This window comes from Saccopteryx leptura, chromosome 1 (genome assembly GCF_036850995.1).
Source record: "Saccopteryx leptura isolate mSacLep1 chromosome 1, mSacLep1_pri_phased_curated, whole genome shotgun sequence".
Taxonomy (NCBI): Eukaryota; Metazoa; Chordata; class Mammalia; order Chiroptera; family Emballonuridae; genus Saccopteryx; species Saccopteryx leptura.
In genome coordinates this window covers 157865323-157926270 of record NC_089503.1, presented here as the reverse complement: position 1 = coordinate 157926270, position 60948 = coordinate 157865323, and the positions used below count along the sequence as shown (strand labels likewise).

Genomic DNA, 60948 nt, shown 5'->3' with positions numbered 1-60948 from the left:
TAGTGGAATTTTAACTAAATCTAGTGTTGGAATCAAAACTAATTTAGTTGAGAGAAAAGTTACATTTGAGTACTAAAATGTTCAAGTACATAATTTATATGTAGGCATGTTGCTTTAAAAGGAAGGTGCACAGATGGTCAGTTCTAAAGAAGTGTTGTTTTGTTTTTTCCACTTAGTTTTCCCAGAGGTTAAAAAAGTTAAGCACATTGTAACAGATGAAAAATGATGTTTTTCTTTATTATCCATTTTCTAAAACAAAGTATTTTAAATTTTACACATCTGATCAGAACTCACATGAAAATGAGATTTCTGTTGTGGATATGGGCAAAGGAAGGAAGTAAGGGGAAAAGATTTCAACAATATACATTTTTCTTTCATTCCAAAGGTGCAGGTGCCAGTCAGAGCACATGGCGTTCTACACATAGCCATAGTCCACCAAGCATTAATTCAAGGCGAACGGTATCGCTACAAGGTCAAAAAGGGCAGAACAGAGGTATGAAAGGGCAGTACTTTTTATATAAAATCATTTAAAACTCTGAAAAACTATAAAAGCATTTCAAGAGAAAAATATAATCAAAGTAAAAGCAATGGAGTTTATTTCAGTGAAATTATTTTAAATTAGATATATTAAGCTCCCATATTCCCCAACCTGGTAGAAAAGTTCCTCTTAGTGAGAAATCATTTATTTTAATGGCAAAATTTTTACATATCAGTAAAATCTGCTATATTTAAAACTATGTATATAGTACATTTCTGGCAAAAACCTTATACATCTTTCAGTTGTCAAAACAAAGTAAAAATATGGTTGCATAAAATCACAAAAAATATAAATTGCTGAAAAGATAATAAAAAAAGATTAAAAATCATTTGCATTGACTCCTTTACATCTTCAATTAGTAAGAATTTGCAAACTACAATAAATTTGTGAAAATTCTGATGCAACCTTTACATACTCAACCAAAAGTTGTCATTTCAAATACCCCAGCTTAAAAAAGAATTTACTGCAATAGTCTGTGCATTTATCATACTATTTGTACAAGTGCAATATTTAAATATCTTCAAAATAAAACTCAGTAACTAAAAGGAATAACAATAACTTAAAAAGAAGCAAAGTTTACAAAATTAACAATTTTTAGAAGGTCCTATTTAATTGGTTCCTCCTTTTGTACTCCCCTCCCCACAACAGCTTATAGAGACATTATAACAATGTCTTAGTTCTATATACAAATTTGTAACTTTAAAAATACAGTCTTCTGTTAACATCAGGAACAATGCTGTATTTAGAGAGCCTACGTAAAATCGGTATCTTCAAAACAGAGGGCCACATACAAGTTAAAATACAGTTTTGAACTTATATTTAAATGGAACTCCTATTATTTTATACAGCTTTCAGATTTTAAATTGAATAGAACAAGTCCTGGACAAAAAGAAGCCAAGGGTTTGTTTTTTTTAATTCAGTGAATGTTTCTACGGATACTGGAGCCAAATTTACAACTACAAGTAACTATGCTAGCTATCACGACATCTGAGTACATTATGGCCTAATTACACAGGTGCTCAATGTATTTGCCAAAAAAGAAAACTCGACATTAACAAATACTCTTAAAAGAGAAAAGAAGATAGCTGTTGCAATGGAAAAATGATTCATAGGGAAAAGTCCATTTCTTGCAGTTAAAATATATAGTATAAGGCAAATATAGGTAATACTTTTTATTAGCATACACATGATACCAATATTAAAGGTGACTTTAAATCTTCATTTACACCTATTATGTAACACTGTTACTAAAAGCGAGACAAATAGAAATCAGAAATTTTAGGAACATTAAGCATCTTTAGGTAGTTCCCATAATGCTACTTTTTAAAGAGTAATTAAAATTCAAAACAAATGTGACTATCAATCTGTTCCATATTTTATTGAAATAATGTCATTCCTCACTAAGGAGACATAACTGAATCTGGTTTGAAATAACTAGCTATAAAAGAAATTTGGAGAACTGGGGAACTCTAAATATGCATGATTAGACGACATCAGGGATTATTTTTATAGCAGGACACTTTTTAAAGGACATTATCATCATTTTTAAAACATGCTTGAGGTGTGGAGGGGTGGCAAGTACGTCTGCAACATCCAAAAGGTTCAAAGAAGAGCACATGCACACACGTGTGTAACTGTACCTGTACACACAAATACATACATGCTCTCTAAATACATAGAAAGCAAACATGGCAACCAACATGTTAACAGTGTTGAAGCCAAGTGGCAGATACACATGTATAAAAGTCTAGAATCAAATCTGGGACAAAAAGTATCTGAACATTTAAATGGTGTGTAAGAGAGTCTTTTCTGTGCACCGAATCAATTTAAAAGATACACAGTAGAAGGACAAGAAGTGTTTGCATACACTCAATACTGACTGACAGGAGGAAGAGAGGAATTTGTGCTGTTGGCAAAAACAACATGATTTATTTACAGTATATGCAGCTCAGCTTTTGTGACAGAAAAGAGCAATTTATGTACAGAATGTAGCGGGACAAACTGTCAAGATTAAACTTAGTGCCTAGAATATCTGAACATGTTAGTTCTGTGTGCTTTTTGGACTTAATCAAGGTAAAGAAAAACTTTTCATGTGTCTAATATCTTTGATGTGACTTGCCATATACTATAGAATATTAAGGGGGGACATGGAAAAGTCATCCAGACAGTCCCTACTGTTAGAAGATACTTGCTACTTAAGAAGGAGCCCAGAAAACAAAACCACCTATAAAGTTCTCTGGGGATTCTAGGCAAATATTTACTGGATAAATTTATGAAGCAAATATATAACACAACAGGTAATAATATATGAAGGCCTTTATGGTAACTTAATATTCTACAAAGCCCTGTGTATACTAAATATAAAATAGCCAAAAATCAAGTGAGCCTGAGAGACCTATTAGTTCATTGTGTATATTATGCTCTACGCCTACTGAACAATGAACAAAATTCTCTGAATTCGTTTTTGCACATTAGGCTTTTAAATATTACTCATGTTCCAATCCCTGTGCAAAATGCATTTCAAAAGGCCAAACCTCAGTTATAATTATGTATATAACTTGATTATAAGTGGAAGCATTTGGCTATGATTTATTATGCATGCTTATTGCTATCAAAGAAATAAGCAAAGTTTTAGGTTTACTGTGCAAGAATTTTAATGAGATTTGCACACATCTCAAAAAATTCTATGGTGTGACTGCCAGGCCTTGGAGTTAAGTCTACAGGGGAGGAATCAAGTGAGGTCACAGATGAGGTAAGAGACGCTTCTGCGGATTTTCCTGGAGCCTCGGCATCGGAATCGCTCCTTTGGCAAGATCGATAGTTGCTAATTGATCCGGATCTCTGTGGTGTAGCAGTCCCTGATTTGGCTTCAGTAATTTCATCTGGGTAAAAAATAATTCAATTTATTATAATCCATTACACTTCCCCCAAAAATGTTTTAATAGTGTTTAATTTTCTTGAGGACAACTACTGACCAGCAAACAAGAGTGTGTCTGTTTTGAATACCTTCCTAGATAGAGACATAGCATCTGTTCTAACTTGCTCACCTCTTTTTCACACACAGTGTGTATTCTCCCGATAGCTAATCCAGAGTGGCGCGCTACGTAGCTACTCATCAATCTTGCAATCCAAGATTAAGAGCCCAAATAAACTAATAATTAGGGGCAGAATAAATAGCATTTCTTAGCAATAAAATAAGTCCCACTATAATGAATTCATAGCATAAATGCACTTTTGGAAGATGTCTTAGAAACCATCTCATCCAACTCCTTGTTTTAGCAAATTGGAAACAAACCCCCAAAGTTAAGCGACTTGCCATAGGTAATGGACAGAGAAGGAAATCTAGAACCGGGTCTCCTAACTCTCATCTCAGGGCTTTCTGCTCTCCCATTTTCTCTTCATATTTAAGATCTCATAAAAGAGCAACAATGAACAAATTCAAGGAAATGAACAAAAGCAGGGAAAAACTAAAGCTGGGAACAAAATACAAAAACAATAAATGGTCTTTTGATTGCATTGGTAAACCCAGGTGCTAAGGTTGAGAATTCAATCCAAATGCAGTAAGAAAAGTAAAACCCATTCCATTCTCAGAGTATATTAGTATGTTAGTAGATAAACATCCTTTGGACATAAAGATAAGCAGACAAACAGGTTTGGTCAGCATATCACAGCTCAAACCTGTGTCTTTCTGATGCTTTGTAGGTATGATCTTTTAAGTTCATAAAGCAGACAAAAAATTCATAGGCAATTCTCACCTGACAGTCCCATACAACTTTTTTTGTTGGGGGGGTGTGTGTGTCAGAGACAGAGAGATGGACAGAGAAAGGAACAGAGAGGGACAGACAGGAAAGGAGAGAGATGAGAAGCATCAATTCTTTGCTGTGGCACTTTAGATGTTCATTGATTGATTTCTCATATGTGCCTTGACCGGGGAGGCTACAGCAGACCAAGTGATACCTTGCTCAAGCCAGAGACCTTGGGCTCAAGCTAGTGAGCCTTGCTCAAACCAGATGAGCCCGCGCTCACACTAGTGACCTCGGGGTCTCGAACCTGGGTCCTCCACATCCCAATCTGACACTCTATCCACTGCGCCACCGCCTGGTCAGGCAATCCCATACAATCTTAGATGAACAAAAGTGGCAACACATCTTAAGTCAATTGATTTGGCCAATGAAGATCTGCCATATGCATTTACCTACGCACAGGCTTTGTTTGTGAGAACGCTCTCATATATATACAGCTACACCATTTTATAATGACGGAACAGAGAAACTATTTACTTGAATTACAAGTCAAAGGCGTTCCAACAGGCTTTTTAATAGATAAGATAAATTAGGTTTATGGAAAAGTTAATGACATTTCAAAACATGTTATGATTACTGTACCATTTACTGTATTAGTTTATCATATAGATACTTTGGCATTTAAGACCTTTTTCCCATTTAAAAATAAAAGCAACAACAAAAACTAAGTGTCTGCTTTCTGCAATTACTTTACCTCAAGTTAACCTACAGAGCTGAGAAGGAGATTCTGGCAAACTGTACATACTGGTAATCAGAGATATATAGTACTTTCTAAATAAGACTTTCATTTTCAAACTATTGAAAGAGTAAAACAATACTCAACATAATTAACGTTTCTTTAATAAAATTCAAGAAGGAACTTGAAGATTTTACAGTGCAACAGCATTATTATTTTGATGACCAATTAAAAGACCTAATTTAAAATTCTAACTATTTCGGTGATGTGATCGTCAGGTTGTCCACAGCTGGTAACTGAGATGCTCAGCAACCTAGGATTCAGGTAGATGCCACCATTAGCTAGCCAATACATTCCTTGGACATAAAGTGCTTTAGTCCCAGGAATCATTCTACACTGAATTTCTACACTGTGATCTAGTACTTAAGTATACTTATTGAAAGGTAAATAATATTAGAATCATGTAACTCTCACAAAAATTATAAAAGGTGCACCTCTCTGATTATATCTCTAGTCTCAGGCTGGGAGGAAAAGGCTGGTTCATGGGAGAAAAATAACTGGAAGTCGTACAAAAAATTTCTCTCTCAAATGTCCTGCAAGAAACTGTACTCAGCAAGTAATTCTTGTCCTGTGGGCTACTAATCCAATCTATTTACAGTACCTTGTCACTAAACTCTAGAAGTTAATAACTATACTCCTTTCTGCAAGAAACTGTACTCAGCAAGTAATTCTTGTCCTGTGGGCTACTAATCCAATCTATTTACAGTACCTTGTCACTAAACTCTAAAAGTTAATAACTATACTCCTTTAATAAAAAATAAAAACTTTATTAAATATCAGATATACACGGGGGTGGGGGGGATGTATTCGATGAGACACTTTAATCTATGTAAATTAAACACAATAAATTAAAACCAATTTAAAAATACACAATAAATTAAAATCAATTAAAAAATCAGATATAAAAATTATTTAATAAAAATTTACCAAAATATCAACAATTATTTCTATGTAAAATATTTTATCTTACCAAAATGAACCACATAAAAAAACAGGTATGTGGTAGAAACTATCACTTTAGGATCAGACTGCATCTGGCTTTAAGGATTCTACAAGACAATCTTTAAAGGACGATGTAAGGTTACAAGCCCTGGCCAGTTGGCTCAACGGTAGAGTGTCAGCCCGGTGTGTGGAAGTCCCAGGTTCGATTCCCGGCCAGGGCACACAGGAGAAGTGCCCATCTGCTTCTTCCCCCTCTCCTTCCTCTCTGTCTCTCTCTTCCCCTCCCGCAGCCAAGGCTCCATTGGAACAAAGTTGGCCTGGGCGCTGAGGGCGGCTCCATGGCCTCCACCTCAGGCGCTACAAGGGTGCCTGCCTCAGCGGAGCAACATCCTGGTGGGCATGCCGGGCGGATCCCGGTTGGGTGCATGCGGGATTCTGTCTGACTGCCTTCCCGCCAGTTTCTTAACTTGGAAAAAATACAAAAAAAAAAAAAAAAAAAAAGAATAGCAAGATTCACAAATGTTGATATCACAAAGGCACAAAATTTCACATTTTACATTCTTTTGCTATTGGATTACTAGGAACAATTCAAGAAGTTTCAAAAGAATTAAAGACTAAAAAGCCAAGTTAGGGAACAAGGTCTAATGTCATCTATGGTGTATTGTGATGTACATACCATCAATACTTCGGAAATCCAATAAATACGTTCTACTATCCACTTGGTATAACTGTAGACTCATTTTGGAGTATGTACTTGTCACAGGATTCTTCCTTCGAACACGCAAATAATATGGGTTTACAACCTAGCATATGGTATGAACATAAACAAAGTCAAAATCAATTTTTCTATAAAACACAACAAGTCTGCCAAACATGTTAACAATCAGAATGCTCTTTCTTTCCTACCTTCCATTCATAATCCAGCTGTTTAATTGCTCTACAAACTTCTGCCATGATATCATTTGGTCGACTTTGACTTCTAATTCCCAGATGCCATTTTGCTTTCCTTACACCTTGGTGTTTGGATTTCTGTGGATTTAGTTCATCGAGGGTATGGCGTGTCCTTGGTGTTTCAGCAACCAAGAAGGGTACTCGCTCAGGATGGGGCCGCGTCAAGTGATGGTCATCAAGAAAAGAATCAGGTGGGCTTGTCGCCAGGTAGAAATCTTTGGCCTCATTCATTATTCTCCTGTTATCTATTATGAGGTGGTAGGCGACTGCCAACGGATCCTGGTGGTTTCTGTTATAGAGGCAGCTGAGGACCTCCTCTTCTGAGCACTCAAACTTCTCACACACCTCCTTTAAGGCTTCGTCATCAATCATGGTTGAACTATATGACGGATCCTCAGGAAAGAGATATTTGGGAAGATCCTGTTTAAACCATTCATGTTCCCTGGAAGAAAAAGGTAGGGCCAGGAGAAGGATTTTGAGTAGAGGAGACTGAAAGTGACCGTTTGGGGAATTTAGGATAGAAATGTATTTATATTATTACTCATACTGCATTATCATTTTTTTTTTTTTTTTTTTTTCATTTTTCTGAAGCTGGAAACGGGGAGAGACAGTCAGACAGACTCCCGCATGCGCCCGACCGGGATCCACCCGGCACGCCCACCATGGGGCGACGCTCTGCCCACCAGGGGGCGATGCTCTGCCCATCCTGGGCGTCACCATATTGTGACCAGAGCCACTCTAGCGCCTGGGGCAGAGGCCACAGAGCCATCCCCAGTGCCCAGGCCATCTTTGCTCCAATGGAGCCTTGGCTGCGGGAGGGGAAGAGAGAGACAGAGAGGAAAGTGCGGCGGAGGGGTGGAGAAGCAAATGGGCGCTTCTCCTGTGTGCCCTGGCCGGGAATCGAACCCGGGTCCTCCGCACGCTAGGCCGACGCTCTACCGCTGAGCCAACCGGCCAGGGCCATTATCATTTTTTAAATGGAGATTTTCCTTTTTGGACTCACATTTCATTGTAAACATCAGGGGAATGCTGCAAATCACCTCGAATTTTAAGAGGGAGAAAGCAAGCACTGCTGTGGTCAAAGGAAAAGAAATGTGTATTCTTCAGATTACATTTAATTGAGAAAAAAATGTGTAAAACAAGAAAAGGCAGCGTCTCTCACTTAAGACAGTTTAAAATATAAATTTTAAAAAATGATCTGTCCTTTCATTGGTTGGAAAAATCACACCCTGGCCTCTGTGGTCTCTTTTCTTTCTGGTCTACAGAATATGAAGGAAGCTCTGTAAATTCTCATAATCTCTCCTCCTTCTTTGTTGCCCTAATGCAGGGATCCCCAAACTACAGCCTGTGGGCCGCATGCGGCCCCCTGAGGCCATTTATCCAGCCCCCACCGCACTTCCAGAAGGGGCACCTCTTTCATTGGTGGTCAGCATCCTGTGCTCCTGGAGTACTGTATGTGGCAGCGCCACAAAGCGCAGCGTGGCTCACATACAGTACTACTTCCGGTGACGCGAGACGCACGTGTCATGGCTCCGGAAGCGCCTCATATCACTTGTTATGGCTAGCAGTGACAAATATGGGATCAGACATTGACCATCTCATTAGCCAAAAGCAGGCCCATAGTTCCCATTGAAATACTGGTCAGTTTGTTGATTTAAATTTACTTGTTCTTTATTTTAAATATTGTATTTGTTCCCATTTTGGTTTTTTACTTTAAAATAAGATATGTGCAGTGTGCATAGGGATTTGTTCATAGTTTTTTTTATAGTCCGGCCCTTCAATGGTCTGAGGGACAGTGAACTGGCCCCCTGTGTAAAAAGTTTGGGGACCCCTGCCCTAATGCATTCTCATCTACTATTCCCAGATGCGCATCTGATTTCTCTCTTCCTTGTCCCTCCATCTCAGAAAAATGTGCTGTCCTCCTACCAATCCTCCTTCCCTAAGGTAGCCAGTATTGTGTGTATTTTTAAGTAACAAAATAAATGTTTCTATACATCATCTTTTTAACATAAAAACAATACATATTGCCTGGTGTGTGGTGGCACAGTGGATAGAGTGCTGACCTCAATGCTGAGGTCGCCAGTTCGAAACCCTGGGCTTGCCTGGTCAAGGCATATATGACAATCAATGAACAACTGAAGTAAAGCAACCATGAGTTGATACTTCTCGTTCCTCCCCCCTCCCTTCTTCTCTGTGTAAAAATCAATAAATAAAATCTTAAAAAAAAAACAAAAACACTGCATACTGCCCAGCAACTTTTTCTTCAACTTATATCATCGATACTATCGGATCGGATCATCTCCAAGTTGCTTTATTACCTGATATCTTTGATTGTGGCCCTCTTCATGGGATCCACCTGTAGCATGTGTTTCAATAGGCTAATCACAGAAGGATTTAAATACTGAGGGGTATAAAATATTCCATCACATATCTTCTTAAAAAGGGTTGGCACGTGGTCGTCATCAAATGGGAGGGTTCCACATAACAGAGCATAGAGAATAACGCCACTGCTCCATATGTCCACCTCTGGACCCGCATACAATCTGCAACAGAGAACACCCACTGGATTAAATAAGCACTAGTAACTTGAGAGTCAATCACTTAATCAAAAATTTTATGCATGTATACTTTATAAATAATTATTAGTCAGAATACAGTTTTTGTAACCACTGCTGTATACTACATGGAAAGATTTTATACTAATTCTATCAGTATTTTCTTTGAAAACAAAAGTCAAGCACTTTTTAAAGTTATAGACTATACTAAAATTGTTTCAACTACCTTACCATGAGCCTCATGAGAACCAACCCATAGGGCCAAACCTTGAACAAACATATCAGTGAATTTGAAACCACTGTTGTTTGGTTACTTTCATCAACTGCGAATGTTCTTTCCTGATGGACTCTAAATCCACTCTCCCCTTAACCCAAGACCTCGCAAGGTAAAGGGGCCTACGGCTATGGAAGGAAGCCAAGCTAACTGGCTCACAGAAGATTCTATGTGCAATACACTGTAGTCAACCGACTAAACAAGCTGCTGACTAGTTAAGTAAGCAATTGAAGTTTGGATTCAGAAAAAGGAGTTCTTTAAATTGGTCAAATAAATTGTGGAAATGATCAAAAACCAGTTTGAAAGTAAAAGTTTCCATTCATCCAGACCTTACAGAAAGGCCTTTACCAACCAGGAAAATCAAGACTTCAGTCATGGCCCACTGTGTGTACACATAATTACAATACATTTATTTTTATTTATTTAACCCAGCCACCTGAATCTAGGTTCAGAATTGTTTTCTTCCCAAAAGACTTTAGACAATACAAATGAAATAATTTTAAAGGAATTTTTAACATTGTTAATACAAAATTATATAACTTGATAAATCTAAAATTAGGATATTCTGCCTTATTCATAGACATTAGTTTACAGAAATATAATTTCTTTAAGGAGGTTAGGCAAGCAAACTTATGACAATAAGAAGAAAGTACTATATTTCTGCATATGAATTAATCAAGATGTGAAATATTCAAACAAAGAAATGTGGTTTGAATAAAAGTTCTTAAAAGCGAATTATAAAAACTAGTAAATAAAATCAACTTTCTGGTTTGAATTTCAGGGGTATAGTGAAGAACAGTTACTCTTTAAAAATACTAAATTTCCCTGTCAACTATTCAAATAACTATACCTTGCAAGATTCTCATCTTCTCAAACAACAGGTTAATAAAATGAGAGGTCAAAATTCTTATAATATTACAGTCTCTAAAAGATTTTTAAAATGAAAATTCAAAATAAATGAAGTCTGAGGATTTTATTAATAGTTTAGTCCAATTCTCCAGGACACCTTAACATAAAACTTTAAGCTACTACAAAGTACCATCTATTTAAAAAATTAAAGCTATACATTACACTTTTAATCCTTCATTTAAGTAAACAGTAAACCACTTCTAACTACTTGCTATTTCTGTATTCTTCAAGTTTTTAATGTCTGACCTATCTTTAAAACTCATTAGTTTTAAACCTTCAATTTCTCCCACCCCTGGAAGAAAAATATAAGTACTCTCATCTAACTACTTTAATATAATACTGACTTTGCATACCAAAATTCTCCTCTATAAATGGAGTCGTTAATTATGTTTTGTTATTAAAACAGAACACTTGCTGGATAAGAAAAGAATGATGTTAAATGTCTTTCCCTTCACTACAATTAAACACAACAGGCACTACAGACTAACAAAATCTAGGAGAAAAGGACAGTGACAGATGTTCTGAGGGAAGGGAGTATCAGATACTAACCTTCCTGAAATTACTTCTGGTGCAGCATAGTTGGGTGATCCACAGCTTGTTCTTAAAAATTCACCATCTGACATCATGTTTGAAAGACCTGAAAATGCACAAAATCAAGTCCTCAAGCTTTCCCAACGACAAAAATAAAAGCACCACTCCATTCAACAATACAATTGAGTTTGCATCATGGTAATAAATCTTTTTATTCTTTGCTCCAACAAAATCCTTCAGTCTTTACTGTTCCCAAATATTTTGCCACTAGGCCCTAAAATTTGTAATCTACTTCAACATTTAAAGTTAATGCATTTTTGGAGTTTAATAAGCATATATTAAGCTATTAGTCATTGTGCTTACTAGAATAAACTTGGCATGTTTAAATTTTATTAATACAGAAATTACTAGAAAGAAATTTAGAACAGAGAAGAATTAAAAATGAAAGTTTCTCTTTACTCCTGTTCTGATTCTTTAATAAGATATAATAATTTTGAAAATCAAAGTTTCCTCAGAGTTCTCCAAAATGATACCTGTCTTCTCAAAAATGTACTCTATAAAAATAATTATGACAACTGAGGTATAAAGAAGTCAAATAATTTAGTCAGTTACCAAAAACAAAAATCGTAGGTCAGGGTTGGCTGGCACTGTTCAGTTCATCTCTACACTTTGAAAAATACGAATATTCAAAGCTGAGGAAAACAGTGATTAGAACCTCCTCAGATTTGAAAGGCAGCTATGCAAACAAGGCTGCAGATCTCCTTTCTTTCTCCTAGACTTCACCAGGTCAACAGTAACTTACTCAGGAAATAACAGAAAGTAAATTCAGTTCTGCAATCCAAATAATGTTCCTCATGGCTGAAATTACGTTTTTCGAGTTGAAACTGATTTTCAACCAATAACCTAGTTTTTTGTTTGTTTTTGTCCTGTGTACTAATGTCATTTTAGTAATGTTTCAGGGAGTGGAGAAGATTCGGTCTGCCATGTTTAACTGGAACTATGCCTTGACTCCCCTAACCTTCCTTTGTAGAGTTCCCCTCTTTCATCCTCTGCACTGTATTTATTATGAACATAGTACAGTCTTCATTTTTGTAGCCTATCTAGTTATTTTACCTCAGATTTTGTCGGATCAATTAAGTTTTCTTCTCTTTCACATTTGGAACATATTCTTTATTTTTCTTTTTAATTTTTTTACAGAGACAGAGAAAGAGTCAAAGAGAGAGTCAGAGAGAGGGATAGATAGGGACAGACAGACAGGAACAGAGAGAGATGAGAAGCATCAATCATTAGTTTTTCGTTGTGACACATGAGTTGTTCATTGATTGCTTTCTCATATGTGCCTTGACCGTGGGCCTTCAGCAGACCGAGTAACCCAGGGATCCCCAAACTACAACCTGCAGGCCGCATGTGGCCCCCTGAGGCCATATATCCGGCCTCCGCTGCATTGGTCGTCAGTGAAAGAGGTGCCCCTTTATATCTCATGAGCCATTTCATTTTTATAGTCCAGCCCTCCAATGGTCTGAGGGACGCAAAGCACGGCATCGCTCACATACAGTACTACTTCCAGTGACGCGGGACGCACGCGTCATGGCTTGGGAAGCGCGTCATATCACTTGTACGGCTAGCAGTGACAAAAATATGGGACCGGACATTGACCATCTCAGTAGCCAAAAGCAGGCCCATAGTTCCCATTGAAATACTGGTCAGTTTGTTGATTTAAATTTACTTGTTCTTTATTTTAAATATTGTATTGTTCTCGTTTTGATTTTTTACTTTAAAATAAGATATGTGCAGTGTGCATAAAGATTTGTTCATAGTTTTTTTTATAGTCCGGCCCTTCAATGGTCTGAGGGAGAGTGAACTGGCCCCCTGCGTAAAAAGTTTGGGGACCCCTGGAGTAACCCCTTGCTCCAGCCAGTAACCTTGGGTCCAAGCTGGTGAGCTCTGCTCAAACCAGATGAGCCCGCACTCAAGCTGGTGACCTTGGGGTCTCGAACCTGGATCCTCCACATCCCAGTCCAATGTTCTATCCACTGCGCCACCACCTGGTTAGGCAATGACCTGCTTTTTTCTAAATATTTTTGTTCCTATAATTTATCTTCTGGCTTTCAAAGTTTGAATAACTCCATCCCAGTCTCTTTCCTCTTGTTCCAAAATTGATCAAAAGACACACTGGAAATCAGTCGCTAACTTCTTCTCACACAATAGGCTCTCTGAGTGACGTCTCTGCTGCCACCACTTAAAATGTCTACCTACTTTCACAAAGCTGAATTTTAAAGACATAAAGCTAAGAAAAGAGAATTCCTTATCTTTTTTCCTTTCTGTGTGCTCATGAACAAAATGGTGAGGACATCCTACTTAGGGATACTCTTATCTATTACATAAATGTAAAAGTTATCTGAAAAAGGCTACTCATGTTCGTTAAACAAAATGAACGTATGAAACTATAAAAATCTCCTTACCAAAATCAGCTATCTTTGCATTCATGTGTGCATCAAGCAGGACATTTTCTGGCTTCAAATCTCTATGGACCACCATATGCCTGTGACAGTAATCCACACCAGAAAGGATTTGTTGGAACAGACGTCGACTTTCTTTTTCATCCAGCTAAGGAAAGTAGAGAGGCATCTTAAAAGTGTGTCTTTCAAAGGAAGTTCTTCTACCTATAATTCTCCAACCCATAAGACTGTGAATGCACAAAACCTTCCTAATGAACCTCACTTATAAGATACTTTTGAAATGCAGAAGAGATACATGCAGCACAAAACAGAAATGCCAAGAGGATCTGGGAACCCAAACCAGTAACTTTCTAATGTTAACACATTGTTATAGCTTGCTTTCCTTTAAATCTCATGAGCCATTTCAAAGAGTTTCAATCTCTGCTTAAAACTGTTCTTTCCCATAAACTGAAAATGTTTCATCTTTCATTTCTTTAACAAATATTTTATTGAACACCTTCAATGTGCTGGGTACTGTTTAATGATATATAGCAACAAATAAAACAAAGCACCTAATACAGATGACAAAAATAGATAATAAAATAAATGATAGTGCTTTGAAGAAAAATAAGCAGGATAAGGACACAGAATTATGTCGTGGTGGGGATACTATTTTAGACTATATGAGTAAGTCACATTTAAGCATTGTTAATGAATTAGCAAGCAACCACCTTATTTTATATTCTGAAATAAAATGTTTTAATTTTAACAAAAAAAACTTTAATTCCACTTATTTTATAAAATAAAGGCATTTATCTTTACTTTGCTTACTGAAAAAATTCTCATGCTGCAACAACTTTTTAAAAAATATTCTTTAAAAGATTATCTTTTCATTTATTCATATTTCCTTATTTTATGTTTTTTTCCCCCATTGTCAGTATTTGGGCATGCTTGTTCCCAGGAAGTCAGATTTAATAAATGTTATTAATCCTTATAAGGCAAAGGACTATAATATGCAACCCTCTAGGAGAGGCCACAAATTAGGATTCTAAAACCAGACTTTTATACCTTAAATGGCACGGGCACTCTGGGAGAAAAGATAATATAATTTTTTTGAAAGCAAAATTAAAACTATCCAAGTACTATGAGATATCCTTCCTCTAAAAAAATACTAATACATGAACAATCTAAACTTTTATTTCTGCATTTCTTCTAGAAATCATTTTATAATCAAATATACAAAAGGAAAAAAGAATGTGTTCCGCCTGACAAGGCGATGGCACAGTGGATAGAGCGCTGGACTGGGATGCAGAGGATCCAGGTTCGAGACCTTGAGGTCGCCAGTTTGAGCGCGCGCTCATCTGGTTTGAGCAAAGCTCACCAGCTTGGACCCAAGGTCACTGGCTTGAGCAAGGGGTTACTCAGTCTGCTGAAGCCCCACAGTCAAGGCACATATGAGAAAGCAATCAATGAACAACTAAGGTGTCGCAACAAAAAACTAATGATTGATGCTTCTCAACTCTCTCCATTCCTGTCTGTCCCTGTCCATCCCTATCCCCCCCCCCCGTAAAAAAAATTAAAAAAAAAAAGAATGTGTTCCAAATGTGAAAGAGAAGAAAATTTAATTCATCTGACAAAATCTGAGGTAAAATAACTAGATAGGCTACAAAAATGAAGACTATACTATGTTCATAATAAATACAATGCAGAGGATGAAAGAGGGGAATTCTACAAAGGAAGGTTAGGGAAGTCAAGGCATAGTTCCAGTTAAAAATGGCAGACCGAACCTTTCGTCTCCACTCCCTGAAACATTACTAAAATGACATTAGTATACAAGGACAAAAAGAACCAGAGAAGAAACAGCAGTGACCAAGGAGTCACTGAGCTGGAGAGCGGATGAACAGTGATAAAGACTTCGCCAACCAGAAGACGCTGAGACCTAAGCCTACAGGGATGGAAGCCAATAATGAACCTGCCTGTACACAGGACCTTGGAAAGGCTCAGAAACTGGAAGTATTGTGAATTTTTGATGGTAGACATGAGAGGTGGGCTGAAAACAGGACAACTGGTTGAAGAAAGAAGTTTTAAACTCACCTCTACGAGGGAGGAAGACCCATTATTTACTCTCCAGCCAGGCTGACCCAGCTCTGTCCTCCGGGACACCAAGGCAGGGATGAGGTGCCAGAAGGAAAACATGGGGACTAAGTGAAAGTCAACACACTACCTAGTGACCCCTCCCTGCAGCCCTCTGCCCCATTCAGCCTCCAAACGCTGGCAGCTGAGCTGAGGCTCTCAAGGCAACTGCAAGGCTTCTTGTGAAGCAACTCTCCAACCCAAGGAAAGATACTTGTAATTACTGACATTTGGTGTACCCTAAGAAAATGGACAGGTCCCTACCTAATCAACCTATGGGGAGGTCCACCAATCAGTAAGTTCTATACACATGAGCTTGGCACTGAGTCCCTCACTCTCAAATGAGTGGACAGCCAATGAGGAAGAGCCAATGCCCAAAAGAAAAGGACCAATGAGCTGAACCTAAAAGAACAGAGCGGTGAGCACAGTGTACAGAAATGATGCAAGGAACACAAGAAAAAAAATGTCACTAATTGTCTGCAGACAGGTAAGATTAGTACATCTGTGGAAGAAAAAGGTGTTTAAAAAAAATTTCAGAAAACAAGAAAGATTTTGAAATAGCAAACAGGATAAATGAAACTTTAATAAGCAGCAGATAAAAACAGAAGAAAATGCCTGTAATATAAAGTGAACTGACAAAGAAATAAAGAATGAAAGAGAAAACAAAATACCAATTCATCTTGTGCCTACTTCCATTTTTCTCCAGGCAGAAAAGGGGCGAGGAGGGGGAATACTGAATACAAGAGTAGAATCCTTGAAACTTAAAGGGACTATGTTAAGAAATGGCAAATCAGAATTAACTGGTTAAGGAGTTGAGTTTGATGAAAGTAAACATATGCTATATAGAATAAATGACTGAAGGATATAAAGAACTGAAGATTGGGAGGGGAGGAAATGGACTCTCAGCACTAGATACGGCTCTTCCTGTGAGAGGCTTTTGCCCACCACACATACAGCCTGGACGGCAGGAGCAGTGTTCAGGGTCGGAATCTGCCACTTAAGATACTGTTTGAAATGTCTTCTCCAGCTCCTTCGAGCTCTAAATTCTTTAAGTCCAAGTCCCACCTCCTTCATGGAGCCTGTCCTTCCTACTTCGGGTACATCAGACTTCTGAAACCAAAAACTGAATGCAACTTAAATGTGGCTAGGGTTGACTACCAAGGCCTAGGTTTTTAAGTATTTAAGAGCATATTTTGTAAGGACTAAATATATACTTTAAGGTATACATTAGAAATATTTGTATGCCCCCGAAGCATTAAGTCTGAGGTTCATGAGTTCTGTGGTCTTATTCTAATTCTGTTACTAATAAATCATGTGACCTTGAGTAGATACAAACTGTAAGTCTCAGTTTCCATGTCTGTGTAAGCAGGCTAGGGAAATAATCTTTAAGGTCCTTATTAACTCTAAATAATCTATACGTCTACACAAATGTATGACTAAGGGGAAAAGGTTATTAAATAGACCTCTCAACAAAATTGCTTTCCGGTATCTTGAAGCTAGCAAGGGATAAGGGGAGTTACAAAATAGATACAGGATTAAATCAGAACTGCTTACCCTTCCATTTTTACAGATATAATCAAATAGCTCTCCTCCTGAGACATATTCCATCACCATGAAAATATCAGATGGTGTACTGATGACCTGGTACCTGGTGAGAGAAAACATTATCTACCAGTATTAACACATGTATATTCATTCACTCAATAAGTATTTACTAAGCACCTATAATATGCCAGGTACTGCGCTAGGAGCTGAGAAAACTGCAGGAACAAAACTGCTCTGCCCTCCTGGAGTTCATGTTCTCGGGGCCAGGGCACACATGAAATAAGTAAGCAGGATCTCAGGTGGTAGAGCATGCTATTAAGAGCAATAAAGCAAACTAAGGGGACCCTTTCACATGGAGCGGTGAAGTAAGGCCTCAAAGATCAAGTAACAGCTGGGCAGAGCATAATGAGAGTAAGGGAGTAGATTGTGCTGTGATCTAGAAGGTGAACCGGGCAGAGGGAACAATGGCAAGTGCAAAGGCCCCCCAGGGGAAGCCTGCCTGGCATGGTCAAGCAATGGTAAGAAGGCGAGCACAGCGTGAGCTGGGAGAGAGAGACAGGATGTGAAGCCGATGGGAGGCCCAAGGATCTCACAAGCCATGATGGAGCTCTGGCTCTTACTCTAAGGGAGATGAAGGTTTTAAAGTAGTCACGTGATCTGGCCTATTCACACATTAATTGAGGCAGCCTCGTAAAGAACTGGAAAGGCGGATGCAGGAACTATGGCAATAGTAGTCCCGTGATCTGGCCTGTTCACAGGCTAACTGTGGCAGCATCATAAAGAACTGGAAAGGCGGATGCAGGAACTAAGGCAACAGTAGTCACGTGATCTGGCCTGTTCACAGGCTAACTGTGGCAGCATCATAAAGAACTGGAAAGGCGGATGCAGGAACTAAGGCAACAGTAGTCCCATGATCTGGCCTGTTCACAGGCTAACTTGGCAGCATCATAAAGAACTGGAAAGGCTGATGCAGGAACTAAGGCAATAGTCCACAAGCGAGATGAAGGTAGCTCAGACCAGGTGGATGGCAATGAAGGAACGGAGAAGGAAAAGATGGAATGGATGGCAAGAAGTGAGAGCAACAGGGAAGTCGAGAATGGTTCCTAAGTTTCTGCCCTGAGAAACTGGATGGTAACTGAGATGGTGACAACGGTGGCAGGAGCAAGTTCGGGAAGGTAACAGAGATTTGTTTCAGCCACAATGAGTTTCACATGCTTCGTGGACATCCACACGGAGGTGTAAGGCAGGCAGTGGGCATGTGAGTCTAGGGTTCGGGGAAGAGGCTTCAAAGCAGGAGATGGATATTTGGGTTATCAGCAGAGGGACAGTATTTACAACCTGGCACCTCAATAAACGAGAGGTGAGGGTGAAGCAAATTTTTTTATCTGCCGTTCAGCACAGAAGCCTAAGTCACTTTACCTCATAGCCTACAGAATAAAGCTGAGCAGTAAACGAACTATCTGAAAACTCCACAGCTGGCAACTGTAAGATAACAGAATCGTGACTTTCCTTTCGAAATACTGGACTCCTGATAGTCTATTATTTATTAATTGTTATATCAGATGTAAACAACACAAGGGAAACACATTTTGCTGCACTGTATCTGGTGAGGCTAACTGACACGTGGAAATTTGGAGGTTAAGAGTTCGTACTGAGCAGCCCTGGCCGGGTAGCTCAGTTGGTTAGAGCACTGTCCCAATGCACCAAGGTTGTGGGTTTGATCCCTCATCAGGGCACACACCAGAATCAACCAATGAACGCATAAATAAGTGGAACAATAACTCGATGTTTCTCTCTTCCCCTCTCCCTAAAATCAATAAATTTAAAAAAAAAAGTTTGTACAAGTAGATCACTATTGGTTCTGCAGCAAAGGGGATGCTGAATATTATCAATCAGAAGGGCACTGACCCAGTAGACAAGAAAGAATAAGAAAGATAACTGCTGAAAAGCACAAGGGAAAACAGGAACATAGGTTTAAGTGACCATCAGTGGAGTTAGATAAATACATCAACAGGAAGAGACTTCAAAACCCTCAAGAATAGACCAAAGAAATGTCAGTCATCTTTCTCACTGATCGTATTATAATCAGGTTAGCAAAAATGACAAAAAAGGGTTACGACTATATTCAATATAATCAGTTCTTACAGTTTAATAATGTGAGGATGCCTGAAAAGCTTGAGGTTCTGAATTTCTCGGCGGATTTTTCCGACCACATCGAGGCTTCGAATCTTCTGCCGATTGAGTATCTTCACAGCAACTTTATGCCCCGTCAGTTCGTGTTTGCCAACTGAAGGAGAAATCATTTTAATGCATTAGTGCTGGGCTTGATTAGTTACATATTTAGACACATTGTAAGAGTAGTGATCTTGGCCGGTTGGCTCAGCGGTAGAGCGTCAGCCTGGCGTGCAGGGGACCCGGGTTCGATTCCTGGCCAGGGAGAAGCGCCCATTTGCTTCTCCACCCCCCACCCCTCCTTCCTCTCTGTCTCTCTCTTCCCCTCCCGCAGCCAAGGCTCCATTGGAGCAAAGATGGCCTGGGCACTGGGGATGGCTCCTTGGCCTCTGCCCCAGGCGCTAGAGTGGCTCTGGTCGCGGCAGAGCAACGCCCCTGGAGGGGCAGAGCATCGCCCCCTGGTGGGCAGAGCTTCGCCCCTGGTGGGCGTGCCGGGTGGATCCCGGTCGGGCGCATGCGGGAGTCTGACTGTCTCTCCCCGTTTCCAGCTTCAGAAAAATACAAAAAAAAAAAAAAAAAGAGTAGTGATCTTAGCATTCTCAGAAAATAACTGAGCAAATTTAACTTCCTTTCGATTTTGCCTGATTTACCCATAAATGTTTACTGGAGTTGATTAAACAGGAGAATACATAAGAATCTGGTAAGAGTAGTTCTGGGAAGGAAGGCTGGAAGGCTAAGGGAGGGAGAAGAAAAAGAGACTTCCTTTTTATACCATTAAATGCTCTTAATTTATTTTTCATTTTTTTAAGCTATCAGACATACAGACTGAACTCCTTTCTTTTGCTATACAGTTCTATAGATTTTAACACGTTGAAACTGGTGTAACCACTATTATAATCCGACACAGAACGGTTCCATCAGCCCAAAAAACTCCCTTGTGCTATGGGCAATCTTCCCCTCTCCATAACCCCTTGAAATTTTTAAAATTTGGTTTGTGAGCATATAGTTTCTATTTTTAAAAATAAGAAAAAAAATTAAGTGATTGCCTTTTCATTTTGAATGTAATGCCCTGATACTCAATTGTGGTAGAATTTAAATGTTTTTATAGAGGCAAAGTCTCCAAAAATTTCATTTCTCTTCACCCTTTCTCAAGAACCTACTTGAGAACACATATTCTCTCAAAATCAGCAAGGAAACCAGGAAGATGGTATCCAATATAGGAGAAAAACTAAGAGCATCACAGATACAGTAATGAAGCAAAGTCTTTGGTAACAGATGGAGAACAGGCCCAGAATCAACAAATCCACATCACAGGAGCTCCAAGACGGTGATTTTTCCGTGGAATAAATTGTCTTCCAACTTTGAAAGCATGGAATGTTGTACTGACAGGCTTTACAAAGACATTTAAGATGTGGGGGAACTCAGGCTCAATGAAAATTAAGCAAATAAAAAGAAATGAGGTAAAAGAACTCAAGGAAAATTAAAAGTTCTGTAAGAAAATACAATCATAGTATTGGCTTACCAAATAACTTTATGCTATCACAATTATAAAAAATATGGGATTTTTAAAGAAAGATATAATTTTATTAGGAGAATGAAGGTGTAGAGGAAAAGGTATAAGAGAACTAATATCCTCATCTACCATAAGAAGAAGTCAGTAAGAATGAAGAGAATGCTTATATGCATGCACATATCAATTCGAAATGTGGAGGTTTAAAAAAAAAGAAAAAAAACACTTGAAACCTACATGACATTATTGACCAGTGCCCAAATAAATCATATTAATAATAATAAAAGAGAGATAAATATATAAGAAGAAATAGCTAAGAGATGAAAGTGGGGATAAGGAATTCTGTCTTATAAATACACCTTGGCACTATTTGACCTTTTAAAATATACATGTAATGCTTTGCAAATTTTTTCTTTAATTTTTAAATAAATGATTTAGGGTTTAGCTTTACAGGAAGATAACATTTTCTTCTAAATGAGAATAGTTGGTGAGACCATTAGCAGAGAGCTTTTCTGGCACACTCGATCATCATCAGCTGAAAATCAAGGGTGATGATAGCAAGAAATCCCCTCTTAGTTGGTTGCATTTGTTATGGACTGAATTATGTCTCCCCCCAAGTTGAGATAGTGAAGCTCTAACCCCTAGTCCCTCAGAATGCGACAGTCTTTGGAGATCGGGACTAAGCTAAAATGAGGTAATTCAGGTAGGCTCTAGTTCAGCCCGACTGGTGTCGCTCGAAGCCGTTTGGACACACAGGGACAACAGGGGCATGCCCAGGAGACCCTGTGCACACAGCGGCAGAGGCAGCCATCTGCAAACTCAGGCCAGAGTCCTCAGAAGAATCCGAATCCCCTTAAACCTCCATCTCAGGCTTTTAGCCTCCAAACTGTAAGTAAAGAAATGTCTGTGGTTAAGCTGTCCAGTTAGTGGTATTGGATTATGAGCCCAAAGAGGTTAATAACAGTATTTTTTACTATTTCTAAGTTGAAAACTCAATATTGGTACTTTAAACTTCCCCTGTTTAAAACATTATCTTAAAGAGTTTCTTTCATGCCAATCTTAACAGGCTTTCCTGCTTGAGCTGGGGTTTGGGATAAAGCTGAGCCTCACTATCCCTTAAAAAACCCCAAAAAATGCCTGACCAGGCCGGGCGCAGTGGATAGAGCGTCAGACTGGGATGTGGAAGACTCAGGTTCGAGACCCTGAGGTTGCTAGTTTGAGCACGGGCTCATTTGGCTTGAGCAAAAAGCTCGCCAGCTTGGATCCAAGGTCGCTGGCTCGAGCAAAGGGTTATTCGGTCTGCTGAAGGCCCATGGTCAAGGCACATATGAGAAAGCAATCAATGAACAACTAAGGTGTCACAATGCACAACGAAAAACTAATAATTGATGCTTCTCATCTCTCCGTTCCTGTCTGTCTGTCCCTGTCTATCCCTCACTCTGACTCTCTCTCTGTCTCTGTAAAAAAATTTTAAAAAAAACAAAACCCAAAAACTCAGAGATCATTGGGTTCAATAGTTTTCAACAAGTCAACATTTTTCTGCACCAGGCTAACCAAAACAATGAGTGCTAACCAAAACAATGAGTGATAGGCTCTTCTGCCACACCACAGCCACTGCAACTGAGAAAGGCAGAACTGGATGGGGGAGTTCCTCACTGCTTTAAGTGTTTTTAAGCATTGGCTACTTTGCTTAAATATTTTAATTAAAATATTAAAGCCAAGATCAACTTATATAGGTATTTCACAATGGGAGAAAAAAGCCTTTGTTATATATGAGTAAAAGAAAAAAGTGCTTAAGTCAGAATCCTAATTCTCAATCCTTTTCAAGAATACAATTTACAGCCCTGGCCAGGTAGCTCAATTAGTTAAAGCATTGTTCCAATACACCCACCCAGGTTGCAGGTTCAAACCCTAGTCATGGCACATACAAGAATCAACCAATGAACGCATAAATATATGAAACAACAGATCAATGTTTCTCTCTCCCTTCCTCTCCCCCCCAAAAACTCAATAAATAAAAAATTTTGTGAAAGGAATACAACTTACAACTAAGTTCAACTTCCATTTTGTCCAGATCCTTTAACCTTCACAGTACCTCCACAACGCAAATCTTTGCAGCAAATGAGCAGCCACAACTTCAGTGCAGACAACTGTAACCCAAAGGGTTATGGCAGACTCATAAGGTAAAATGCCACCTTTAAATGACTACAATGTAAAAGGAATCTCTAAATTTAACTACCTTTTACACAGCTCAATAATCTCAAAACCATCCATGGCTAAGAAAATACAGTAGCGTCCAGAAAGATGGCAGAGTAGCAAGCAGAACGCAGGAGATATACTTCTAGCAAAACCTCATTAAAATATACATGAAATTAGTGAGGAAGAAAACCCTACAGTCCCAGCTAAAATAAATTGTGGAAATCGAGCACATTCTTATTTCTGAGATGGCTCTCTCCAACCTCCAATACCAAACAAGTGTGATTAAGAGCAGTCAACTTAATGGTTAAAACACAACTCAGGAAATATTTTCTCTCGGAGACCTAATTTATGGATACCTGAAGAAATAGTAATCTCATCTGTTCCAAGTATCCCCAAGATCTCTAGGTTCTGGTTTACTAAGAACCTTTTTCCATTAACCGCACAATGGAAACAGACTAGGAAATACACCCAATACCGGATAATACTGGCAGACTGAGACTTGGAAATAAGATATTAAAGCAGAATCCCTTTAGGACTGAACTCCATCTCAAATCAACCAGTCTCCCCTCATATCACACCCTGCTCCATTTCATTTCAAGCCTAAGTAACTTTAAGAAACAAGTGAGGCCTGACCAGGCAGTGGCGCAGTGGATAGAGTGTTGGACTGGGACGTGGAGAACCCAGGTTTGAATCCTCGAGCTCACCAGTTTGAGCGTGGCTCATCTGGCTTGAGCAAGGGGCCACTTCGTCTGCTGTAGCCCCCCACCAGTCAAGGCACATATGAGAAAGCAATCAATGAACAACTAAGGTGCACCAACGAAGAATTGGTGCTTCTCATCTCCGTTCCTGTCTGTCCCTATCTGTCCCCCTGTTACACACACACACACACACACACACACAAATTAGGGTTATCCAAATCTCCAGACATATACTCTGTCATAAATAAGGGACTGCAAGAGGAGAGTCAAAGCATTCTCTCAAATTCACTTGGCATCATGTACTAAGTAAGCATCTTAGTTAACTCTAGCCCAGTTAATGCTCCCAGTGAAAACAGCACTGACCAAAAGCACCCTGGATTCCTGGGACCTTCCTGGCCTCTGATGATAAAATAACTGTAAGGCATCCTGGGCAGGTAGTCCAGTTGGTTTGAGTGTCAACCCAATATACCAATGCTGACCAATACACCAACGCTGAGGGTTCAATTCCCGGTCAGGGCACCAACCAGTGAATACATGAATAAGTGGAACAAGGAACAAACTGATGTCCTTCCTTTCCTTCCCTCCCTCCTTCCCTTCCTTCTTTTCCTTCCTTTCTTTCTTCCTTCTTTCCTTCCTTCCTTCCTTCCTTTCTTTCCTTCCTTCCTTTCTTTCCTTCCTTCCTTTCTTTCCTTCCTTCCTTTTTCTTTCCTTCCTTCCTTCCTCCCTTCCTTCCTTCCTTCTTTTCCCTCTCCCTCCCTCCTTCCCTTCCTCTCTCATTCCTTTTTTCTTTCCTTCTCTCCCTCCCTCCCTTCTTCCCTACCTCCCTTCTTTTCTTTCCTTCTCTCTCTTTCCCTCTCCCTTCTTCTCTCTCTAAAACAAATTTTTAAACTAAAATATATAAATAGTGCCTGACCTGTGGTGGCGCAGTGGGTAAAGCGTCAACCTGGAAACGCTGAGGTTGCCGGTTCAAAGCCCTGGGCTTGCCTGGTCAAGGCACATATGGGAGTTGATGCTTCCTGCTCCTCCCCTCTTCTCTCTTTCTCTCTCTCCCCTCTCTATAATGAATAAATAAAAATCTTAAAAAATAAAAAAATAAAAATAAATAAATAAAATATATAAATTGTAAGGTAAAAAAATTTACAATACAAAAGAATAAAGGCAAGGATACACATTAAGCTCACCCAAAAAACGAACATTTTAGCCTAACCAGTGGTGGCACAGTGGACAGAATACAAACCTGGAATTCTGAGATCCCAAGTTCAGAACCCCAAGGTCGCCGGCTGGAGCCCAAAGGTCACTGGCTTGAGCAAGGGGTCACCGTCTGGGTTTGTGCCTCTCTCAAATTAATGGAAAAAAAAAACTCACCTGAGTTTAAATGTTTTTGAAAAAATGAATACAATTTTAAAAAAACTGTGAATCTAGTGTATATATAATGTAATTTAGGTATACAATTTACTAGTGAATATTCATGACATACTTCAGATATGCTGACTCTGACTCTCCCCAACCTCTGGAGATCAGTGTTAACAGCCTCACTTGACAGGTCGTGAAGCATAGGAAGATGAGATAACTTCTCTGAGGTTACACAGCTAGTGGCTTGCAAAGCCAAAACTGGCAACCAGATCTGACCCAAAGTATTGCGCTTTTTCCAAAAATGCTAAGTAAAATGTAGTAATTTCTTTTTAAAAAAGAGAATCCTCAAAAGGACATTACATAGTATAATAAACAAATATAAATATCTTTTAATAAAACACAACTAAAAGTTAACATATCAAAGGAATCCGTAATTTATAGTCTTACAGTTTTAAAAGACTAACAGATTAAATAATAATTATGCTAGAAATTCATTCATTCACTTAAGAAGTAGTTAATGAGTGCCTGCAACTACTATATGCCAGGCACTAGTACTGTGACCTTTTTCCTATGAGAAAATTAATCCAGTCTATAAAAATCTACCTTATTTAAATTTCAATGTTTTAAGACAAGATACTGAGAAGACAATTATTTATTCTTTCAAAGCAATTTAAGTTACTCAAAAATTAAGGTATATTATTTTAATTAAGTGAGAGGCAGGGAGGCAGAGACAGACTCCCGAATAGGCCCTAATGGGGATCCACCAGGCAAGCCCACTAGGGGGTGATACTCTGCCCATCTGGGGCCATTGCTCCGTAGCTCGGCAACCAAGCTATTTTTAGCTTCTGAGGTGGAGGCCATGGAGCCATCCTCAATGCCAGGAGCCAACTTTGCTCAAACCATTCGAGTGGGGGTTGGGGGGGAGAGAGAGAGAAAAAGAGCGAGAGAGAGAGAATGAGAGAGAAAGAGAGAGAGAGAGAGAGAGAGAGAGAGAGAGAGATGGGGGGTGGAGAAGCAGATGGTCACTTCTCCTGTGTGCCCTGACCGGGAATGAAACCCTGGACTTCTGTATGCCAACATTCTAACAAGTTAACAGAAGCAATCTCCTGTGAAAACAGGTTTTCTAACTTGTACTACATATGCCCTAGTTCTCTCAGATGGGACACACTATCCACGACTGAGCCAACCAGCCAGGGCCTAAAAATTAAGGTATTATTAAGAAGACATGACACCTGACAAGGCGGTGGCACAGTGGATAGAGCGTCAGACTGGGATGCAGAGGTCCCAGGTTCGAGACCCCGAGGTCGCCAGCTTGAGCGAGGGCTCATTTGGTTAGAGCAAAAGCCCACCAGCTTGAACCCAAGGTCGCTGGCTCCAGCAAGGGGTTACTCGGTCTGCTGAAGGCCCGCGGTCAAGGCACATGTGAGAGAGCAATCAATGAACAACTAAGGTGTCGCAACGTGCAACGAAAAACTAATGATTGATGCTTCTCATCTCTCTGTTCCTGTCTGTCTGTCCCTGTCTATCCCTCTCTCTGACTCACTATCTCTGTAAAAAAAATAAAAAAAACAAATAAATTAAAAAAAAAAAAGACATGACAAGCATAAAACTGTAAGTGTATAAAATATAATGACAACTGATGTGGGTTGAATAGTGTCCCTCCTTCCCAAATTCGAGTCCACCTGGAACCTCAGAAAACAATCTTATTTAGAAATAGGGTCTTTGCAAAGGTAATTAGTTAAGGATCTCAAGATGAGATCATTCTAGGTTTAGGGTGAGCTCTGATCTAACAACTGGTGTCCTAATAAGAGGAGAGAACACAGAAACACACAAGGACACACACACACACACACACACTTAGAAGTGGCCACATGAAGGCCGAGGTAGAGACTAGATTCGTAGCCACAAGCCAAGGAACGCCAGCAGCCACCAGAAGCCAGAAGAGGCAAGGAACAGACTCTCCCCTAGTGCTGTCAGAAAGGCTGTGACCCTACTAACTTCACCCTTGATTACTAACTTAACCCAGTTCTGGGCTTCTGGCCGCCAGAACTGAGAGTAAAATTTGTGGTTTTCAGGCATGCAGTGTGTGGTACTTTGTTACTACCACCCTAGAAAACAGATACAGTATGCTTACCAGTTTATAGGTGACTTTTCTAAAATGAGGCTTACCATTAACAAGTTAACAGAAGCAATCTCCTGTGAAAACAGGTTTTCTAACTTGTACTACATATGCCCTAGTTCTCTCAGATGGGACACACTATCCACGACTGGGAGGCGAACAGACGCCGGCGTGGGCGCGCAGCAGCACTGCTCTGTGCCCTCCCAGGGTGGCATCCGTACCAGTCACTTGGTGGACAGGACTTCCTGCTCCTAGATTATATGTCCCCGCCCTGTGGTTTCCTGCTTTGGGAACTCATCTTTCACAGACTAGCAAGAACCAATTCTGACCACCCTCTGCAGTGTTCTAACATAGGGGTTCTAAGTTTCTATGGACTATAAAAATCACAAAACTGAAGTTACTGTCATAGATTTCCTACAGTACTCTCTACACACCAGGACACGGAAAACGGTGTCACAGTCAAGGAAGTCCGGGAAAGGACATATGTTCTCCCTTTTCAAAACTCACTGTGCACAGTAACACAGCAAGGGCTCTGGAAAGCCCTGTAGTAAAGAAACCTGTTACCAGTTGTTAAACCTGGTATTTCCTGGTCTTAGTTAGATATAGGTTTTTCCTTCCAAGGTTTTCAAATAATGTCCCAACACTTACGACTCTAAAATACTTGTTCTTTCAGATGAGGCAGTATCCCCTTTAACTATTCTTCTCCTTCTTTCCATCAAATCTTGGAAATTTAAGGCCTTCATATGAAAATCCGTGTGTCTGCCTTACTTACAGGAACAGAAATATTTGCCATGAACCCAATTACCAAAATACTTCAATATCAGAATTTCAATAGCATGATACTTTTGAAGCTACAGTGTCTGATAGATTAGGAAACACAGATTAACATGTTTAAGCCTCACAATAAACCTAGTTCTCTCAAAACTAAATATTCTCCACTGATTTGCAGCCAAATGAATTGCTGCTCTATAACTGTTGGGCAGATAAAATATATTATGCTCCTTTTGTTCAAGATAGTGCTGCCCACATGGATGTCCGTAGCCCAGGTGATAATATTAGTTGCCCTCCTTGCTTGGGATGGGTGCAATTATACTAATGTGTGTTGGGGGAGGGCTTTCACTCCAAAAGGTTTTAAAAGGAGGACCTAGGAGGCCACGTTGTTCTTGGGTAGAGTGATTTCGTTCTAGAAGAGCACATGAAGGCAGGGCAGGGAGGCCACGTGGAGGAGGCAGCCAGAACGCGGATTAGGGGAAGGAGAAGCCAGTTTGTGGAGGAGAAGGAGATATGGAAAAGAAGTGAATAAGACTGACAAGGTGTTAGCCTTTGATTCTAGGAAAACTCAGATAAGTCAGTAGCGTTGTGAGCACTTAACGAGTGGGGTTTGGAACCCAGTGTGTGTATATTCTCACCAGCCAGGTGCGAGCTAGGATTAAAGGAGGGAACACCAGTTTTCCGCTCTGTTGATTCCTTACTGTCTGTTCGAATCAAACCTGAACCTGAGTTGGCCAGGCGGCTTTGATGTCAACCACGGATACTGACAATACAATAATCAATCAACATCATCAATGGACCTTGTCAGGACGTGCATTACTGAGATGCCCCCCCTTCCCAAGCTCAAAAGTTTACTCTTCACACTCACTGTTTACAGTAGCACTAAGGTGTTGCTTTTGAAAGAAATGGAAGCCTTGCACATCACTCACAGGTTACTGGAATTCACATCTCCCTCACAAGAACAGCTGATTAGTCAACTAAATATTAGCTAACAACCTATTCTTGCTCTCTAAAGGGAACTCTGTCTTAACTGTAGAACACTGTAACAAATGTTCTCCTAATCACACATGTAATCCTGAAGCGGAGCAAGATCATACTTTGAAAGACAGGAATTTAAATAGGAAAGAGATGCCACCCACAATGATAGAAATAGCTACTGAAGATATTTTAATCAGTTGACAATTTCACCCCCACTCTAAAATTAAAAGAATAAAGATCTCACTTCTAAATTAGGGGAAAAAACAATCCTGGAGAAGGGTAAACTTTAAAAGCTATAGGTGGAAATTTGAGAAAGCTACCTTTTAACAAAACATTTCAGAAGCCCCTACAGGCATACCAAATATCCCTGTCTCACCCACCGCTAGTTTAAGCAATAAAACAGTACCACTGAAGCCTGACCACGCGGTGGCGCAGTGGCTAGAGCGTCGGACTGGGATGCGGAGGACCCAGGTTCGAGACCCCGAGGTCGCCAGCTTGAGTGTGGGCTTATCTGGCTTGAGCAAAAAGAAAAAAAAACAAACTCACCAGCTTGGACCCAAGGTTGCTGGCTTGACCAAGGGGTTACTTGGTCTGCTGCCCCATGGTCAAGGCACATATGAGAAAGCAATCAATGAACAACTAAGGTGTCGCAACAAAAAACTGATAATTGATGCTTCTCATCTCTCTCCATTCCTGTCTGTCTGTCCCTATCTATCCCTCTCTCTGACTCTCTCTGTCGCTGTTTCCTAAAAAATAAAAAAAATAAAAAAATAAAAAACCAGTACCACTGAAGCCCAGTGGTATTGTTCCAATCTCTCCCCTTCCTCTCTCCCCAGTGACAACTACTATCTTCAATGTGTTCTTCCCAAGTATGAATCCATAAACAATATAGTGACATGGGTTCCCTATGCTTATCTTGCAAACTTAATTTTGTATATTCTTTTGAACACAACTCAAAAGTACAAAAGTATACAGTGAAATTTCCCGCGGTAACCAGTTCTCCCCTGAACAAAAGTTACAGTTTGATGTGTATCTCTAAGAGACACTCCATACATAGTAGCTACACTTAGATACATATCAGTATATTTGCCCTGCTTTTTATACAGAAATGATAGGTATACTATTCAGTGTTCTACTACCTGCTTATTTTCCTCTTAAAAATACACTTTGGAATTGTTCCCTAAATTACTCAGTCTCTTGCTTTATTATTTTCATGTTTGCAAGCATCTCACTATATAAATAAACTATAACTTAACTATTTTCCAATAAAAAAATTATTTCTGAGCTTTTGCATTTCAAGCAATATAGCAATAACTCATTATTTCACACACATAAATATATCTATAGGATAAATTACTAGAAGTTGAATTACAGGTTAATTTTAACAAATACTATCATACTCTGCAGAGGTGGTACCAATTTATACTCCCATCAGCAATGTATGAGTGTCTTTGCATGTTTTTAAAATTTATCTAAGTAACATGAGTGTACATCTTCCTCTACTTCTGCTTTAGAGATATAATCTTATATACTTGCGATTCACCCAGCTCTAGTTCATATATAGATCTTTCTCTTAAAGAAACATTTAAATGGCTCTGGCCAGTTGGCTCAGTGGTGGAGCGTCGGCCTGGCGTGCAGGAGCCCCGGGTTCGATTCCTGGCCAGGGCACACAGGAGAAGCGCCCATCTGCTTCTCCACCCCTCCCCCTCTCCTTCCTCTCTGTCTCTCTCTTCCCCTCCCGCAGCCAAGTCTCCATTGGAGCAAAAGTTTGCCCGGGTGCTGAGGATGGCTCTGTGGCCTCTGCCTCAGGTGCTAGAATGGCTCTGATTGTGGCAGAGCGACGCTCCAGATGGGCAGAGCATCGCCCCCTGGTGGGCATGCCAGGTGGATCCTGGTCAGGCGCATGCGGGAGTCTGTCTGACTGCCTCCCCGTTTCCAACTTCAGAAAAATACCAAAAAAAAAGAAACATTTAAATGACTTCCACTGTGATTCATTCACAAATAGAAGTCAATTATTTTCCTGAAATTGCAGTTTCATGTAGAAAGACTCACCAACTTCATAAACAGATTCTATGCATAAACAACTCATTTGCAGATGACCACCCACCCCACTAAAGAGGCTGCCTTCTCTTGGAAAACTAACAAAAACTGACGTTTTAATTTACTGCAATAGTCACATTACTCTTTGTTCATCCATGCTTTTAAAATTCTTCCACTTGGGAAGAAAGGAGAGTTGACCAGGAAGGGAGTGGAAACTCAGCACCTTGACAACCAGGAAAAAACCTTGTAAGTAATAAAAGATATAATTCCAAATTAACTCTAGTTAACTGTTTAAATTTTCTCCTCAAAATGTTACCACTAAGTTAACAAAGGATTTTTTTAGCCTATAATACAAAAAATTAATAATAATAATCCATATAAATTTACAGTCCCCTCCTCAAAACTTAAATTTCATCTAAGCATGGAATATTATATTGGGAATTTTTCTGCATACCAATATCACATCTTCTGTTAGACTCATTTTCTATGTTAAATTTGCCAATGTGTTTAACTTTAAAAGCTCTATCTACTCCACTGAAATATAGGGCTAATCATATTATTCATAAGAACTCTTATCAAATTAAAGCTAGTGTAAGTAGTTACCAACATCACCACTATAATAGCTATTTTTGCCTGCTCACTGAGCATCTATAATATATCCCCCTTTCTCCTAATAATACTCATTTTTGTGTAGCTATCCTGTCCCCCCACACTATCCCGAGTACTTCAGAAGGTTACGCCCCCCCCCCACACACACACACACACACACACTCACATATCCAAGAGTGGCCATATTCCTCTAAGGGTAATTCCATTTCCCTTGCTAGTGCCTACTTAGGAACACAAGCCTAATCTAATTGGCACAAGGCATCCCTGGCCAGAGACACTGGATGAGCCAATGAGATTCCTAAGAGGTACACTAGGTCCTCCTCTGGAGAAAGAACTGCAGAAAGAGATGTTCCCTGCTAAGTTGAGTTGGATTTTCTGTGACTTGGCACAAAAGGCACCACAACTGTTTAACAACTTAAAAATCACTGGTTGAGGATTCTGCCCAACATCAACGAATATACTGATGAACAAACTGAACCATATATATGAAATCTATGATCCTTTGACTAATATTGGCCTTTCTATATTGGAAGTAGTTGACTTATTTGATGAAGTTGTTGACACACGTGGAGGAGTGAAGTTTATAGGACAACAGTCACTGTTCCTCATGTCACAACCACATCACAGATGAAATCTAGAAAACAAAAAATTCCCTCTTGCTTTCCTATCTGCCAGGCCAAAAGTCACAGAGCAAATCTAAATAAGAGAGAGACCTGACTCAGCTGAGGTCTCTACTAGGAGAATAATGAGCATCCCAATCCAAGCAGAATTGTGGGAGGGGTGAGGGCATCAATACTGCCATCGCTGGGGGGGGGGGGGGTGTGAATGAGCATTTCTAACCAATAATTGAAACTAAAAGTCTATTATTGCTAACAGGACAGGTAAAGATACAGCATAGCCAAGATAAAGAAATAACTTCAAGGGCACAGAACCCTTCTTACTGACCTAAAACAGACCCATGCTACTGGATGTCATTACCCTATTCTGGCACTTGCTTACTTTCTTACATTGTTGGCCTTGCTGATTTTCATAAGATCGTGGTTGCTTCCCTGTGGACTATAGCGCAATTTTCCAGTCCTATGACTCAGAAAGAGAAGAGAAAGAAGGGTTCTCCTCTTCCATCCCTAAATAAAATCAGAAAATGTTTATTTAGCTCTAGTAGAACAAGGCTCCGTTAGTTAATTCACTGCACGGACTTTCACAAACTTTTCTTTCTTTCAAGGCTGATATTTACATTCACGTCATAGACTATTATTTATCCAAGGCCAATACATGAATCATTATGTTTCATACTTCTTTCCTCAGCATCCCTAATAACAAAGTCAATATTTTAGAGGGAAAAAAATATATCTGCCTCACAAAGTTTGCAGTTAAACTTCTGGTGCCAGAATTGGAGGACTGGAGAGCAAGCGTGCTATTTCCAGAATATCATGTTGAAACACAAGGGGAAGACAGTCCACACTTTTCTTCAAAAACAAAATAAAAGCTTTCAAATGATGTGTGCTAAAATTGTTCATTAATATATAAATACCTTGTAAAAATAAATGGAAAGGAACCGCATTAATGACCTAATAAGTACAATCTGGAGGCAACATCCGCACTAACGACGGGGTTTGGCACACAGACTGCAGAACTGGTAAATCGGAAACGCTGAAGGCGTGGAGTCCACATTCAGAACATAAACCGTACATCGCAAAATCAGGACCAGTTTAGTGTTCATAAACTCCTCTGAAAAAATAAAATTAGTCATCCTTTCCGAAAGATGGCCTTCCCCACCCCCCAATTATTTAAGCTGCCCCTAAAGCAACCTGTCTGGGAGAACAGACTTCACACTGAAGAGGCTGGAGCAGGTAAGTCGCAAGCCTCCCGAGGAGGAAGGAAACAGGGACAATGCCGAGCACCGCCAGGGGAGCGATGGGCTGGCCCGGAGCCGAGGGAGCCCGGCGGCGGGACAGGAGCCGCCCCCGGGAGCTCCGGCCAGACCCCCGCGCCCACCCGGCTCCCGCGGCGCGCGCAGCCCCGCCCGCCCATCTGAGAAAGTTCGCGCGCCGCCTCCCCGCTGGGACGAGCCCCTGGCCGCGGCGCCGTCGCCATGGCGACCGGTGCCCACCGCGCCCCCACGGGTCGGGGTGCCGGCCGCAGTCCTGCCGTGGCCTCGGGCTCGGCTCGGCTCCGGCCGGCGCAGGACCGGCTGGCCAGCCCGGGAGGCGAGGAGCGCAGGGCGCTGCGAGAGAGAAGAAGGGCAAGAAGCGGCCGTCGCCGGGGCCCGGGCGGCGGCCCGGCGTCGCCCCACGGGCCCTCACCCTTCACTTTGCCGAAGGTGCCGACCCCCAGCGTGTCCCCCAGGATGTAGTGGCCGATCTTCACCCGCCCGTCGTGTTTCTGCTTCTCGGCTGTCGCCATCTTTCTCCAGGAACTGAGTCTGCGCATGGCGCCGCGGGAGGGGGCGGAGGGGGCGGGCAGGGCCACGCCGCGGGCGGGCGAGAGGGTTGGGACGCGGGCGGGGGCGGGGGCCCTGGCAGCCGCCTTGCGCAGCCTGCCGCGGCCCGGCCCGCCGCCGGCGCCGACGCTCCCCTGGGCGGGGCGGCCCCGTCTCCCCGGCGCGCCCGCGTCTCCGCCGGCCGCCCCCGCTGCGCTGCGCTTCGGTCCTCTCCGCCCCGCCGGGCCTTTGCCCACGCGGATCTCCCGGACGGTGCCGGCTGGGTCCGGAGTACCGCGCTCCTGTGCCCCGAGCCCGCGCGGGCTGGGCAGATAGGTGTGGCTTGTATTGAAACAGGGTTGAGACGCCGCCCTGCCTCTGCCTTTCAACGTTTTCTTTTTCTCAGCGCGGGTGGAAGCTAGAAACCACCCAGAGTCCTCACTTGCTTTTTCGATCCCGTTGCCCCCCATAGCCCCATCCTTGCCCCCTCCTCTCCCTCCCCCGCCGCCGCACTCTTTTAACCTTGGGCCAGTAAGTTGCTCTCGGGCACCGCGACAGCAAGTACGTTGTGGGTCTTGCCTCCTCCTGGGCGCTGTCTTGAAATTTCCTCCCCAAAGCAAGTACTGTTGGAAGGAACAGGTCGGGAATTTGTGTGACTATATTTGCGTTCGAGGACTGGGATATTACCCAGACATTTTGATATATAGGAATGAATATTTTAGATTACCAGAAAAATGAAGGCGCTCACTGAACTGAAAACAAGGCTCACAGTTGCATCCATCAGATGAGTCGACTAAAAAAATATTTTGTAAAGATGACTAGCATTTAAAATATATTTTAATGAAAACACTATCACCATCTTGAAATAAAAATGATTTGCACTTTTTAATTTGAAACAGCTCTGGCGTAAGGACTTAATTGTTTACTGGTCCACAGGGCTTAGATACCACCGCACTACTAACTCCCCAATGCGCTGGAGGCCGCTGTGAGCATGTCCTCTGTTGGAAGTCCGTGTGGCAACCTCAGGGGCTTGATTCCGATCAAATGTTTAGCCACTTTTAGTTTTGCATTCACTGAAAGGATGTTCTTGTGAACTTAAGGAGTATGCGCGTTTTTCTAATACAACATCTTTATTACATTTTTCCCCCATATGGACGTCTTTTTGTACTTTTTTTTCTGGTAACAACACGCAAGCTTACGAGGGTGCTCTGGATGCCCACCATATTTTTCATGATCTGCAGGTGAAGGCTGAAACACTTGATCTGGAATTCTTGACTTGGTAAATTTTTGAGAAGTCCACACTTTTTGCCACAGTAAGTAGTCTGCCTGGGGGCCTTGAACTGGTGAATGCAAAATCCCAGCCATGACTGGTGTCTGTAGAAGTCTCCGGAAGGAAGCAGAACAGAAGAGATGACAAATATTTATTGTACTTGGAATGAGTAAGACTGTTATTTGTACATATAGGATCATGCCATATCTAGGGGGTATATTTATTTGTAAAAAAAATTTTTACGTGAGTTTATTACTCAATTATATTTTTCTAACATGGGAAGAATCAAGTGTCCAAAAACAGAGAAAAAAACAGTTTATATGATCTCCATTTTGCAGTGTTATAGCATTTGGGCTAGTGTCAATGGGCAAGGAGTTGGACTCTTCATGAAAATAATATAAAAACAGTAAAAGATTAAAAAATATTTTTTCCTCAGTGAAAGTTATCAAACTCTGAATTTTTATATGCCTCCTATTTATGAAATCAAAGTAACATGTATTAAGCACTGCTTTGTTTCAAGCAAGGTACTGCAGGGGAAGCAAAAGGCTTTGAGCTTAGAGTTACATCGACTAAGCAGAGAATGGTTCCTGCGGGCCACAGAGAGATCATCAGTTCCTACTTTATTATGGCCTGCTGGTATTTTGAAAGGCCAAAAAGTTAAGAAATCTTTGATTACTGAGCTATTGGGGTGGGGGGAGGGGCAGTGGTTACTGTTGTAATTTTTGCTCTCTGGTTTCTTCACCTTCACTGGTTTGCCTGTGAGCTCTGCAGCTCAGGCTTTTGGGATTGCCACGAAGTGCAAAGAGCTCTCTGGATTCTCTTAGGGGGAAAAAAACACCAAAACCTTAATGCCTCCCACCCCCAGAAATAGCATCTTAAATCACTTTAAATTTGTATCAGCCCTGGCCGGTTGGCTCAGCGGTAGAGCGTCGGCCTGGCGTGCGGGGGACCCGGGTTCCATTCCCGGCCAGAGCACATAGGAGAAGCGCCCATTTGCTTCTCCACCCCCCACCCCTCCTTCCTCTCTGTCTCTCTCTTCCCCTCCCACAGCCGAGGCTCCATTGGAGCAAAGATGGCCCGGGCGCTGGGGATGGCTCCTTGGCCTCTGCCCCAGGTGCTAGAATGGCTCTGGTCGCGGCAAAGCGACGCCCCCGGAGGGGCAGAGCATCGCCCCCTGGTGGGCAGAGCATCGCTCCTGGTGGGCGTGCCGGGTGGATCCCGGTCGGGCGCATGCGGGAGTCTGTCTGACTGTCTCTCCCCGTTTCCAGCTTCAGAAAAAAAAATACAAAAAAAAAAAATTTGTATCACATCTAGAATTTAGCCCAGCAGGTTTCTGTTTTAACTTAAAAGAAAAAAAAAAAATCACAAGCTACCTCAGCTCTAGACAGTGCCAGTTAAGCCACAGAGCATCTTGCAAGGGAGCAAACCGTAGCTGAATTTTGCAAGCCCACTTCCCGTCTCTTCATGAAACTATGAAGATCCAATTAATAGAGTAATATGAACATTTTTTTTAGTAGAAACATCAGTTTGCTTCTGCTTTGGAGTTAGATTATAATTCTATTTATTATTTTATTTATTTTTAAGCATGGTGGGAAGATTTATTAGGGTGAAGGGAAATTATATACCTTGCAGGCATCCCCAAACTATGGCCGGCGGGCCGCATGTGGCCCCCTGAGGCCATTTATCCGCCGCCCTCCCCCCCCCCCCCCCCCGCACTTCCGTAAGGGGCACCTCTTTCATTGGTGGTCAGTGAGAGGAGCACTGTATGTGGCGGCCCTCCAACCGTCTGAGGGACAGTGAACTGGCCCCTTGTGTAAAAAGTTTGGGGACCCCTGCTTAGGGGATATAGAGGGCAGGTAGGTGATCGTAGCAACTGCCCAAGATCCCTGGTAATCCTCCACATGTTTTTTTTTAGTTTTTCCATTTAATGTTTTAAATGCCACTGTTCACTCAAAAGCATTGTTGGAGAAATAAAACCTAAAATCTTAGATCAAAGAATTGAATGGGAACTTAGAAGTTATCCTAGCCAGTGTCCCATAGTCTGTTGAAGCAGATTTTACTGCTGGGTTTTTTTTTCCTTGTCCCATTAAAAACTGAATCCAATGAACATTTCTAAGAAAGTAAATAATAAGCCTTCTTTATTTCTCTTTTTCTCTTGCCTTTTTTTTACTTAGATTTTATTTATTCATTTTATAGAGGGGGGAGAGAGAGAGAGAAGTGGGGGAGGAGCAGAAAGCATCAACTCCCATATGTGCCTTGACCAGGGAAGCCCAAGCCCAACAACGTCAGGGTTCCAGGTTGACACTCTATCCACTGCGTGACCACAGGTCAGGCAACCTTCCTTCCTTTTTAAAAAAAATTGTCACATTTTCTTCCCCTCTCTCTGCCTTTCATTCTCCCATTGATCTGTTCCCCAAACCTTCATCTCCTTCTTTTCTTCAAGTATCTAATAACTTCCAGACACTGTGGATAGATACAAAATCAAGTCATGTTCCCTGCTCTGGAGGAGCTCCTAATCTAGGATGGCAGTTCTCTAAATTCCAACTCCTCCCCCAGAATAGATAACATTCACATGTTCACCATCTTCCAATGTAGATGCAGAGATAAGGTGGACTGGCTTCTACTGAGTCTTCACACCCATGCCTTGTAACTCTGCCCCTAACAGAGCAAAGTCAATTGGAATATAAGTGGGCAGGAGTGACATATAGCAGCCTTGAATCCACTCTAGTTTAAGGGGAGGGAAAAAGGAAGTTGCTTTCAAACTTCAGTACGTCAGCTTTGATCAGTACAAATACGTTACAATTCATCTCAGCGCTGATGAAGGCATAGGAGGATCCGACATTGTTGTGGAGAGCCTCCAGTCTCGGGGGAGCCCAGCAGTTAGGAGTCCGCTGCTTCCTCTGCAGCCCTTCGGAGATGCGAAGGGAGCTGAGTCCTCTTAACCTTTTCCTCTTAAGTACAGGCACTATGTTAATACAGCCTACACTGTCAGGTGGACATTGCACCTCCTCATGATTTACCTCCAAATACCGTGACCAGAGCTAAAAATTCGGAGTATTCCACTGCTACTAATGCAGCCTAATATTCCCTTAGTATTGTAGTTACAGTGGAACAAATATTCAGTATTGATTAAACAACTAGGTAGATATTGAGCAGTTTGCTAGACTCTGAGGAATCAGAAAAAAGAACACCATATCTGCCTTCAGCTTGTCATAGCAAAAAAAAAGTCATAGCAATGTCATAGATGCTACAATAAAACCACACATGTGGTCCTAAAAGGGGATTATGAGAGGAGGGCATAACCTTTAACTGTGGAGATCCACAGGGCTTGAACTTGAAGATATTTAGAACATTAAGAGGTGGTTCTTTGTACTCAAGGTAACTGGTGTGGGGGAAGGGGGCATTTTGGGTGCGGCACCCCAAGTAGGGGACAAGCATATGCAGAACCGCAATGGGAAGCAAGTCTCAGAGTTCTTTGAGAAGAGCTAGTGGTGACAGGTGATAAAATATGGATGTTCAAAGGGCTTCATAAAAGAAAGAGGTAAACAGGACTAAATCCTGCAGGGCCTCATACGTGCTTCGCGACTTGAATTTCTCCCTTCTAGAAAGTGATGAGCCATGGGAGGCTGTGAAGTCAGTGCATCTTAGAAACACATTATTCATCAAAGAAACGGATAGCTATGGCGGTCTTTGGGAAGGGAAACTAAGAGTCTAGTGCAAGGGGCAGATATTTTCCTGTGTATCCTTTTGTAACTTTCTGGTTTCAAACCTTAGGACTGTATCACAGAGTCAAAAAAAACTAGCTGTTAGGAAAAAAATGTTTAAATCTGACTTCGGTGTGGAAGATAGATTGGAAAAGAGCAAGACCAAAGTGGTAGTATAACAGGAGACTTGCAATTATCTGGTGTAATGGCGAGTGAGGCAAGCCCCACCTGTGAACAGGAAGAATTCCAGGCTGAATGAGAAGTGGAATCAGCAAGGAGAGGAAAAGGAAGGAATCATAATTACCTCCTGGGTTTCAGGGGAGATTGTCAGGAAGGTGGAGAATGGAGCTTCAGTAGACATAATTCTATTTATATTATTGAGGTATCAGAGAGACATTCAAGTAAAAATATCCAGGAATATACTGGCAGTTCAGGTTTGTTGCTCCAGAGAAAGGTCAGTCTAGTGATGCAGACAGGGTGTCATTAGCAAACACATGGGTAAGTGATAATGGATAAGACCTCCCCAGTCTGTAGAATGAAGGGATCTGAGGACAGAACACTTACTTAGGGAATGTGGATAATTAAGATCAGGGGTCCCCAAACTATGGCCCGCAGGCCACATGCAGCCCCCTGAGGCCATTTATCCGACCCATGCCGCACTTCAGAAGGGGCACCCCTTTCATTGGTGGTCAGTGAAAGGAGCACAGATGCATCCTGTGCTCCTACAGTACTGTATGTGGTGGCAGCGCGAAGCACAGCATCGCTTACCTACAGTACTACTTCCGGTGACACAGACACATGCGTCACAGCTCCAGAAGTGCATCATATCACTTGTTACAGCTAGCAGTGACAAATATGGAACCAGACATTGACTATCTCATTAGCCAAAAGCAGGCCCATAGTTCCCATTGAAATACTGGTCAGTTTGTTGATTTAAATTTACTTGTTCTTTATTTTAAATATTGCATTTATTCCCGTTTGGTTTTTTTACTTTGAAATAAGATGTGTTCAATGTGCACAGGGATTTGTTCATAGTTTTTTTATAGTCTGGCCCTCCAATGGGCTGAGGGACAGTAAACTGGCCCCCTGTGTAAAAAGTTTGGGGACCCCTGGTTAAGATGATCCCGAAGCAAGATAAGCCTGTGGAAGATACAGGAAGAAAAGCAGTCAATTTATATTAGAATCTCCTCAGGAAGTTCAGAGATTGAAATTAGTTTGTGGATAACTGTCCCTTGTTAACTAGGGTTGGTGATTACTAACTTTTGGTCTGAATTTTTTTATTTAGGTCAATATGTTTGCAACTCCTTCATGATGACAATTTTTTTTTTTTTTTCATTTTTCCGAAGCTGGAAACGGGGAGGTAGTCAAACAGACTCCCGCATGCGCCCGACCGGGATCCACCCGGCATGCCCACCAGGGGGCGATGCTCTGCCTCTCTGGGGCGTCGCTCTGTTGCATCAGAGCCATTCTAGCACCTGAGGCAGAGGCCACAGAGCCATCCTCAGTGCCTGGGCCATCTTTGCTCCAATGGAGCCTTGGCTGCGGGAGGGGAAGAGAGAGACAGAGAGGAAGGAGAGGGGGAGGGGTGGAGAAGCAGATGGGCGCTTCTCCTGTGTGCCCTGGCCGGGAATCGAACCCAGACTCCTGCACGCCAGGCCGATGCTCTACCACTGAGCCAACCGGCCAGGGCATGATGACAAATTTTAAGCTTCAATGACCCTTGTAGAAATAGGCCCAGCACTGTTTTCTGGGGTAAATCTGCACGCTGTTTACAAGGACTCCCTTGTCCCATCTCGAGGAAGGTGTGGCTGGTTGGTCCTAGTTGGGTTCTTTTTAATAAGAAAATGTCAACCCTGCCCACTCCTGAGTTGATTCACTGAGTATTTGGCACATGGATCTATCCATGACCAGTAGCACAAAAAAATATATTCATTCACCAAAATATGTAGTTCCTAAATCTTTGCTACTCTATTATCGGTTAAAGGAAATATAACCCTTGGATGGTTACCTGAAGGGTAGGCTGATGGTCTAAATAATACCCCTGGGTTACTTGAGACACTTGGGGGTTGAGGGTAATTGCACTGTCCCATTTCTGGTCACTGTTAGACTTGCTTTTACTCAGTTTGCTGATACAGGGGGTTGATAAGCACGTGAATGACAACAACCTAATAATTTGGCTCCCCAGTCAGACTAGTAATTTGGTCTCCTTCAAAATAATGTTCTTAAAAACTTTGTTCAATGCTTATTTGAGTGGACAGATAAAGAGGACAGCTGGAGTAGTGTCCCAAGAAACAAAGACCCTGTGGTGACTAAACCCTAGCTCCTCAGACAGCAGCACACAGGCCATGTAAGCATGTCTTTTGTGGGTGGGAAGGCCTTCATCCCACCCAAGTGACTTATCATACTAGTTCTTTTTAGCCATATCTTTCTGAGAAGAGCTCAGGTTAATAAAAATTCCAGCCTGACCAGGTGGTGGCGCAGTGGATAAAGCGTCGGACTGGGATGCGGAAGGACCCAGGTTCGAGACCCCGAGGTCGCCAGCTTGAGCGCGGGCTCATCTGGCTTGAGCAAAGAGCTCACCAGCTTAGACCCAAGGTCGCTGGCTCCAGCAGGGGGTTACTCGGTCTGCTGAAGGCCCGCGGTCAAGGCACATGTGAGAAAGCAATCAATGAACAACTAAGAAGTCGCAATGCACAACAAGAAACTGATGATTGATGCTTCTCATCTCTCTCCGTTCCTGTCTGTCCCTGTCCCTATCTCTGCCTCTGTAAAAAAAATAATAAAAAAATAAATAAAAGTTCCAGTTATGCTTTGGCACCTCAGAGGTGAATAGTATCCTTTCACTGCCAGTCAGCTGCTAGTCTGGGCTCCCTGCAGTCTGCGCTGTGTCTGAACTCAGTGCACCTGTCTCCTGGCGCCACTGGGCAAAGCAGGCATGCAGGTCTCTCCTCCACCTCTCCCAGAGCCACAGCCTGCCTCATCCCTGGTTTATGTACCTGCCCCTAAATTCCTTATTTATAGTTTACTTTGCCAGATATTATTATTATTTTTAATGAGAGAGATGGACAGGGACAGACAAGAATGGAGAGATGAGAAGCATCAATTCTTTGTTGCGACACCTTAGTTGTTCATTGATTGCTTTCTCATCGATTTGTTGTTCCATTTATTTCTGCATTGTTTCTAGTATGTGCCCTGACCTCAGATCAAACCTGCAACCTTGGCGTATCAGGACAAAACTCTAACCAACTGAGCTACCTGGCCAGGGCTCAGACACTCCTGGTTTTGATGACTTTGACGTGTATTGGTTAGGTATTTTATGGAATGCTCCACTATTGGAATTTTGTGTTTTTCTTATGGTTAGACTGGTGTTACGAGATTAGTCTAGAAGAACATAATGGTCCATTTTCATCACATCAGAAGTGCTCATACTATTACCCTCATTTATTGGGCATTGATTCTGCCCTTGATTACCTGGTTAAGGTTATGTTTGTCAAGTTTCATACTTGAAAACTACTATAAGACCTACTATAAAGTTGGTCTTTTTCCTCCTTTCCATATTCTACTCTTTGAAGGAAGTCACTAAACACAGTCTTCACTTAAGAACTGGGAAATTCTGCCTGACTAGGTGTAGTGCAGTGGTTAGAGTGTCGGCCTGGGATGCTGAGGTCCCAGGTTTGAAACCCTGGGGTCGCTGGCTTGAGTGCAGGTTCATTTAGCATTGAGTGCAGACTACCTGACTTGAGCATGGGGTCATTGGCTTAATCATCGACACAATCCTATGGTCACTGGCTTGAACCCAATATCGCTGGCTTGAGCAAGGGGTCACTGGCTCAGCTGGAGCCCTCTGGTCAAGGCACATGTGAGAAGCAATTAATGAACAACTAAGATGCTGCAACTACGGGTTCATGCTTCTTGTCTCTTTCCCTTCCTGTCTCTCCCTCTCTCACTGGTTACTTCCTGTGCTTCTCAAGAGTACAAAAATAAGAATGGTCTTCTGAAGTTAGAGAAAGTGTTTGTCAGGCTATGGGGAGTATTCTGCCTGTTTAACAGTTATATTTTTGATCAATTGGCAAGCCTATTTCTCAACAATTCTTAAATTATCTGGGAGTGGGTTAATCAGTTTGCCGATTAACCATGGAAGCAGGTAAAGTGCTTGGTGTGGTGAAGTTGAATTGATGGAGAAAGTATGACCTTGAGACTGAACTTGATTGAGCTCACATGGTAGTAGTCTCCGGAATATGGCATCTTGGCTCTCTTTACCTTACAACCAAATCCCCAAGTGGCTGCGGAGCCTCAGAGATAATCCCCAAATGCTCAAGACTCCCAGAGCTGGAGAGTATGAGTTGACTGTTTTTGTTTTAAGCAGTGTTTATCCATGACCCCTCTCCCCTTTTCCTACCTCTTGGTTCACTGATGTATTCCCAATGCCTAGATCAGTACTGGGCAGTGTTCAATTTATTTTTGTAGAGTTAAAAATGACTTCATTGATTATAAATTTATCTTGGTGATTAGGTTAATATGAACTTCACCTGAGACATAAGCCACCCTCATTGTTGTGATCAAATCAAATGTCTGAGCTAACTGTGCTTTAGAGTCTATATAGCCTATAGTACAGACCACTGACTGTGGTTAATTCAGCAAGATACGTGTTGTCGCCTGAACAGGCGGTGGCGCAGTGGATAGAGCGCTGGACTGGGATGCTAAGGACCCAGGTTTGAGACCCCGAGGTTGCCAGCTTGAGCATGGGCTCATCATCTTGTTTGAGCAAAAGCTCACCAGCTTGGACCCAAGGTTGCAGGCTCGAGTAAGGGGTTACTCAGTCTGCTGAAGGCCCGTGGTCAAGGCACATATGAGAAAGCAATCAATGAACAACTAAGGTGTCGCAACAAAAGACTGATGATTGATGCTTCTCATCTCTCTCCGTTCCTGTCTAACCCTCTCTCTGACTCTGTCTCTATAAAAAAAAAATTAAAAAAAAAAAGATACATGTTGTCTTACAGAGTTTTGTTTTCTGCTATTATCAAAGTGATACCAATCACTCAGGGACGATATCTATATAGTAATAATAATAGTTGCCAACATTTTTTTTTTACTATTGACCTCTAGAGAGAGAGCAGGAGTCTACGCCCTGACTAGGGATCAAACTGGCAATCTCTGTGCTTAGGGACAATGCTGTAACTGAGCTATCCAGCCAGGGTGAATAGTTGCCAACATTTATCAAACTTTTATCATGCACCAGACACCATGCTGAACACTTTAAATGCACTACCATCAACATTTCACAATCAATGACGTTTCGAAGTAGGTAAAACCATTTTACAGGTAAAAAGTGGGCTTCAATTAATTACCTAACCTAAAAGCTAGTGACTTGTGTGTGATTTGGTTTTACCTATCTACTTATATAGTAAATGCTCCATTAATTTTGATGAAGACATTGATTACTCAACCCCAAAACACTAAGCTTGTTGCTGTGTAGGTTTGTCCTGCCCAGCAGGGTAACCACCAGCCACACATAGCTACTGAGCCTTGGAAACGTCACTATCTGAATTGAGATGTGCTGAGAGTAAAACACACAATTTTGAAGACAATATGAAAAAGAGAATGTAAAACATCTCAATTTTTATACTGATGACATGTAAATACTATGTTGAACATATTTAAATAAAATATGAGAATTAGCTTCACTTCTTTTTTTTACATTTTTAAATGTGGCTACTAGGAAATTAAAAACTACATACGTGGTTTGCATTTGTGGCTCAGTGTTATTTCTGTTGAACAAGGCTTGTCTGGCACATTTTACAGACATGTACGTTGGCCAAGTCAGCAGATTTTCCTCAGGTTGCATCTGACAAAGAGCGCTAAGCCTTACATGGGGTATTTTGGGAAGAGGCCTATGGATTCTCCAGGGCTGGGTTCCCAGTGTGTGGCTCTCCCAGTGCCAGCCCCCACAGCATGGGGGGCTTCTATAGTGCCAGCTTGGATGTATTTTATACTGTACGTTATTTCTGGTATTTATAGAATGAATTTAGTCCAATAACTGAAGCTTGCTTATTTTTCAGATACTGAATGCCTGTCTTTCCAGCTACAGATTTTAGCATTGGTCTAAACTCAAGACAGTGATAAATACTACAAGGCAGTGATACTGTCTTTAAACCTGTTCATTCATCTGTTCAGATTCTAAGAGTTTTCTTTTTTCAAAGGCTTTATTCATTTTAGGGGGGGAGGAGCAGGAAGCATCAACTCCCGTATGTGCTTTGATGGGGCAAGCCCAGGGTTTTGAACCTGGGACTTCAGTGTTCCAGGTCTATCCTTTTTCCACTGTGCCACCACCACAGGCCAGGCTTTTTTTTTTTTTTTTTTTTTTTCCTTTTAACTTTAAAACTCCTTTCCCGTTGGAGTCATCCACCCATCTGAGCACCTCAAATAGTTTCTTTCCTGGCCTTGCGTGACTCAACTCTATCCTGGCTCCTGGGCTAATTCTGCAACTCCTGAGGTCGACTGTCAACTTGAACATGTCTGCTTTGGCTCCCACTGTCTAAATGGGCCTAGCACACAGTAGGCACCTCATCACATGTATTACATTGAGCCAATGAATGAACAACCTCTCTCTCACCTCCTAGGCACATCTCCCCAAATCTGAGTCTCTCTAAATCGCCTTTTTTCTGGAGTTTTTCTTTTTCTTTTTTTCCAAGATTTTATTTATTCATTTTAGAAGGAGAGAGAGAGAGAAGGGGGAGGAGCAGGAAGCATCAACTCCCATATGTGCCTTGACCAGGCAAGCCCAGGGTTTTGAACCGGCGACCTCAGCATTTCAGTTCGATGATTTATCCACTGCGCCACCAGAGGCCAGGCCTGGAGTTTGTTTTCAAATGGTTTCAGCTATAACTGAATCAAGGATGGTTACTGAAGTTCATCCAGAAACTGAATCCCAGGGAGACCAAGAAACAATCCCATTCACAATTACTTCAAAAAGAATAAAGTAGCCAAGAGTAAATTTAACAGAGTCCCTTTCTCTCCCCATCACTCATGTCTACCAGTTCTTAGCGTCACCTGTACCTCCATTTAAACTGTCTCCACCATTCTAACCCTAAGGCAGCTTCCCTTCACAACCATGCAGATCTCCACCCTCTACCAGGGGTCTCAAACTCAACTCAGCATGTGGGCCGCAGAGCAAGATCACAGCCGTTAGGCAGGCCGCACTAGGTCTACAAAAGGCAACTGTTATGCAACACTTTTCTCACTGCAGTTGAAAACAAAAAAAAATCAGTACAAAAATTGTTCCGCGGGCTGCATGCGGCCCGCAGCCCGCGAGTTTGAGACCCCTGCTCGCCTCTCTCCACTTAAACTGCCATGTTTACCCCATTCTTCCCAGCCACTTCCTTCTGGTGCTCTATAGGCATCTCTCAAAACTCACTCCACTACCCTGCCCACCTCCATTCTGTATTCCCTCAGTGAAGGCACTGAACCCCCCCCTTGCCTGTCAGAAACCGGCATCCACACTTCCTGTCTTGCTGGTATTTTTGAGGCCCGCTGCCCTGGACATGTTGATTTTTATGTACGTGATCCCACAGAATGCTTCCAGCTTATGGTACGAGAGCAGAGCTTGGGAGCTCGTTCCTTGGGTTCAAGTTTCAGATGATCAGTCAAGACCTCCTCTACAGCGAGCCCTGCTGCCCTCAGTCCACATTCTCTTGATTTCCACATGGACCAAGAACCTGCTGCCTGCTTTTCCAGTCAAGACACATCTATACCACCCAATTAACCTTGCTAATAACTAATCACATGTGCTTGAAACCTTCAATTATGTATCATTGTTTAATTAACCTTCTTTTCCCAAACCTTCCCATTCTCCTAACCTGACAAACCCCAGTATGTGACAAAAAGGCCAAGTAAACAATACATGAGGTACAATAAACAATACATGAGGTACTTGTGTGCCTGGGCCTCCTTTCAGCTACCCACTGGTGACACCTATCTGGTCGAGTGCCTTCTGCCCAAGAAACACAACTTTCTTAGCTGTTCATAAGGTAACTGACCTACAGGTGGGTGTTGGTCAAGTATACTTGTCAGTCTCAATGGACCACGAGTGGCATCTGTTGTCAGATGAGGGGTCCACTGCCCAAACCTCAATTCGAATTTTCAAGGCACTAGACCCATCAGACAAGACATGAACTTTATCGAACTGAATGCACCTGTTTGCACTTTATTTCCTGTAGTTAGGGCACATAGAGGAACAGATGTTTCTCTTCCTCTCTCTAAATAAATTTTAAAAAACATTTTTAAAAAATCATACCTTCATTTGGTCTGTGAGCCACCTAGATTTATGGGGGTAATTACCATAGCACCAAAGTAATTTCCCATGGACACCAACTTTGTGCTAAGGGCCATACTCACTGGCACACAAGAGCTAAGCTCACATTATACCCAGTACACAGGCTTTTGTGTGTGAGACAGATAGGGACAGAAAGGAAGGGAAATGAGAAGCATCAATTCTTCGTTGTTGCTGTACCTTAGTTTATTGATTGCTTTTTCATGTGCCTTGATGGGGGGGGGGGGGGGCTACAGATCGAATGACCCCTTGCTCAAGCCAGCGACCTTGGGCTCAAGTTGGTGAGACATGCTCAAACCAGATGAGTCCATGCTCAAGCTGGAAACCTTGGGGTTTTGAACCTGGGTCCTCCACGTCCGTTTGATGCTCTCCACCGCGCCACTGCCCATGTCTCACCTCACCCATTGTGCCCACTTCTTTTCCTGCCCCAGGACCCAGGAATTAATTCCGCAGGTGTTCAGGCCAGAGCCCACTTGCCCCAAAGCCTAATGTGTGCTCCTGTGCTCCTTACCAAGTGTTTCACCAAGGGATCAGCCATCAGAAATACTGGGATTTCAGAAAGATCTTTAAGAACAAGTCAGATTTCAGTGCTATTGAGCTAAAATACCATTTCACGTACCAGGAGGAAGCCCAGCGTAGACTTAGATCGTCAGGGGCTTCTGTACAAGTGAATTTAGGAGGCTGCATTAGGAGCTGAGGGAGGAGCAGGGTGAAGGCAGGGATTAACCAGAATCTCGGGAAAGCATTCTGGAGCGCAGTCAAGATAAAATTGGGGGGGGAAAAAAAGGCCAGGTTAAGGATGTTATCCTAAATACAGTAAAAGCTGCAAGGTAAGACAGCATTTCAGCCACTTTACTATTCATGGTGCCTGTTCCAACACTTGAGCTGTTTAACCTCATCACTTCGCTCAGCAGTCCAGCAAGGTTGGCCATCTCCTTTCAAACAATTCTTTGGTAATAAGCTACCAAAACTGGGAAAGCATGGCAAAGAATTCCAGAGCACTTTAACATAGAAAAATCCTTGACCGCCCTGTAGGGGTTAAAATTCTCCAGGACCAATTTATCATTACCTTTAGTCTATAATGTTTACACTCGGCTTTCCTTGACTTCCTGCGCAATCCACTGCACATGCCATGTGGCCTTAGTCTTTTACACACCTAGCAGGTCGCTTTAGTTGTTCATGTAAACCTCATACAACATACATGTCAGGTGCCAAGAAAGCTTTTGGATACTGGATGGAGTTAAGAGAGAATTCACTGACTCCTATGCTTCATGTTCTCACTGGTACTCCAGCCCTATTGTATAGGATCAGCACCCCTACCCCAAGGTCATCACACTGTAGCAGGTATCACTAAAAGAATTTATGCTTTTGCCTGACCTGGTGGTGGCGCAGCATATAGAGTGTCGGACTGGGATGCGGAAGGACCCAGGTTCGAGACCCCAAGGTCGCCAGCTTCAGTGCAGGCTCATCTGGTTTGAGCAAGGCCCACCAGCTTGAGCCCAAGGTCGCTGGCTCCAGCAAGGGGTTGCTCGGTCTGCTGAAGGCCCACAGTCAAGGCACATGTGAGAAAGCAATCAATGAACAACTAAGGTGTTGCAACGCGCAATGAAAAACTAATGATTGATGCTTCTTATCTCTCTCTGTTCCTGTCTGTCTGTCCCTGTCTATCCCTCTCTCTCACTCACTCTCTCTGTAAAAAATATATAAATAAATAAAATTAAAAAAAAAAAAAAAAAAAGAATTTATGCTTTCACTTACTAACACTGCAATACCAGCATAAGCCACACCACTGTGCTCCTTTACCTCTTCCTCTCCCAGCGTTGTCTGCTGGAAGGTCCTGGAATTCTGCAGTTTCTCATCCTCTTAAGCAGCATCACAATCCAGTTCAAAGGTTAGTGCTACAAAGCCATCACTTAACTAAATCTAATACTAAGTTGTCCCATTCCCAAATTTATGGTTCCCTGACACAGAAACCCTATTAAAAATACCTTAGGAGGCCCTGGCCGGTTGGCTCAGTGTACAGCGTCGGCCTGGCGTGCAGGAGTACCAGGTTCGATTCCCGGCCAGGGCACACAGGAGAAGCACCCATCCCCTCCTCTCTCTTCCCCTCCCGCAGCCAAGGCTCCACTGGAGCAAAGTTGGCCCGGGCCCTGGGGATGGCTCTGTGGCCTCTGCCTCAGGCACTAGAATGGCTGTTTGCAACAGAGCATCGCCCCCTGGTGGGCATGCCAGGTGGATCCCAGTTGGGTGCATGCGGGAGTCTGTCTGACTGCCTCCCCATTTCCAACTTCAGAAAAATAATAAATAAATAAATAAATAAATAAATGAAAATACCTTAGGACACCAGATATTTTTTTAAAGCTGTGCCATTTATTGTGTGACTAATCACTTAAGTCCTTCAGCCGAACTTGAAACTGCCAGAGCTGCTCTCTTGGGTTCAGGTGTTATTCCTTTATGGAAGCCACGTTTGCACCATGTTAAAAACAAGAACCACTACTTAAGATGAACTTGAAGCCGCAACAGCTGCCCTCTTGGGTTTAGGTGTTGTTCCTTCACGGAAGCCATGCCTGCACCATGTTAAAAACAAGAACCGTTACTTCAGCAACGTCATATACACATTTAAGTGTTCTGCTAAAACTAAATGAGCTCATCTCAGTCAAATGTTGAAATCAGTATTGAATTCATATGTTCAGACATTTATTTTTACAACATCACTGATAAGCTGCATCAGTTTTCTTCCTTATACGTCAAGGTATCTATTTTTTTAAAATTGATTTTAATTTACTGTGTTTACATAGATTCAAGTGTCCCACTGACTACAACCCCCTCACTCCCATGTTCACCTCAACATCCCCCTTGCTCAAGGTATCTATTTTAAATAAACTGGTCACTAGCCTGTATTTCCCCACTGCCTCGAAAGACATCAAGGTACTTGTGGAAAGGGTCCCTATGTTATTAAGCAGAGACATAAACCACTTTCCTTTAACCAGAAAAAGACAAGGAGCATGTTCAAAGGCAGCCACTGTCTAAACTGCTCAGCAACACCATACAATCTAACTCGTTTACCACTCCGGCCTCGTTTAAGGAAAGTCTGTCACCCCATTGAAAAGACTGACTGGAAGCAGAGAAAAGTTCAAGGTGGGCTTGCTTCATGCTCTTAATCCCAACATTACATTAGCAGATCACTCCGCAGGAAGTCCACACCGCTGCATAATGGTTTGAAGTACAAAACAAAGCTCACCTGCGCACGCGAACACAGACACATCTAAGGGTGTCATGCTTACTAACATCTGGCGGTCCCGTGACGTTTTAGAATTAGGAAATCTGGAATTGAGTGGGCAAAGCCCAGGAATTCTGCTAAATACCCCACACTGCACCTGACACCTACTCACTGCTTTCAAACCTCCCACTAAAATGCAGTTTGTAAGTCTGGGTGGGGGCCGAAGTCTCTGCATCTCTTAACAGACTCTAAACCTCACCCACGCACTACTGTCTTGACCAATTTTGGTAAAAAAAAGTGAGATGTAGGTATTGCTACTAATAAATACTGCCACATCTTGGGAACCGGGCTCAAACCACGCCCTAGACACTTGTAACTCAGACTGTTGACGTTTCATGGATCTGAAGGTTACGATGGCAGCAAACACCTAGCACCCCACCCCAAGACGATTCTCATCCGAGCTCCGAGAAGCAGTAACGATGGAAACGCAGACGCCCTACCTGAATCTCCGGTAGACGATTTTCAGATGTCTCATGCGACCGGTCCCGGTGGTGTTCCGCCGCTTAGCCTTGGCGCTCCAGTTATCTACAACACAAAAGATTAGGCAAGGCTGAGTGATTTTTCCGCACATGCCGTGGGCCCCGCCGCTCAGGCCATCAGGGCCTCCCCTGGGGTTTCCACCAGCTCCATCGGCACTCCCAGCACAACTTTAGGGAGGCACCAAAGAGCGTGCGCGGCCAGCCCGCCCGCCCGGGCCCCGGAGAGGCGCCCGCACTCACACTTCCTCTTGCGCTTGGCGGGGTAGCCGCACTTGCCGCACGTGGACTTCTGCAGGTGGTAGGCCTTGGAGCCGCAGCGGCGGCACAGAGTGTGCGTCTTGTTGCGGCGCTTGCCGAACGACGACGTGCCCTTCGTCTGCAAAGGAACGGGACGCACAGGTCTGAGCTCCAGCCACGCCCGGCCCCCTCCGGAAGGGCCGACACGGGAGAGTGGGCTGAAGCGGTGGGAGCTCCTAACTTTCCCAAAGGCTCGCTCAGCAGCTACCGGCGGCTCACGCTCATTTCAGGCTCTTCCGCAAAAGCTGCTGCGTTTTGAAATCGGCAACGTTTGGGGGGCGGGGGAGGGGGGAGACGATATAACGCCGTTTTCCCGCCGAGCCTCACCCAAAACGTCCCTTTGCTTACAGAGCCAAACAGTGACACACTGAGCTTCTTCCTTTAGTTCTCATCCGAGAGAAGTTCGGGGAGGAAACCGCGAACCTCAGCTCGCATCAAGGGACCTAAGGCGGCTGCGGTTTCACGACTGCAGGCTGGGCACCAAAGGTCCAGTTAGAAGCTATTTTTCTGGTTCTTGAGGGCCACAGCATGTCCCTTTCCTGCCCAGCCGATTCCCTTATTCGAGCCTTGGCGGCGCCTTCACGGAGAGGAAGGCGCTCGGGCGCAGGGGATGAGGATGGAAAGCGATTCAAAACCCCGTTGAAATAGCCATTCGAAAACAACGTTACCATCTTGTTGTCGTCAGAAGCAAAGAGGGCAGAGCATAAAGCACTTCCGCTATTTGGGCTGAGAAGCTTCCGCTCAGGGGAGTACTTCCGGTAAGGCCCGGCAATCCGCGCAGTGCCGTAGGCGTGGTGTGGCTTGGGTCCAGGAGAAATCGGAGCCAGTAGGAGTTTTGGCTCCCGGCGGGCGAGCGGGCGGAGCTACACAGCTCGGCTCTGTGTGCCCCCCCCCCCCCCCCCCCCCCCCCCCCCCCCCCCCCCCCCCCCCGCCTCCCCGGCCGCGCGCCTTTGCTGCCGGTGCCCGTTCAGAACCTGAAGTGGGAAGCTGCCCCTCCCGGGAGTGTATAGCAGTGATTTTCAACCTTTTTTGAACCGCAGCACATTTTTTACATTTACAAAATCCTGGGGCACACCACCTACCAAAATGACACAAAAAGACACTGTTAGAATTTATTTAATTTAAATAAGTTACATTTATTAAAAAAAAGTTAAATAAAAAAGGATAACCCCCTCATATATATAGTCCCACGTAAAATCCCCTTATAAATACAGTCCCACGTAACATCCCCTCATATACAGTCCCATGTAACCTCATATATACAGTCCCATATAACCCCTCATATATACAGTCCCGCTAATAGATACTGGAGCTTTCATCAAAGTTGTGGGTTCAAATCAATTTGGCAAATTCTCTATATAGAGACTGGACAAAATCAATTTTAGAAAATGTTGGAGCCCTGGCCGGTTGGCTCAGTGGTAGAGCGTCGGCCCGGCATTTGGAAGTCCCGGGTTTGATTCCCGGTCAGGGCACACAGGAGAGGCGCCCATCTGCTTCTCCACCCTTCCCCCTCTCCTTTCTCTCTGTCTCTCTCTTCCCCTCCCGCAGACAAGGCTCCATTGGAGCAAAGTTGGCCCAGGCACTGAGAATGGCTCCATGGCCTCTGCCTCAGGTGCTAGAATGGCTCCAGCTGCAACGGAACAATACCCTAAATGGGCAGAGCATCGCCCCCCCCCCCATTGGGCATGCCAGGTTGATCCTGGTCAAGTGCATGCGGGAGTCTATCTGACTGCCTCCCTGTTTCTAACTACAAGGGAGGAAAAAAAATTTAAAAAAAAAAAAGAAAGAGAAAAAAAAGAAAATGTTGGATACTTGTGTAGCATCATAAGTCCTCAGAGCATCTCTACTATCAGATTAAGAAATTTGCTTTCTAGATAAGGATTCTGATAAATACTAGAGTTCTCCCCAAGGTTGTGGGTTCAAATCCCATGGTCAGCTGGGTGCAGGGGCCTTGGTTCTGTCTGTTTTGATGGTGTATATAGAGATTTGAGTTCTTTAAGAAGATGATCCTTCAGGAGGCCATATACAATATAGATAACATTGTGATGCATTGTATATCACCCTCTGCGGGGGCCTCTTTTAAAAAGAAAAAGGTCAAATATCTATATACACCCTCAGGATAGACATAACCAGCTGAGGCTGAGGCTTCATCTAGTGGTGGCAACATTTACCTCCAGTCCTGACCAGGATTAGAAATTGGGACCATGGGGAGGAGCAGCAGCTTCAACTACTCACCGCAGCTACACAATGACAAGTGCGCGGCAGCCCTAGAGGAGACCTTCCTGGTTGTGGATGAGAGGCGGCCTACTATTGGTTCATCGCTAGTGGTCAGGATGAATCCTAGAAGGTGATTGGTCAGTGAGGTTCCCTGTGCCTCCACTCTTCCTGTCGCTGATAGCTGGAGGGATTATGAGGGGAATGTTTATGTTCGGATGGAGGCGGCTGGCTGCAGGCTGGATAAATAGCCTCCATGGGCCGTATCCGGCAGTCAGGCCGTAGTTTGGGGACCCATGTTTAAGTTCCCCACGGCACACCTGACCATGTCTCACAGCACACTAGTGTGCCGCGGCACACTGGTTGAAAAACACTGGTGTATAGGGTCGTGGCAGGACTGGGATCCCAATGGGAGAAACGGGGTTTCCAGGCTCCTGCTCAGTGTCATAGACCGTAGCTGAGGCTGATGCTCCCCAAGGTCGCTGCGTGTGCAGGAGCTCAGACTGTGCAAACAGAAGCGATTGGGACGCAGATGTTTGATTCCTAATTTCGCTGTGCCGAGGAATCACAGTGTGCATCTTAAGTGTAGTGTCCTGCACCCTAGTGGGAAGAAATCTGACTCAGCAGCTTTGGGGAGGGCCTGGAAGTCTGTACTTAAGAAACGCTTTACAGATAGTTTCTAAATTAATGGTTCCCGGCCCTCATTAAATGTGAATCCAGTTGTAAGCTCTTACCCAACAAAGCCCACACCCTCGTAAAACAGTACACTATCCAAACATTTAAAAATCATAGGGGAAAACAACCCCAAGTCATCATATAATGTGCTTTCTAAAGCAAACCGGGAATTCCTTACTTGTCATGTGTGAAATATCAGCAAAGGTAATTGACTAGCCACTAGCAGAACAAGGAGAATGCCAGGAATCAGGTTTAATTTTGACAAATTAACAGTTGATTAGTGCCTAGGAAATACTAGGCTCTTTAACAAGCGCTGGGAATAGAAACAAGGATAAGTCTTTTACTAGAAAGTTACATGCTTGCTGTGTGACTGCCCACCATGACCTTGCCTAGTTAGGAATTTATAATTAGATGACCCTGTGAGGTTACCTTCCATAGGAACACGGCCCCCTCCCTCCACACGTGAAATACCACAATTCGTTTATTCAGTATTCTGTTGATGGGTATTTTAGATTGTTTCCAAGTTCTTATGAACTACCTCACTGTGAATAAAGACCAACGAGATAGTTGGGGTTTTTATTCGTTTTTTAAATCAAAATAAGGTCCTGGCCAGGTAGTCCAGTTGATTAAAGCATCATCCAGTTATGCCACGGTTGTGGGTTCATCCAGACGGAATCAACCAATGAATGCAAGAATGAGTGGAGCAACAACTCAGTTTCTCTCTCTAAAAATCAATTTAAAACTTTTTAAAAACCCCAAATAAAGTCTGCTAATAAAAACAAATAATATATTAAATAGTAATGTTTAAAGTAGAAAGTTTGATTCCCTCTGTAATCACATCACAAAGATACCAGTGTTAAAATTAAGGTATCTCTTTCATGTCCATCTTCTTTTAAATATAATGTAATATATGTATACTATACAAATTAATTTTAAAACAAAATGAGGTATATAACTTGCTGTTTTCTGTTCCAATGCATGGGTATCACTACTTGTCAATATGTACAGATTTACTTCATCCTTTTTATCCACTTTTTGGTGTTTTATTGTTGATGTATCAACATTTATTCCACAAATCCCCAATTTATGGAAATTTTGATTACTTTCAATTTTCAATTGTAAATAATTTTGTAATGCAGAGTCTTCTGCATAACATCTTTGTCTGATTGTTTCCTTAAGATAATTTCTTAGTAGAATTGCTGGGTTGAAGGGTATGGCTTTTTTTTTTTTTTTTTTTTGCTATCAACATTTATTTATTAATTGCTGCATATTTCCAGATTTTTCTCCCAAAAAAGTTAATCAATTCACATTTTTATTATCACAGCTAGAACTCAGAGTAGGGAATATCTAGTCCAGTCTGAAGTTCAGGAAAGATTTCTCTCGGAGGAGTTGACACTGGAGCCTAGTTATGATGAGACTGAGTCATCAAAAGATCAGATAAATAATCCACAGGGAGTTAGGGTGTGGGAAGGCTGGGGGCTGGATTCCCCCACTGCCTTGGGTTGTTTGTATCAGCTCTCTCAATGGTGCCTCTCTAACACTAGGCACCACTGACACATTTATTCTTTGCCAAATAGAATTATATAGAATTATTCTTTCCATTTTTAAAAAAGCTTTTTACTTTTTAGAGAGAGAGGATCCTGTACATGCCCTGACCTAGGAATCAAACCAGCAACCTGCTATTGCCACGTGGGAGCTCCAAGGCTTAACTTTTTTTTTTTTTTAAGAGACAGAGGAAGGGAGGGAGAGAGGAGGGGGAAGGGAAGCACTCATTTGTTGTTCCTCTCCGTCCTGCATTTGTTGGTTGTTTCCTGTGTGTGCCCTGACCAGGGATGAACTTGCAACCTTGTTGTTTTGACATGATGCTTTTAACTGACTGAGCTAACCTGCCAGGGGCCTTTGTGTGTGTGTGTGGGGGGGGGGGAGTGGCAGGGTGGAGGAGCCAGAAGCTTCAACACCCATATGTTCCTTGACCAAGCAAGCCCAGGTTTTCAAACCAGCGACCTCAGCATTCCAGGTCAATGCTTTATCCACTGTGCCACCACAGGTCAGTCCAGGGGCCTTTTTTTCCTCTTTCTTTTTTCTTTTTTTTTTTTTTTTTTTACAGAGACAGAATCAGAGAGAGGGACAGACAGACAGACTGACAGGACAGGAACCGAGAGAGATGAGAAGCATCAATCATCAGTTTTTCGTTGTGACACCTTAGTTATTCATTGATTGCTTTCTCATATGTGCCTTGACCGTGGGCCTTCAGGAGATTGCGACCTTGGGTCCAAGCTGGTGAGCTTTGCTCAAACCAGATGAGCCCTCGCTTAAGCTGGCGACCTCAAGTCTCAAGCCTGGGTCCTCCACATCCCAGTCCGATGCTCTATCCACTGTGCAGCCGCCTGGTCAGGCTCTTTCTTTCTTTCTTAAATGAGATTTTATTGCTTGTTCTGAGGATAAGTACACAGACATTTCAATTTATACACAATTCTTAACATACATATCAAAAACTTAAAATATAATTGAGATTCTTTTCTAAACAGTTATTCCAGTGATTTTCCAGCTTAAAATTTGGAGGCAAATTTTCTCTTCAGATGTTGATACACTGTTACATCAACGTTCCACTAATTCACAATTTAACAAAATATACACTACATCATCTAATAGTCAGTCTTTCATAGAGCATTAACGGTTACTAGGAACACTGGACTACCAAACCAAAGATGTTAGAGTGCGCAAATTCTGGTAGGGAGAGCCAAAATCAAGCAGTGTTTTCCTTTAGGAAACAATTCTACCAGAAACATGAGAATAGAAGCAATTTCAAATGTTCAAGACATTAAATTCCTGACTGACTCCAAACTGCCATTTAGAATGCTTTGTATTGTAGGACATAACACTGCCCTCATCTATGGACTGTTAAGTGACACCCAAGACTGCCAAAGCCTCCCATATTCAATATCACACTATTTTCTGGTTATGCCACAAATACTTTCATCTATTAAAAGCATTTACACTTTGAAAAGTGAAATGAGGTGGAGTTCTCTTCTTTTCTTTTTTTAAGATTTGATTTACTCATTTTAGAGAGAGGAGAGAGAGAGCCCACGCGAGAGAAAGAGAGAAGGGGGAAGGAGTAGGAAGCTTCAACTCCCACATGTGCCTTGATCAGGCAAGCCCAGGGGTTTTTTTGTTGTTGTTGTTTTGTTTTGTTTTAAAAATACTTTATTTATTCATTTTAGAGAGGAGAGAGAAGGGGGAGGAGCAGAAAGCACCAACTCCCACAAGTGCCTTGACCAGGCAAGCCCAGAGTTTTTTTTTTTTTTAAATACTTTATTTATTCATTTTAGAGAGGAGAGAGAAGGGGGAGGAGCAGGAAGCATCAACTCCTATACGACCAGGTAAGCCCAGGGTTTTGAACAGGCAACCTCAGTGTTCCAGGTCGATGCTTTATCCACTGCACCACCACAGGTCAGGCTGGAATTCCCTTCTCCTTAAGGATGTGTCTTGAGCTACTAGAAAACTTACAAAGTAGCTGATAAAAATATTCCTCTGGGTTGTACAAGAAGAGAGATGGAGCGTTGATAAGACGTGGTAGACGATATCCACCAGATTTGGCTTCAGCAGAGGCTGGTCTCTCCTTGTTTTTAGTTTCTCCCTTTTCTGCCAGTTAATCTTTAGGGTCTTGTTTAACCTCTCTGGCTTGTTTTCCCTTTGCTTTCCTTTCCCATTTTGTTTGCATTTTCTTGTCTGCAGATTACCATTTGTTTCCTGCTACCTTTTTTGGCATCGTTTTCACTTTTGCAGAAACAGGGGTAGCTGACAACCGGGCCAACGTCCTTCCAGGCTACTGCTCTGCCTCCTCTTGGGCAGCCGGCAGCCACCAGCTGCTGGGACCCGCCTGAACTTGTTTCTATTCCTGGGGAGAAGGATTTTGTAATCCAGTTCCTGGTCCGGAGAAGACAAGAGCAATGGCTACCGGGAGGGCTCCGTCAGAGATTATAGAAAGAGAACGAAAAAAGTTACTAGAAATCCTCCAGCAAGATCTTGATTCTATCTTAGATTCCTTGACCTCTCGGAGGCTGATTTCCGAGGACGAGTATGAGACGCTGGAGGATATTACAGATCCTTTGAAGAAGAGTCGGAAGCTGTTAATCTTGGTTCAGAAAAAAGGAGAAGTCAGTTGTGAGCTTTTTCTCAAATGTTTACTTAGTACCTTTCCAGAGTCAGCGACCATTGTGGGTTTAAGGCACGGTAAGTTGAACTTCTCCACTTTTTTAGGGGGTGAAAGGGAGGAGGCAGACTTCCTAAGAAAGGAAAATGATCACCTTCTGTTTTCATTTGTCTTTCTCCCAAAGATGATTTTTCACTGAAATACAATAAAGGATTTAAAAAGCAAGGAACAATGTATTTTTATCGGTTTAGGAGATCTATAGATTTTTGTTTAAATTTGCAGTTGTTTTAGTGCTAGTATAGACTGCTTGTTATTATGACAGACATACTGAAATACAGTGGGAAGGAGACTAATCAGGGATTTCTTTATCATGTAAGTGAATTAATGAATATAAAGAATGCCCAGTCCACAGCTGGATCTTTCACTCAGTACAGTCGTTTCAAAAATACAGGGAAATACAGGGAAAATAATCCCCAAACGTGGTGGATCAATCACTTCATTTCTTTCTGAGATAAGGATGTTGGCTGAAACAATTCTAATGCCAATTTTTCAAGGTTCAAAGATAATTAGTGGCAAATGAGGGAGGAATTCTGCCAGAATGGATTGCTTAGCAGTTCTGCTGGTTACCACCAGGGGCAAGAGTAGCTCTTTTTATAAGACTGTAAGGCACTGTGATTTTTCAACTTTTTTACACATGGGGACGAGAGAAAATAGCGCTACTTTGGGGACCATTAAGGCAGAACTCACCCCTGAGCATAAGCGAATTCGACTAAGGTCATTGGGTCTATAATCTGCATACAACATCAGAGTGGTTAAGTCTTTCAGACCAGAACAAAGTTTCTGGCAGATCGGTCTGTGGACTGGTGATGGGAAAACAGGGCTATAAGGAACGTGGAAAGTTATTTTAAGAGATGTTAGACAGGTAGAGTCTCAGATAAAAGGTAGTCAATGGTCCCTAAGGTAGGAAAAGACCTGTATGTCTAAAAAAAATAGGTCTTATTATTTCTAGGATTTACTATTCCAAATTCGAGCTGTTTGCTTCTTGATTAGAAATTACTTGGATCAGACTTCATTTAGCAACAGTCCTAGGAATTTACAAGTAAGCACTGTTCATAAGATTCAAATGTTTTTGCTTATTTACCATGTGAGTTTGCAATGAAAGACCTGGAATCTTGAGCAAGGCAAGAGTGTGACTTGGCTTTTTTTCTAGTGGGAAAAGAAAGTCTGACAGTTGACTTATTGCCATTTATGTCGGAAATAGTAGGTGTTCCTATTCTAAAGATAAGAGATAATGCTTTGAGATATCAGAAACAAAGGTAGATATGAAATTTCTTTTTGTTAATTTTGAAAACAAAATAGAAAACCCCAAACTTTCTTGTTCTTTTCAGAATTTTTAAACCTGGAGAAAATAGAACCTTCTCAATCTGTGGGCGTAAGCAAGAATTTGGAAGATCTGTTATCCCCAGGAGAGAGAAAGCCTGAGAAGTCTGAGATCACAGTGTCCCTCAAAGAGCAAGAACACTTGGATTTGGAAACCTCTGAGATGTTCATGGACAAGAAAACTGGTTATAGGGAAATGGCTTGGTCCTCAAGCGAAAATGAGAAGGAATACAGCTCACCAACAGTTGCATTGCCTCAATCATTAGAGAATGTTGACTATGAAGTTTCAGCAAATATTGATTATTTACAGGACGGAGAGAGATACGATGAGGTTGATGATTCTTTATACGTAGGGGGAGAGGATTATCTGGAAGCGGTGATATACTATGAAGACGTAGTCGGCCCTGTAGAAGAAGAGGAAGATACCGACCCAGAGCACCTTGACTGTGATGAGGAAGACCCTGCGTATTCCGAAACCACCGAGTTCTCTGGTGAAGAACAGGGTGACGAAGATTTGGAAACTGGCATGTCATTGGAGGAAGAGGAGGACAGAAGTATGGAAGGTATGAGAATGATATGGGATCTCAGGCAATCGCATGTTTTTAAGAGGTTGTCATGACATAATGGGAGAGACGACGAAGGAGGGAGGGCACTGGACTGGACATCGGCAGAAAAGCAGCTTCTCAGAGATGCCTTGTGTCTCCTGATGCAGACTTTCCTCAGAGCGGGGTGCGGACAGGGAGGAGGCCCAGAACCTAGGAAACACTGGACAGTATAAACAAAAGTAAATATTGATTGCAGCATGGGGGTTCCTGCAGTTCCCCGCCATCACACATATAGAAGTTTCTAGCTGTTACTTTTAGGTGTTACCTTCTATTCCTTAGATTAAGTTTCTTGAGTCATTTTAGTGCCTTTGTAACCGATGGGATATAGTGATTCTGGGC

The 60948-nt window shown here is 42.3% G+C and overlaps 3 protein-coding genes and 1 non-coding gene across 6 annotated transcripts in view; 1 reads left to right on the top strand and 3 right to left on the bottom strand.

Annotated features, from left to right (window-relative positions):
* Nucleotides 1–216: 216 nt before the first annotated feature.
* Nucleotides 217–34257, bottom strand: PRKAA1 (protein kinase AMP-activated catalytic subunit alpha 1). Of its 3 annotated transcripts, XM_066378481.1 has the most exons (9): nucleotides 34108–34257; nucleotides 19501–19642; nucleotides 17365–17458; nucleotides 13702–13846; nucleotides 11258–11345; nucleotides 9289–9513; nucleotides 6926–7412; nucleotides 6696–6822; nucleotides 217–3420 (listed from the first exon to the last, which is right to left on the bottom strand). In XM_066378481.1, exons 1-9 carry the CDS (start codon nucleotides 34232–34234, stop codon nucleotides 3176–3178), a joined length of 1680 nt encoding a protein of 559 aa, XP_066234578.1. In that variant the 5' UTR covers nucleotides 34235–34257; the 3' UTR covers nucleotides 217–3175. The 3 variants fall into 3 exon arrangements, with proteins under 3 accessions (XP_066234578.1, XP_066234596.1, XP_066234586.1); XM_066378499.1 differs by lacking the exons at nucleotides 13702–13846; nucleotides 17365–17458 and having other exon boundaries at nucleotides 34108–34238; XM_066378489.1 differs by lacking the exons at nucleotides 17365–17458; nucleotides 34108–34257 and having other exon boundaries at nucleotides 19501–19635.
* Nucleotides 34258–49876: 15619 nt separating this feature from the next.
* On the bottom strand, nucleotides 49877–52359 carry RPL37 (ribosomal protein L37). Its single transcript, XM_066378468.1, has 4 exons — nucleotides 52251–52359; nucleotides 51526–51661; nucleotides 51247–51331; nucleotides 49877–50093 (listed from the first exon to the last, which is right to left on the bottom strand). Exons 1-4 carry the CDS (start codon nucleotides 52251–52253, stop codon nucleotides 50024–50026), a joined length of 294 nt encoding a protein of 97 aa, XP_066234565.1. The 5' UTR covers nucleotides 52254–52359; the 3' UTR covers nucleotides 49877–50023.
* On the bottom strand, nucleotides 50171–50250 carry LOC136389940 (small nucleolar RNA SNORD72). Its single transcript, XR_010748482.1, has one exon. It is a non-coding gene; the product is annotated as a small nucleolar RNA SNORD72 (small nucleolar RNA).
* Nucleotides 52360–58020: 5661 nt separating the features above from the next.
* Nucleotides 58021–60948, top strand: part of CARD6 (caspase recruitment domain family member 6) — a 7644-nt gene continuing 4716 nt past the window's right edge. Inside the window, exons 1-2 of the mRNA XM_066378526.1 lie at nucleotides 58021–58704; nucleotides 60013–60567. Of these exons, the coding sequence (XP_066234623.1) occupies nucleotides 58422–58704; nucleotides 60013–60567 (838 nt within the window). The 5' untranslated portion in view covers nucleotides 58021–58421. The remainder of the gene's footprint in view (nucleotides 58705–60012; nucleotides 60568–60948) is intronic.

Bases quoted from the DNA above. Each gene is read 5' to 3' on its own strand.
- RPL37 (XM_066378468.1), bottom strand. The intron at 51,332-51,525 runs GTGAGTGCGGGC...TTTGTGTTGTAG, and splicing joins CGCCAAGCGCAAGAGGAAGT to ATAACTGGAGCGCCAAGGCT. The intron at 50,094-51,246 runs GTAGGGCGTCTG...AACATGGTGCAG, and splicing joins ATCGTCTACCGGAGATTCAG to GCATGGCTTCCGTGAAGGAA.
- PRKAA1 (XM_066378481.1), bottom strand. From the start codon at position 34,234: ATGCGCAGACTCAGTTCCTGGAGAAAGATGGCGACAGCCGAGAAGCAG. The intron at 11,346-13,701 runs GTAAGGAGATTT...GTGCATTTTCAG, and splicing joins TGCAAAGATAGCTGATTTTG to GTCTTTCAAACATGATGTCA. The intron at 3,421-6,695 runs GTATGTACATCA...TTTTTTACCCAG, and splicing joins GGATTTCCGAAGTATTGATG to ATGAAATTACTGAAGCCAAA.